Below are 72,089 nucleotides of genomic sequence, written 5' to 3' on the forward strand. Positions count from 1 at the left end.
CTGGGAGTGTAGGGCCAACTCCTCCACCCATTAAGGGTCTGCCTATATGACCGCAGAGACCACAGAGCCACCAGGACTCAGCACAAGCAAGCAGCAACTGACAGTTACTGAAAACATTAGGGTAACAGCAGCAGCTGTGGAAAGCCTTCTCCCTTCCAAAAGCCACAGCCAGGTGCTTCATCTCAGATCCAATCACTAACCCACATGCTCCCTACTCACCCTGCTGAGGTTGGCGAGGCACTGGCCCAGGTTAAGTTGTGGCTGCCCCATCCCTGGAGGTGTTCAAGACCAGTGGGAAGTATCCCTGCCCAGGGCAGGGGGCTGGAACTGGATGATCTCTAACCCGTTCCATGATTCCATGAAGAGACAACTGCCGGGACAATGCGGACCTGCCTCACCATCTCCCCCCAGCCTAGGGACCACCAGGACCTCATGGCCCAGGACCCCAGGTGACAGAACACACAGAGACCAACACTCAGTTAAGTTGTAGGAATTTATTTTAAATAACCTACAGTTGATTAAAAGGGAATTTATGATAAAAATAGAAGATACTTGTTGAGGAAAGGCTGCAGGAAATGGTCTTCGCACACACACTACGCTAACAATGCCTCTAAAACTAATGATTATAGCAAAAAAAGGTTTCACATTAAAATTCTGCTTTTTAGTTTTTTAAAATTTTTTTACACAATTACAAAAGAAAAAAATAAAAGCCCTAAAATCTTGATTATTTTCCTTTTTGGACCAATGCTCATTTCCCTCGAAATTTATTGACCTGTGAAACTTCTTTTTACACAATAAAATCTTTCAAGTAAAAGAGGGGAGGGGGGCTTAGAAAAAAAGGAGGGGGGGGAAGGTAAAACAGTCTGACAAACCTAAAAAGTAGATATTCTTGAAGTGTACAGAGCATGTTCAGAACAAAGGGTGATGGGAATGTCATCTTCTGCCAATTTCATTTGTCCTCAAACTCCACACGCATCTCACCACTACCTGGCCCCGTCCCCCCCACCCGCTCCCAAATCTACACGATCTTTAAGATCAAGAAGAAAAAAAAAAACTGTTTAAATATTTTAAAAATAATTAAAAGAAAAAAAAATTCACATTTAAAAACAGAACACTCAAGTCTGGAGGCCGATTTCCCATCGCGCTTTGCTCTGAACAAATGTGGTGGCTATTTCATAATTCATGTTCCAATGCCATGACTGTTTTGAGTGACAAATTAAAAAAAAGGTTTGGGTGTTTCCATGACTATAGTGACAGCTGTAACAGGTGCGTTGGGTTTCTTAAATTTTGTTTTTTTGTTAAATTCTGAAATGGGGCCAGATGGGGAGGGGAAGGGCAGGGGTTAAGGAGTCCATTTTCTATTAAAATATAGAAGTTATTGCAAAACCCTAACTGTAAAAACGCACCAATATAATTGGATTTTGTATACAGTAGCTAAAGTTTCCCACGCTCTCAGTGTGATGGTGAATTTGCCTGGCGGAAGGTTGACAAATCCCCCATCCACTTGCCCTGCCTCAAGAGAAAAACCACACAAACCAGACAGCAAGAATTTGGATCTCTGGAACATTTTTAAATAAGTTGTCCATAGGACAACTGGCTCAGCTCCTTTAGGATATTTCCAGGTTATGCTTTCTGCAAGATGTTGGCTGTTTTATCTGATGCTCACTTGCCCCTTTCCTCCCCATTCCCCAGCATCCAAGGACAAGTAAGGCTCACAGTTTATCAATCTCCCTATAAACCAGGCTACTCCCCCGTTAATTCCCAGAAAATTCATCTCATTAAAAACAGGTTAAAACTCATAGTCTTCCTCTGCCATGTCGATAGCCCAGGCAAATTTCTCTCGTTGGGTTTTGTTATAAATCTTCTCTATAGGAATTCCCCACTTCTTACACCTGCGGAAGAGGAGATGCTGTTAGGATCAGCACATTGCAGGCACTCAGCCCCTCGCTGTGCAACAGAACCGCCCGCCCCGCTTTCTCCTGGCCCCCTCCTGGCTCTGCTCCTTAAGACACAGAAGCCTCCCACCTATCACCTCTCAGCACGGTGCCGGCTTTAGCTGGCACAGTTACGCTGGCCTCAAGAGACACTTTTATAACTTCCTGAATCCACACGAAGACACAAAGGAAGGCACAGAGAGAAACATCTCTGCCAGCACAAGGGCACTGCTCGCAGCCACAGCCCTTGTCTGCTAAGTGGGGAGACGAGACACAAGCAAGGGGGTGATTCCTTCCAGCAGACCCCAGGCTGATGCTTACCAAGCAACTGAGATCCTAGGGTCCAGATAGTTGAGTTTGGAGGTGCCCAAAGCAATCTGCTTGTTCTCCTCCCTATCTGTAGCCTGAACCTCCAGCTTCATCAGTTGCTCTTCAATCCTCTGCACTGCTTTCTTCTTGCTCTCCACTGTCCTGAGGTGGGAAAGAATCAAAGCATTTAACGTCTAATGCCCTGCTGGGCTTGAGATGGCAGCACTGTGGGAACCCAAAGGGACTCTGCTCAAGGTCAGCAATGCCACCAGCCACAAAGGGCAGCTGTGTCAGCACAGATGGTGACACAAAACACTCAGCACATGCAATTAAGAACTGACATTTTCAAAGAGGCAGAGCAGAATTCTTAAGCAGCAGTTTTGTTTTAGAAGGTTGGAAGCAACAGCCTGAACTGTACTGATGCTACACCCACTTTAATACCAGCTCATCTATTCCTCTGTGATGGTCACGCTGTGATTCTGCTTTCAGAGCTCTCTTCACTTAGCACCCCTGTGACTATTCTGCAGAGCCCACACAGAGTCTGTGATCGGCACTGTGGGCTTCCAGGAGGGCAGAGCAGAACCCAGGGAAGTGAATGTGCAATTGGGTAACTCCTGGCTCTCCATGAAGGCAGTGATGCTGCACACTCGATCCACTGCTCTGCTTGGTCCTAGGCAGCACCAGCTGGTGCTCTGCTCAGAAGAGACTTATGTCAGTGACCACATCAGGAACTGCAGTGTCAGACAACCCTACAGGCCTCAGTGTGAGGGCCATTTCTTCATGCACAGAATAAAGAGGGGAAAAGAAAGCCTGAGGAAGTATTCCCAGATCACAGGCTGGGGAAACAGAACACAGGGTGAAGGACCCATTTGGAGCCGAGAGTACTGGGAGCATTGCACAGCCTGGTAACACCAGCCTTACTTTTTAGACTTTTCATCCCTCCGGACCTTGGCATCAGCTTTGGCGCTTTTCAGTTCTCTCCTGGCATCAGCTAACTGCTCCTTCTTGGCATCGATCTAGGAGAGGCAAAACCAAACGGCAGCACTGTGAACAAGCTGCTGATAACTGGGGCAGCCACTCCTGAGCAGCATGACCCAGGGAGTGAGTTTGTGACCACATTCAGAATCCACCAGCACTCAGACTCTCTTCTGCAGAATAATTTGACCACTGGCCTTTCAGTTTGCTGCAAAGCCTAGCGTGGTGAAATACTCCCCTCAGAAAGTAGGGGCCCACTCATTTCCAAAGACAAGGTAGCGCTGGGAGCTTTCTCACACAGCTACAACCGAGCAGGCAAAGGAACTGACTTGGCCTGGCACTGGCCAACAGCCCCTTCAGGCAACTTGTCTGCCTCTACACCAATATATGCTCTCTGATGATAATATGGAAGGATGACCCCAGTTCCCTGAGCAGGAATCAGATCTTGCTCCAAATCCTACAGGCTGAAAGCTGTTAAAGGCTTCAGGCAACTCTCCAGTAAGTTTAGGATTCAGGGAGATTTAGCATTTTGCAGCCCCTGTTCAACCCTTAAACATCCCCCAAGCTCTAAGATCTAGGGTGCAAGCAGCCGTGTTAGGTGTTACAGAAGCAGGGGACAGTGCAGCGCCAAACCAGAAGTCCTTCTTGTGAAGGTTATTCTAAAGCCAGACCAGGAACAGACCTAACCCCTTTGGACCTCATGGCCTTCACCACAAAATCTGCAAAGGAAGAGGTCAAGTCAGAGGGGCACAATGCACCATGTACACAGCCTGGGACTGGGATTCACGCAACAGGAGCGGGTGTCCACTCTGGGCTCTTCAGGGGACACAAACCAGAGAGCTAGAGACTGCTGCTCTGAATTTTCAATGCCAGTAGAACACACAGGATGAAGGGCAAATAAACAACGGTCTGGTCTTGGTCTTTATAATTAAAAATAAAACTCAGACTGAAAGGTGTCCCTTTCAGCTCACTACTCTTCTCCAAGCAAGCCCATCTCTGAGGCAGCACTAACCAACTCTGGACATGGAAGCTTAGCCTGCTTTTCCCTTTCACCCCAAGCGAAAGGAAATGTGACTCCCAAGATGCAGCACTTGGAGCCCTGCCCCAGCCCAAGAGTTGGGCAAGGGTGGGGGTACCTTGCTCTGCAGGTTCATCATGGACTTCTCAAAGGTCTTCGGTGGAGCCCTCTGGTGGTTACACAAAATGGCAACCGCTCTGTTGGCACGATTATAGGACAGGATTTTTGCTGGGATGTTGTCATCCGCTGCAAAGACAAGAAAACAGTGAACACAGCTTTCCTGCAAGAACTGTGGAGCTGCAGACAGTGTCCCACCAATTCTGGAAGCTCATTGTCACTGCAGAAGTGACCCTCCCTTCTGATGGGCCAGTCTAATTAGTCCTAAGAGCCTGACCACTTCCATCCTGGGCCCTAACTCTTTCTGGGATGGCTTCTTCAATAGCAACTAAAGACCCCGTTTGCCACTCAGAAGAGAAGCACATCCATGCTTAGAGCAGAGGACAAGACCACCAGGCTGCTCAAGACATTGCCGGGCTTCACAGATTCAATGTGTCCACTTTGTAAAGCTGTAAACTTTGCAAAGTGCAAACCAGCACTGCCTCACAGAGAGGGCGTGAATGAGCAGCCAAGAAACACAGAGCTTTTACAGGTACATCTTCCTTGCCTTCACCATTAAGAGAAAGCAAATAAGAGATTTAGTAAAGGACAGGCACAAAACAGCAAGCACACCTTGCTGTGCTCACAAGTCACCTCTGCCCTGCCCCAGTGCTGGGCTGCTCAGCTACCCCAAAAGATTGCTGGCAGCAGATTTTTGGTCAGACCTCGGCTGTCTGATGTCTGCACTGGGAGAATTGCAATGAGGAAGTGGTGTCCAAGCCAAGGAAGACAGGTCTGTACTACAGGACAAAATCTGTTCCCCTCACAGTTTCAAGGGCAAGACTTACGATTAGTGAGCTCCTTGAGCTGCTGCTGTAGCGTGATGGAGGCATTGTAAGTACGGAATACCTTGGCTGTCAGTCCCTCCATAAGGTCTTGAAGGTGTTTATTTAAGATGTTGGTCTAAGGAAGCAGAAAGGAGATGACAGTTAGCACTGGAACTGACCACAGCATTTGCAAAATGCCTGGACACCCAGCTGAAGAAGACATGCAGCTCACAGCTGAGACCTGGTGTACTCAGACCTGACCACAACAGAATGGCCACAACACTACTAAAACCACAGAAGAACAACCACAAAGAACCAACAAGTATTATGTTGGTATCGAGTATCACAAGTGACTAAAGTTTTCTTCAGTGTGGAGGTTTTGATTCCCAACAGGTAAAAATGTGCCTGTCCCATATCCCATGGAAGGTGCCTGAACCACCACAGTGCTCCCATAGAGCCAAACGTGCAGATGGGGATGGCACCTGAAAATCTGTCACCTCACACAATCATCTTCTCTGAACTCTGAAAAAGCCTTCCCAAGTCAGAGCCAGCCAGGCTCCCCAGGACCAAACACTCATCTCTTCAGGAACCTGCAGGCATGGTGGACAATACAGACAGCAGAATGAGACGAGACTCTCACTGCTTTTAGGCCACTCGGGCCAGTTCTGGAAGAACATTGCCACTGAAACCATTTCTGGAACAGAGCAGCTGTTATTGCCTGGTGCAGAGTGAACCTGTTCATGGTGCTCTACCAACATCCCTCACCATTAACTACATGCTTACATTGAGGCGGTCAAAGAGGTCATCCTCAGGCTGCTTGTTCTCCATGAACAGCTGAAGATTCTTGAACACCTGCAGGAAAAAAGTTAACTTTAGGCACACAGACAAAACAGTGACGGGTAGAAATAATATGTAAGGAAGTACTAGTGCCAAAGAGCCACTTAAAATGGCTCTCGGGCAACAGTGTTGATGCTGGATGTGACTACCCAGCAGTCTTTGACCTATCCATCAACGCAATGCTCACGTTGAGGGTTCCTCCCCAGCAAGAGGACTCCTGAGCATCCAAAGCCCTTTATCCTCAGCCTTTAGATCAAGACTGCAGGAGACCTGACTCTGCTCTGGCTTAGCAGAATCTTAACAGAGAGACCCCAAAGCTACCACTATTACTTACTCTCCCATCATTACTCCAGCCAAAGAGACCCCCAAGCCGTTTCCTATGGAGCAAAGCTACTAAACCCCAACCCCTCTCATTGCTGCATTAAATGTTCCGTACAGTTTCATCTCAAATTCTCACTGGGGTAGGGGGAATAATCAAACATCATTATACAGAGACCAAAAATCCCAGCTCTGTGTGCTCCAAATCCCCAGTTCCCAGCTTCTCAACAACTCACATTCTTTTATTGGCACTTAATACACAAAGATCTCTAGTTCTACAATAATCAACTCTCCATTTTAAGTACTGAAGAATAAGCACCAAGAGATACCAACACCAATAAATTTAAACAGGAAAAATGCTTTCTTCTTTAAACAAGAAAATAAGAACTCCAACACATGTTCTTTTCTATAGCAGCCATAGTTTGGTTTTTGTCAGTTGTTTTGCTTCCCAAGAGGCAAACATTTACTGCCAATTGTCATCACCATTACCACAGTATTATACATGTGGTATCTAATATACTATGCTGGCTGCAGAGCTGTGGGCCAGATGCAAAGCTGTCACACCCACAAAAACAAGCCTCTTTGATAGTGTCTTCCAGGCTCACACTGCTGGATGGAGATTTGCTCTGAAATGAGGTCAGATCACAGCAGATTTGAAACTGATGTATGGAAAAGTAGTAAAGGAATTAACATTGCTGAAGAAAAAGCTTTGTTTCGTAGATACCAACATTCATAGGGCAGAAGTATCAGCGCACCTACTCTGTAGGCCTACAGTGTACCTACTCTGGAGCATGCAAGGTCAAGATCTCTCTCAGTGAGGGCTCAGCTCCAACGTGAACAAAACCACCATGACGGAGAAGCTACCATCACAGCAGCTCAACTCAAACTGCTTCTTTAACCATGCCATCTAGCACTATATTTCAGAACCTTCTGTGCTTTTACTTGTCATATGGGCCTAGAGTTCTGCCACCTACAGGTGACAGAACCAACAATGCTGACCAGAGTGAGACTCAAGAAATTTATCTAACATAGCTAAACAGTTTTGCCAACTGCTCACACTGAGACCTCAGAGAAGAGCAGCAAGATGTTTAAATATCTCACTTGCTGGGTTAAGTAACACCACCAGCATGCCTAACTTCCATGACAGCGAAACAGAACGGGAAGAGCATTAAGTGACCTATTTTCTGGCTAGGTACCCAACCAGTAACGAAGCACCCTGTTATTGCCATCAAAATTGCGTTGATCACATTTTTTTGCAACTCAGTCTGCGTACGTTTTTGTGGAGATATCTTACCCTCTTCTCAACAGGGACTTTGTTGTAGTATCGGATGGAGTCTTTTCCGAGGAAGTCAAACTCAACCACGTATTCCTGGCCATCCAGTTCAGGATGCAGCTTGATGTGTTCTACTCTCAGAGAGCAGCAGCCCACAGTGTCAGCTGTCTCGCCTTCTTCTTTTTCATTACCAGCTCTCAGGGCAAGCTACATTTCATATCAAGACAAGAAAGGTAAACATTTCAAACCATCCCAGTAATGTACAGATGCTGGAAACTTTGAGACGCTCTCCATAGGAGCGGAGAAAGGGAGAAAACGCGTTTAATAGTTAAAACTGACACCTACAGAATTCTAATAGAAACAACCCCAAGTTGTCTTTAAATCTGTTTTAAATAATCTTAGACTAAAGCCACAATCTACCAATCTACCAGAATATCTCAATTATTTAGAAGTTTAGAGCAAGATGTTTCACCAACTTTTGCTCATGAACTGAAACTGTAAGACAGTTATAACAAACGGAAATCCATTTAAAACATTTGATATTTTTTAAAAATCTAACTGACTTCCATGTGAACTCAACCTGATACAAAATCATAAAGTTCACTGCAGCTCTTCACCGCGTGCTAAATAAATACACTGTAAAGAGCGTACAGGATGCTGAGCTATATAAATAATTTAAGGACTACACCTGGCTACATAAAAAATTGTACTGACTGAACAAATTTCTAATTTTTGAAGAAAAACCTTCAGTGTTCATGCAAAACCACTATTATTCAAATCAGAGTTCCCTGGTTTACACCAAACCATTTTGAATAAATGCTGTTAATTTAGTCGGTCAAGACAGCATACATTACTGGGGCAACAGCTCTCTGGGAACTGACATTATGTAGCTTTCAATGCATCAATAAAATTGCAGTTTTCTTTACGCTGTGGTGAAAAAAAGCATAATTATGAAACCTCATGACTGTGACCTCAAACTAAAGAGGTGACAAACCAGCAGAAATCCCCAGCAGGAAACCTAAAACAGCTGGAGACAAAAGGCCCACACAAACCTCCCAGTAATCCAACTGGGTGATTCTGGAACCAGGCTGTGAATTTTGCCTGAACTAAAACAATGCTGCCTGAAATAGTCACGTTGAATACAATAGTTTATTACTCTGGATTCCAGGTAATGGGAAGGAAAAGGCGACGGGAGCCTGCCCACCAGGAAGTCTCAGGATACCTTAGTAACTGGGCTCCATTCTGCCTTTGGAAAACACACACAGCATTCCGGAGTATTCCCAGAAGGACAGAAAAAGGTAAGAGGAACATGCTTGGAAATGACCCTTACCTTATCAATGAAATATAGCGCCACAGCCCTCTGCCGTACTTTCATCTCTTTGGATTTCCAGTCTTCTCGATACTGATTCCGGATTTTATCTACACACTTCTTCAACCTCCGAGCTGTCTCATACTTCTGCCAGTCCTTCTCACCCTGCAGACATTCAGAGTAGAGTCAGCATTAGAAAGCAGGCAAAGAACAGCTCCAATCTACAACTCAAGGCTGTGCAAGCTTATGTGTGGCAAATGGCACTGTATAAAAGCACTGAGATTCTGCTGTTGAACAGCTCAGCTTCAAACTACGCTGCTATGCAGCTGTAGGTAATTCAAATTTCCATAACATTAAATGCTTCCACGGAAGCAACTATAAAGACACAAAAGATATGTCTTCCATGCTTCTCCACAAGTACGTGGTTTCCTCTGCTTTATTCAGATGGCACTTATGTTCTTTCAGCTGTGTAATTAAACACCCATAAAATGTAAAAGCAAGACCAACAGTTCATCATCATTATTACATACTCAAGCCATGGCAAAAAGAGGGCATGAATTCACAAGGAACAGATTTTTCCCTATGCTCGTAGAACAAACCCCTTATTCCCAATCCAGGAAACATTTTAAAAAAGTTCAAGAATCTTTCAATCCTACTCCCCAGACTAAAGACTACTTATCTTTTAACAGGCTTATCACTGCTTTTATGGAATTGATCCGTTGCCTGGTTATTTGCTCTCACAGCAGGGTTTGTTTTCCTTCACTCATCAGCTCCTTATCAGCCTTCACAGCTAGTAGCCTGGCTACATTTTTAATTTTACAATTGACTAATTAGCAACCCATGGTTAGAACTTCACTACATTATCAGGCTGGGGAAGTTAGGGCAAAAGGAGGTAAAATATCCACCAGAGCAAGTCTGTTCTTGGATAAACTGCTTCCTTTTAGGTTTACATAAAGTAAAGGATTCCTACTAGGAATGACACAATGATGCTTTTCAACAGACACTTTCCAAAGCTCATCTGATCTCCTGTGCAGCAATTGTATTCTTTCTTTTCAAAGGGGAAAAGAAGCAAAGAAACTTTCCTATGTTTTTTCAGTCAATGCAGGATGAAAGAGCAAGATCACTTTGCTTCCTCTCTCCCTCTCCTAAACAACAGCTTTTTGGAGACACGACCACAAAGGATTACGCTTTTCAGCTAGATCTTTACCTTAATTCTTGAGCTAGGGTTCAACATTATGTATTTAATAGAGCCTTGGATGTTCTCAGTCCATGACACCAACCAGGTAACCTTATTATCATGCCGAACCTCCTTCCATTTGTGTCCTGGTGGAGGGGAAGGGATCTTGGAATCCCTGCAGAGAATTACAAAACAGCAAATGAAAACTATTTAAAGACACTTCCACAGCATTAAAATAGAGAAAGCAATGTATACAGAAAACACAGGGAAAGAAACTGAGACAACATAACTACATATTTCCACAAGTAGGAAACAAAGATCAGAAATGCAACTACTGTCAACATGTTTCTGCTGAATAAATATACTTTAGAGATGGAAATACACGCTGCTAGGACCCGCTTTGATTTGTAGACACTGCAATTGTATGGACATTTATCAGGACAAGACCGAAGAGAAGCCACCAAGCCTTAGCCTTTGACATCAAAGAGACAAAGTAGGGCAACCTATCTAGAAGAAAATTAATTTCTGGAAATACTAGCAGGAAAGACTTTAAAGGAGAGATAAGCCATGGACACGAGGAAGAAAATATGTTAACAAAAAAACCCTCAAGATAGCCTTGTTCAGTCTTAGCTTGCATGACTCAGTTTTTCTTATCCATAAGAGGACGAGATAAGCAGTGCACACATTTCTACTTGCTTGAATATCAGCCTATATAAGACTTTTTAAAAAAAGCTAGCCTATCTAGAAAGCAAAGCCAAGCATTCAGTGCTTACTTGCTACAGTTAATGATGATGTCCTCTGGCATGATGCGTCTCTTCAGCATGCCCATTTTGGGATGGTTCCCACGACCTCGGAACAGACCTGGAGGTTCAATTTTAAAGTTGGCAATCCTCTCCTTGTGGTTATCCATAACACAGTAACCATATTCCTTCAATAGCCGCTCATTTTCCTCTTTGATTTTCTGGAAAAAGCCAGAAGCAAAGATAATATGGTAAACCTAGCATCCCATATACCTCAGAACACCAGGATTTAAACGATTTTTATATTTGCACCACAATAACACTGAAGACCCAACTCAGTATCAGACCACAACATGCCAAGTGCTGCATCAACACACAGCAGCAGATTTCCCAAAAAGCATTCACAAAATGCAAACAGCACAAACCGGAAAAGGAGAAAGAATGTGTGACATACTTGAGGAAACCAGATTAGGGCTGGTGAAGACAGCTCCACATCTGCCACAAGAGAGACATTTACCTCTATCCACACATCACAGCCACAAGGGCAGCCTCAGCACAGCACTCCTGCTTTGCTTTACAGCCTGTAGTCAACATTTGACATTGGACTCTATATCTTGTTGTTCATGTACAAAAACTGTTTGAACTCGCACTGGAAAGGAGGCAGAGGAATGTCTCCAGCCTGCCACATGTCAAGCCTGTGTCAGCAAATGGTCTCCATGCAGAACACGGTCTCCTACATAAAAATGTGCTGAGATTTCACTGCATACTTCTGTGCTTGAACTCTAATTACACAGAAGGAAAAACAAAAACATTGCAGCTCAAAATAAGACATCTGACCCACAGAGAGCACCGGTGTGCCAGCTAAGCAGCTAACAGAAAAAGCTACTTCTGTGCCATCGTAATAGCTGCCAGACTGGAACTGAGAAGGGCTCATCCATATGCTTTTATTAAATGGAAAAAGCAGCAAGACAGGGACTATTTTGGTGGGACTGCTCTGACCCCCAGGGTCATATTTCCAAGCTACCAGGCCCCTTACTTAAGGGAACAACTAGGGTAGTACTGAAAAATATCAACTGAGAACTGGTAGCAAGCTACCAACTTCCATTACAGTAAGTCTCAGTCATCTAAAAGCTATTTAATTCTCTCCCTATAAGACACTGTAGCCATACTACTGGAAGCCACAGTTTTTTATTCAGAAAAATGCAGTGCCTGACATTTAAGATTTGTTCTCTCATTGTATCCACTGATGTCATTGCTGTATCCTTTCCACCATGCTGAATTCTACCCTTCAAACCTAAGGAGCTTCTAAAATGAAAATCTACCTTTAACTAAGTATCCACTACTTAGCGTTGGCCAGGGATGAAGGCTCCCATGGAGGCAGCTCCCGTGATTCTTTATTTACTTAAGCAGGATCAGGAGTCTTAGCCCTATCAGTATCATTTTAAGCCAGGATGAGGATTCAGCTGTAAATACAGTGCTTTGCCCTACCCAGGCTGCACAGTAAAGATTCCTACAGTCAACATGAAAGTAACAGTTTGAAAGCTAGTAAACACTGACTTATAAACAGCAAGGCAGGCAGAGGAATGATTACACAAAGACATCTACAAGGCAGCTAAGAATCAGAACTCTCCTGGAATTCCCTCTGGTACCTGTTTTTCCTCCTTGGACATCTGTTTCCTAGCTTCCGTCTGAGCTTTGAAATACTGGCTCATGTGCGTGAAGTCACACTTGCTGAGGTTGGTGATAGTGCTCTTCTCTTCAGAGGTCATTTCCTTGCAGATAGAAAATAGCACTTTAAGTTTTCATACGTAGTAAGTTTTCATGCATAGTAGAGCTTACTCAACCCCAGGTGGTTTAAACAGGAAAAATAGACAGGTTTTCACAATAAACCCCTAAATACTTGCTCATGCTCACTCCAGCTATGGTCAAAGAGAAAAGGACTGCCAGCACTGGGAAAAGCTGCACCACCTCCCAAAGAGCTCTCACACTGAACAGTGGCTGGGACTGTTGAGGGACAGGGGAAGAAAAAAATCCAGTAATCCACCAAGGAAAAGTATATTGAGTGATCTAAAAAGTTTGACCTTATGGCTTATAAGATGAATGAGGTTAAGTTCTGAGTTTTAGGTCTCTGGAAGGAGTTCCCTTCCAATATAAAGGTGGCTCTTCAACAAGGTGTGTACCAAATCAGCTATACCCCATCAGGCTTAAGCAGACAAATTTGGCTGGGATGAGTCAGAGTTTGTTGGTTTAGAAGAGTATCTACAATAGGGTTCTTCCCCGTGAAACTACAGGATAAATTGGAAAATTCACAGGTATGATCTGAGGTAGCTCTTAGCTGCCTCAAGCTGACCTTCCTCTGCATGGAACAGCAGCCGCTTTTCACTGCTCAGTGCTGCGGACACCTTGGCCACGCCTGCAGTCACTGCAGGCAGGACTATGCGCGTACCTTTCTCCAGTCTTTGAAAAAGTTTTTCCTGAAGATCTCCTTCGTAGTGTACTCATGATCAAGCATTTTTGCAAAGAATGTGGCAACTTCTTCTGCTTTGGTACTCAGCTTCATGACTTTACCTACAAAGAAAGGTTTTCTTTTTAAAGAAAACAGTAAACAGGAATTGAAGCCTGAAAGAGGCCTTAGAAACTACCTTAAAGAACACTATTTTTACCACAGAGTAGTTTTTCTTAAAAATGTTACACAGCACAGAAAATTGGACGAACAAAGGAAACAGAAGAGCATAACTTCTTGACTTTCATCATAAACATTTTGAAAAAAGTTCACTCTGGAATCTAAACAGCAAGAAAAGCAACAGAAATCTGATGCGAGACAGGTCTAAGACACAGGGCAGGAAGGGGAAAAGGCCTCCTGCAGGAAGCACTGTGCCTGACACCCCAGTGGTGTGTGTGCTCCTGGGGAGATACTGCTGTTTGAAGTGAGAGAGGCAGAGGATTTTATTAAACGTCATATTCCAGCACTCAGACGTATGGGAAATACAGTCTCCGTACTCCTACCCACAGAGGGACTCCACTTTGGAACACCCCTTCTGGCCCTTAGCTATTTCTAGCCAGGAAGAGCCCTTCCTATGGATAGGACACAAATAGGCTGGAAAGCATCGCCAGATACTTAACTCCACTGCAGGGGAATGTGTCAAGATTCTGCTAATGGTTCCCTTTGCTGTGGGAACACACTCCTGAGACTCCAAATAAGGCTCAAAAGCTAGTAATTTTTAAGAAAGACTGAGCCTTCAGTGAATGGAGAGGTCATATTTCAGCTTATCTACATGACTGCAGTGCAAAGTCAAATTCCTACAAGGGAAGACTTTAAGACAAAGGGAAAAGAGGCTGCTGCAAGACTGAAGCATTTAACATTCCTATTGAGCGTATTTTCAGTCCAGAGTGCATTCCTGACATGTGAGGTGCCAGTGATCCCTGAGAAGGATTTTGCATGCAGCTCACATCTCCAGCTAGTTGCAAGAAATATTTAAAGTCCCAAAGGGCTGGCAGACAGTCAACACCTGTGGATTTCTTAACGACCTTTTTACTGCACAAAAGTCAATACAAGAAACATTATTGTTGATTCTACGCTCTTGGAAAATAATACCACAGTTTTGATTTACTATGTGTTTTAAAAAGTTGTATCATTTCCAAAATGAAAGCATGGGAGCCATCTATAAGCCTTAAGATCTATAAGCCCTCGTAAAACAGGGCTTAGCAAAAGGTTCCTCCCAGTGATCTGAGAATATTCCACAATTAAATTAAAACCGACAGTAACTCTGCCAATTTTTAAGCTGCAACATAAAATACAGCATTTGTTTGCTTATAACAGGAAATGGGGGAAGGGAGAGACAGCAAGGGAAACATTTTTTTTTCCAGGCTGCGAGTCTAGCTTGAAAGAGGCTATCAAGTTAGTAACTTGTTATGAGGCTAAAAATGACTGATAATCTTCCCAAATTGCTAAAGGCTCTGTCACCTTTATCTAATAACTTTAGAATATATTTCATTGGACTCAATTTTCTTTTTTTCACAAGGGTTTGAAAAGGCTTTCAGTGACAGAGCTGGAGATGAAAGAAGATATTTATTCCAGAGCCAGGAATATTAGTTACTCGATTTAAAAACTGAAAACCAGAGAGCAACCAGAGGGCATAATGAGCAGAAAGGGCTGCATGGCCATGAATGAAATGCAACTGCACCACCAATTCTCTCACCTTGCTCCATTTACAGAAAAACATGCTGTTAAAGCCATCTCTAGGCTATGAACAGCAGCCTGTTAACCACTGCCACTTGCACAATCAAGCTCCAAAAAACATCTTGGGGGTTTCAAACTCCTTCAGAGAGTCTGGCATTGTAAGCATTAACAATAGCCCCAGCAGCCATTGTGTTGGATGAACACAGGCAGTCCCACCGCAACACAATCGCTAGGCAAAGGATGGATTCCTCCAGTGAGAACCTGCAGCCCGGCAGCTGGCTGGCCAGTGATTATTGGACTCTACAAATCATCCTAGGATAATCTGGAAATTAGACAATGCCTTGTGAGCACAGACAGCAGCTCTCAGCAGCTGCTGTGTAAATCAGACATCTGATTTTTTGCCTAGTTTCTCCAGGAAGACTTATGTGGTTGCTTTATTTGCCAGGACCCCCTGCCCACCCAGTAACTGTTGAATCTATTGATGAATTTCTGCCACGACAGAGAGAGGTTGCAAGCAACCCTGCACTTCCTAGAGGTTTCATGAAATAGATGGCTAGACAGAACAGGAGCTTATTCCTGCCTGCACCAAAGGGATAGCTACAGTGAATCTCACCTCTCCCCTTCTCTAGGCAAAAGAAGAGATACAAGGTCTTCTTCAAGAGAGGGAATAAGTTTCCAACTTGACATAAACTCCTTATCAAACTCTAGGAAAAAAAAGACTGCAGCATCCCTGATCGCTGTGCTCTTTGCTTAGAGACAGCATTTAATAGGATGCGGCATGTTTATTTTACCACACTGTTACTGAAAATGAATGTCACCTACTTCTCAGTATTTAAAAACAGTGTCATGTCACATGAAAACCAGCATTTTGCTCCTAGAAAAGTTCTGTGCACAGATGTCCCCTTCACCTAGAATTATGTTTTCACCCATTCAAATGCCTCCCACTTAATTCAATCCTGGGTTAATTTGATCCTTCATTTAACATGATCACAGGACTAAAAGGAAGCACACGGGTCATCAAGTCTCATCTCCAGCAGGCATCACATCATATAATCCCTTCCACATGCGCCTGTAACAACCAGTCAGCCCAGCATACTAGAATTCCACCACAATTAGTTCTACCACACACAATGATTGTAGTGAGTGGGACCACGACTTACGCCACAGAGCTGTGTCCTTCAGGCCAGGGTCATCCCAAGCATTCCTACAAGACCCTACTCATCAATATCAAAATTCAGTTGTCTTTTATTCCACTCACTACAAAATGATCATGAATTTCATCACAGATGACAGAAGTTGCAATTCATAAGGTTAAAGAAAACAGAGCAAGCCTAAAGGGGGCCAGTGATAATGCATTTACACTCTCTACTCTGCTGGTTACACACTGCACCACACTTGGGCATAAGGACTGTTATGGAGCCAGAGAAATTTACCACCCTAACAGGGTGAGAACAAGTTCACCTATGTGTCAGCTCAGTGAGCAGAATAAACACGCTGTTCCTTTACTTCTACAGATTGTTCCTTCACTTAGCTCGAGGAACTTTTTAAGCTCTCCACTAAAGCAAAACCACCTCCTCATCTCTTTAGTCCCTGGAAGAACACCACAATACTCTGAAAATGTTTATTTCTCTTCCCAGCAAGTGGAAACACAGATTAACTCACCATCATAATAAAACTTGACATTTTCAGGCAAAGGTTCATATGGCGGAGCAAATACAGGACCTTTGTGCTCTAGGAACTTCCATTTAATGCCTTCAGGGTAACGCTCTTCTTCCCACCTTTGAGAGAAATAAGAATGAATACAATTTTAAGCTCCTAATCTTCATTTTATTACTATGTGAATATAAGAGCATGCTAAAGAAAATCAGCAAGCAATCACTGCTTTACCAGGCACAGACCAAGTACAAATACTCAGTGCCCTGTGACCATTTATTTTCTTTTCTTCCTCTTTTATTTCTTTTTTTTTTTTTTTTTTAAAGCAGAGCTATGTCCATGAACAGAACACCTTGGGTTGCAGGTTATTTGATGACACCATAGTCCTCACTTCCCACTTGCTGCTTTTTTCACAAAAATCACACAGCTGAAAAAGCTTGGAACTTAAGAAAAGGAAGAATTCAGTCTTGTAAAACAGCTAGGATCATGCCAAATTAGAGTCAGCTGTGATCTAACATCAGGTCCAGGATGCCTGCTCAGCAAAGCCAAACAATTGTAGTACATCATGCAGCTGCTTTCAGCTGTGGACAAGTAGACCTTTAAGGGCAGGGATATAGAAACAGATGTTCATTTACAACCTAAATGAGAATGAACCTGCTCAGGCAATAAAGATTGAAACCCACTCTGTCCTTTTAAACTCATTCCAATCCTTTGAGGAAGAAAATCATACTGGAAGAAAAACAAAGTAGCACAGGATAACTGCAAACTTGTCTTAAAGCACCTCTATAAAACCATTTCGTAAATGATGCATTAGGTATCACAACACAGCAAGGTAGGCGCCACCAATCCCACATTCCAACTGAACAAGCTCATGGGGTCAGCAATTCATCTACAGAGAAAAGAGATCCTGCCAGGCCAGTATCCTCCCCTGCTTTCCAGTACACTGTGCCCAAGCCAGTGATTCCGCTCTCCTTCCCCTCTACACTTCTGTCACAATTACCAGAACATCACTGCTCCATGCTCCCAGCACAGGATTCCCTGCTGAGAAAGGCTATTTTACCTTAGTGATTAATCAACTGCAAGACCATTAACCTGTCACAGCACTCCATCCTTGAATTGCCCAGACCACTTTGTTGAGCAGCGACGATGATAAAAAAAAGTTCAAGCCTCCCTCTAGAGACAGCTCTACAGAGCAGTCCCACCGGGTTCAGCAGCAGTCGAGAAGAGACGTGCATGTACTGTGTGCATCTCAGGAATTCTGAGGCACAAGTACAGATCACGTAATCCCTGATACAACAGCAGGGCCACTGTACAGAAGATAAGCACTGTGCAGGGAAAAAAAGAGCTTCTGATAGAAGACACTCAAAACAATTCACTGGTGCCTGTGCATCAGTAATTTAGGAACAACTGTATTGGGACACAGTGCTTTGCTGCAGTTAGCAAGGCACGGTGACATCTTTCACAACAACACACACAATCCCTGCTATCAGTACAACTCCCACATGATGTTGGATTTCAGTCCCTGGCTGGGAAGGAGACTTGAGTAAACTATGGTGATATAAGAAACTAATATTGACATTTGAAGTCTAGATCCCAAATATTTACATTAACGATTGGTTTTTTTTTAATTTAATTAGAATCTAGAAATCTAAATATTTTGTCAAGCATAGGCCGAGGTTCTTCCACCCAGAAGCTCCTTTTAGCAAAATAAATTTAAACTGCTCACCTCTCTGCCCAGACAGAAAAAGGTTATCCCATCTGACAGAGTGTTTTTATTCCCCGTAAGAAAAAATGAGATCATTCACAGTAGCTACTACTTTACAGGACAGGTTTGTCATTCTTGCTTTTCAGCCATGCCTTTTTATCACTCTAGTATTTCCTTAATAAGAAATTCTGTTCCTTCTTTTATAAAGGATGCATGCAGAAGGACTAGCAGAAAGGTAGTAGTTCAAAAAGATAGCTGAAGCATGCTGTGACTTTTAGGAGGGCTACAAAGAAGCACAGGGACCACAGGGTGGTTTCTAAGCCCAAATCTACCACAAAGTTTACAACAGAAAGATGACAAATCATTCCCAATCCCACCTCCACCTTCCTAATCCTTGTACACAGGCATTAAGACAGAAGTGAGCCTCCTGGAGACAGCCAATTTTTCATCCTCCTTTGGTTTTAAACAGAAAACATTAGAGCAACACTGCCCAAGGAAGGTCCTGGTCCTAAAGCAACGTTCCACAAACGATTTTGTGGGAACAAGAAGAATACTGCCTATTAGGAAAGCTGCCTTAACGATTTCAGCAGAAACTGTGCTAATCAGTTACACAGGTTCCTCAATTAAATCCTGTAATCAAGCCTAAGAACGCCAGAGTGACTCAGGAAGGAAGAGTTGGGGGGGATTTTTTAAGTGGAATGAAAACAGAGAGGATCCTTAGGAAAAAAAATAGAATATACCTCAGGGATATGTTACTTCAAGGAAACAAACTTGCTGTAACACAAGGTGGGAGAAGTGCTCCTAAGGTATGCTTCTGGATCACATATTCTTCACTTGCTGACAGAGTGTGAAAATGACCTCTAAAAGCTCTCCACATGGTGATGAACGAGACTGATGCCATGGGAATGCCTAACATCAAGTATTCACAGAAGTGAGGATGGAAATGCTCTAGGCAGCTAGCGCTTGAGGAAGCAGCCAAAACAAGAGATCAGACATTCAGAAAATTGACTCAGATGGAACATAAAATGCCCTTAAGAGACACAACTGAAGTGCAGATGAAACCTTGTCCAGCAAAGACAAGCTATACAAAGCTGCAGATGGACGACAGGAACAGAAGGATGCAGTTACCTACTGCCAAATTCTGCAAAACATGCTTTCAAAGGCATTTTTCCTCAGCAGTAAGCACAACTCACAGAGCTCAACACAGCTACCTGGGACTGTGCTGCAAAGACAGGTGAGGGGAGAGCCATACAGCTTCCCAGCTAAGGTTTGCTGTTGAAGGATACAGACTACAATAAAAGGGAGCTGTGGTAATAGAATATTAAGTTAGACAGAACCAGCAAGGGCAGCTGAGACAAAGCCAAAAAGACAACAGATCGTTAAGGCTTAAAGAGATCTTCTGTAGCTTCCTACTGCTTCATGTCCCTGTAGGTTGGAAATGTCAAAGCACATTAAAAAGATACTGTGTCAAAGGGATCAAGAAAGAAGTGGATTGCTAAGAAAGAAAAAAAATCAGATAGCTTTGGGGAGGGGCACAAACCCCAAATTTCTGAGAGTATAGATGTATGAAAAATATGCAAGTACTGATGTTCTAAGGAAGCTGAGACAATCAAAGAAAAATACGCAAAGAGTATAAATACTACAGAAGAATTTTTCTTTTTAAAGGTGCATCAATAGAAGTGATGATAAAGGGGTAAAATACTGAACCTGAAAGGACAGAAGAAGATTGCAAAGGCGTTCCCCAACACTACAGATCTATTAAAAAAAGCCAAATGATATGAGGAAAGAAAACATTCATGGGAATATCATCCCCAAAAGGTCATAAAAAACACATTACAGGAGTGGAGAAAACACACATGCTTTTGAAAACTACAAATGCACTGAACTGAGGCAAGTACTAAGGCTCAAACTTCAAAACACACAAGCTCCTCACATCTATCAGTAACAATAGCTTAAATTACTGTACGTAGTTAAAAAAAAATCCAGCAGGCTTCTTACACAGAGCACCACTGTTGCAGCACAGGCGTGTCTTCCAACTGAACCACAAAGTTCAGATCTATTTAAAAAAGGTTCTAAGAAAATGGTTCTGAAAGAATTTAACAGTGAATGGAGGCACAGTTTCAGCTGCTCAATGTCACTTCAGGATCCCAGACAAGACAAAGTGCCCTCCATTTAAAATTTCTCTTCAAAACTCATTTTCCAAACAGCCCAAGCTTAACTGGTTGTTTGTTCAACTTCCATTTTTGTGCCGAGGGCAATAGCAGTATTGAGGCACACACTGGACATCCAGCTAGAGCATAAAGCTGGGCACCCACTCGTGCAGTACCTTTACAACACAGAAAGGATCTTTCAGAACACTAGATAATACATCTGGACATATTTATATGTTCCTGTTGATACCCCAAGCCTACAAGTTTTCCTAGTGCTCTGGAGAGAGTCAGCAAGGAGCAAGTTCTGAGCGCAAGAACACTGTTATCTGATGATTACAGACTGCCTCTACAATCCACCGATTGTGAGGAAGGAACCTCCACAAAACCTTGTATCTTGTTTTAAGTACACCAAAAAAACTGTACTGAACTTCTGCTTCAGAGGATGAACACAATGAATGTGATATTTATTTAGAGATTATCAGAAAGTAAGCCAATTATTCAGAACATCCTCATGAATCCATGAAAGCAAGCCAGATGGGCTTACTCAGTCAGCATAGGAGTTAGCAGGGAGAGTCCCAGCTGTAGAGGATAGCCTACATCATTAACATATTAGTTACCATTTCCATTTTTGCTCCTCCTCTTTTTTCGGCTTCTTTTTCTTGTCTGCTTCAGGGACTTTCTTGTCCTTGCTCTTAACCTTCTTTGCTTTGCTGTCCTGTAAGAAGAGTAAGAATCAGTTAGAACAAGCTACTGTGCTTCACACCCCCCACCCACCCCCAAAAGATATTTTAAAACTAAAAGACAGCCTTTTGCAGTATATAAATTTGACCATGAACAACTGAATGCATGTTGCCTCACTACTTAAGCGCATTCTTTGATTTCTTATGTTTTAAGCCAAATTATTTTACTTCACACTTGGGACACGCTAAGTGCACACACAATCAGTAATTCTACTTCCCCTGATAAGCAATAAGTCTGGGCCGCAGTAATGGGATTGCTTTATTACAGAAACACTAGTGCAGGCCAAGGCGGGGGTGTATCAGGTCTGGCCAATGCTATGAAGTGCTGTGGGGCGGCTTCTGGGAACGTATAGGTATACACTTGCTACAGAGGCACTTTCACTGAGGGAAAAGTTACCCACATTGCCAGGAGTTGCTTAAAACAAGGACCTCACAAGGGTTTGCTAGATGTGGAGTGCAGCTCTTTAGTCTCAAGTTATAGCTAATCTCTCCTCACCAAGACTCTTCTCATCTCTGAAGAGGTGTCCACCCTAGGCTCTACCTAAAGTTTTAAGTGTCTTTCTAGCAGCCAATCTCAGTTTCATCTCCTCTGCTTCTGAACCACGCTCTACATCATCTGTGCAATCATCAGATGTTGTTAGCAAAGCTCCTCTATCCCCTACAAGGTATTTAACAGGAGGACTCAACTACCTGCACCAGGCTGGAAGCTCACCTCCTGGAGGCATCTTCTCCATCTGTTGTTTTAAGAGTAGGAGAAAGCTTCCCTGACTTTTCATACGCTTTTGTTTGGATAAGTTAACCTGCCCCATACATAGGGATCTACGACATGCAGGTTTGTCCCAGACTGGCCCCTGCCTCCTTACCCTTGAATCAGATTCCCCCTGCTCTACATAATTCAACATCAAGTTGTCAGTCTCGCTTCTCTCAGTCATAGAAATTAACTAGTCTTTTTCATTACCTCTTCTTCCTCTTGTTTCCTTTTCTTTGCTTTCTTGATGTCTTCTGTTTTGATTTTCTTGGGTTTGTACTCAGCACTATAAGAATAAAAGGACCGGCTGATGAAAATAATCTATTTTCCAGTACAAAACAAAGAGTAGTCATACATATACAAAGCTTGTGTGAAAAAGTTCACAATATTTCATGCCATAAACATATGGCATGTTTAATTTCTAAAGAATATAATTTATACCCCACTCTCTGGGAGATTTCACAGAATCACAGAATAACCAGGTTGGAAGAGACCCACCGGATCACCGAGTCCAACCGTTCCTACCTAACACTAAACCATATCCCTCAGCACCTCGTCCACCCGTGCCTTAAACACCTCCAGGGAAGGTGACTCAACCACCTCCCTGGGCAGCCTCTAACAGTGCCCAATGACCCTTTCTGTAAAGAATTTTTTCCTAACGTCTAGCCTAAACCTCCCCTGGCGGAGCTTGAGGCCATTCCCTCTTGTCCTGTCCCCTGTCACTTGGGAGAAGAGGCCAGCACCCTCCTCTCTACAACGTCCTTCCAGGTAGTTGTAGAGAGCAATGAGGTCACCCCTCAGCCTCCTCTTCTCCAGGCTAAACAACCCCAGCTCTCTCAGCCGCTCCTCATAAGGCCTGTTCTCCAGCCCTTTCACCAGCTTTGTTGCTCTTCTCTGGACTCGCTCCAGAGCCTCAACATCCTTCTTGTGGTGAGGGGCCCAGAACTGAACACAGTATTCGAGGAGCGGTCTCACCAGTGCCGAGTACAGAGGGAGGATAACCTCCCTGGACCTGCTGGTCACGCCGTTTCTGATACAAGCCAAGATGCCATTGGCCTTCTTGGCCACCTGGGCACACTGCTGGCTCATATTCAGTCGCTGTCAACCAACACCCCCAGGTCCCTCTCCTCCAGGCAGCTTTCTAGACAGACTTCTCCCAGTCTGTAGCACTGCTTAGGGTTGTTGTGCCCCAAGTGCAGGACCCGGCATTTGGCCTTGTTAAACCTCATGCCATTGGACTCTGCCCAGCGGTCCAGCCTGTTCAGATCCCTTTGCAGAGCCTCCCGACCCTCCAGCAGATTGACGCTTCCACCCAGCTTAGTGTCGTCCGCAAACTTGCTAAGGGTGCACTCGATGCCTTCATCCAGGTCATTGATGAAGACATTGAACAGGGCTGGACCCAGCACTGAGCCCTGGGGAACCCCACTTGTCACTGGCAAGTGACTTGACAGTCCTCTATCCAGCAAAATAGTGTACAAAACTAAAACCTGTAAGCTGTTCCTGTAACTCTCCAAGTTTCAGACTGCTGAAGCAAAAATCTTCCTTGATGAAATTCAATTCAAAAGCATTATTAGCCACTCAGCAATTACTAGGATGGGACAAACAAGTAAAAGCTTAGTAGCATGTTCTATCCTCAACTCCTCCTCCAGTCACCAGTCTGGGATCTGCCCACAAGGCTCACTTTTTGCATCTCATTTAATCTTTCCATTGCAGACATGAGATAGGAGGTCACAAAAACTTGACAGAAGGCAGCAAATGATTACACAAATGAAAAGACATCACACCCATCTCTCTTGGAAACTGAGAAATACCACATAGGGACAGAACACCACTATGGTTAAGCCCTTACAACCCTTCAACATCAGACTGCTAACAAGGTCACAGTATCTAAAGAGCTGGATGCCCACAGATGGTGACAGATCACAGTGTGATTTAACCAGACTTTTATTTTATTAGGTAGGTTACTTTATCAGGCAGACATGATGTGTATTTTTCTTTTGATTTCGGAGAGAAAAATCCTCAGCAGAACCCATGACATACTTCGATTCTAGGCAAATAATGCCGAGCAGCACAGGCAAACCTCCCCCCCGCCCCAAACAGGCTGACAATGCATTTTCTTCCTCTTGTGCAGCCATTTCCTCACCCAACAGAAACCAACGCAGCCACTTAGCTAGCATTAATCCCTCTCTCGCTCAGATTTATGTTTTACAACCTTCACCAGTGTCTTCTCCCTAGCTGCTTTCTATTTTTTTAACTTTCTTATTTAATGCACTGCAACATTTCAAGCAGCAGGTCATGTTATTTTGCCCTGAATACCACAAATACTATACTTGCCCTGCTCAGAGACCTTGTAACAGTGTAACGTGTCTGGTCTCAGACCTTCTGTCACCCATCTGAACAAGTTTTCACTGACAAACCAAAAAATCCCACCTGCTCCCTCACTGTTATCTTCTTAAAACTAACAGCAAACATCCATGTCATCAGCACCCACACCACTTACTCATCATCTTCTCGAGGTCTCTTCAGGGGTTTGGAGTCCTCTTTAGGAGATGCATAAAACCCATCATCATCTGGTTCATCTTTAATACGCGGTGGGCTATGAAAATAAGCAAAGAAAGGTGGTTCTAACTTTAAAGAGGAAGTCTACTGGAAATCAGCAACAACTCAGTTTTAAGAAATGATCATCTGCAAAATGTTGCAATTCTGGAACACACTGTTATCTTAAGACCCCCAGAGACCTGAGCTATTTCATTCTCAGCATATCCACATACAGCATACAGAGAGGGTCTTTCAGCAGCTACGTATTTGTCATTTCTCAAGCAACACCAAGATCGATTTCAACTGCTTGATTTCGCTGTTTCTTTGAGGCTTTGAATAAAAACAACTGTAGCTTCCAGGACTTTAAACCAAAACTGAACTGAATGCACATATGCAGTCAAATAGCAGACATTAAATAATTTCAACTCAATGTCCTCAGAGCCTGATAAGAGAGAAAAACATTGTCAACTAAAAGATGTGAAAGCTATTCCTCTGAATCTTGTGCCACCTAAATAACTGAGGCAGTCAAAAAACAGAAAAAGTAAACAAAGATTTAGCAAAGTTATACTGATATTTTCTTTTCACTATCCAAACCGCAGAAAGCCAACAATCCTGTCCCTTTCAACAGACCACAAATGTTAAGCTAGCCTTGATGCTTTCAGCCATAATGCCGCAGGACATCAGCACCATGGAAAAAAATAGTGTGGATGCAAAAGAAACTTCTAGATTTCACAGAAGCCCATCATTTATCTTCATAAAGATAAAGAAGATGTCTCAAAGAGTCTAAAATTACATTCTGAAGCACTAAGCAATGCTCCGCTCAGGTAGAAAAATTAACAGTGCCATCTCCGGCTTTCCTATTCCTATTTAATCAGCAACTTCTGCATCAAATTGATTCAAGTTCCTAGGTCAACACCTGGATTTTGGATGGAATGAGAGGAAAGCAACAGCGTTTTGCTTTGTAGATCACACAACAAGAGACATTGTGGAGTCTCATTTTAGTTAGTAATGCGTCCATGAAGCAGAACAAGGCAGTTTGCTCTGTCACAGCTGTAAAGTCACTGCAGGGTTGGCAGATGCAACTCAAGGGAAATGGAAACGTGCTGCTGTAAGAAGGCATTTCTATAGCATCACTGGTGATTAACTAAGACACAAGCCTGCAGTATGTAGACAGTTGCAAAACATCTATGGAAAAAAGGTATTTTTCCCATTTAATTTATTATCCCCTCCAGACAGAAATGTGGAACTACTGTTTATTATGGTGCTAGGATTTCTATCTTGTCTATTTTAACACTCAAATATTTCACAACACTTTGTAATAGTGGAAAATAAAGTGTGATTATATGAAAAGAAAGGAGCTGTATGATCAAGCTGAACCTTGACTCGCATTGTTCCCAGGACTGTAACTCTGTTCATCCTTCCAAGTATTACAGAAGAAAATCAAAACCATGTGAGCTAGGACGTTTTTCTCTGGTGAATTTGTCAAGAACATTTCAGTAGGAAAAAAAGAAAATAATTACTTTCCTCTTAGCCAGCTTTTAGCCCTGAAGTAGACAATTGTGACAGCTCCTTCAGGCTTTTCTCAGACACACACAAAACATGGTTTTGAACCTGAAGAGGATCCAGTTACCTTGATATGAGAACCCTCAACAACCCTGGTGGGATCAGCACATGATGTGATTCTGCTGAACAGCAGAGGCTAGAAAGAGTTGCTATTAACTGTCTCTTACACCATGAAACACCTAAACATCACTGCTCTATCTCCAGAGTATCCCCCAAAGGGCCTGGAGAGGGCGCCTCCTCCCTATTCCAAGCACAGCTACTTAGTTTGCATTTTTAAATAGAAGTCAGAAAATTAAAGGGGTAGAGGAACTCAAGTCAAGAGAACACATTCAAAATATGCAGAGAATTAACAGGTACGGATTAGACAGGTGACTTATCCCAACCACTCTGTGATCACAGAACACGGCAAGACTGGGAGGATTTTGGTCTGGTGGCTTGTTTTCTTTTTAAGAAACAAAGTGCATTCATAAACTGGACACACAACAAAGCTTTTCTTGGCTGACAGATATGAACATGCATCAATCATACCACAGACCTCCAATGAGTCAGTGGACTGGATATACCACCTTAAAAACAATCAACAGCTGAATTTAAACAAGTCACAATACATCTTAGCCCATCAACAATTAAGAAAAAAGTAATCCTCTAGCAATTGCTCACTTCAGGTGTTTAAGATGACTATTTAGCGATGACTGGTACAGTACCTAAGTTCAGGAGGTTCTAGCATTAGCAGGAATATACTAGAGTAGGGCATCTAGGAATTTTCTGAAGGTACTACTGATTTTACACAAGCACCCTCCTTTACTCGTCACTCCTCTGCAAAGGCTTTAGGCTGCAGTCACAGAAGAGATACTCAAAGGCAATCTGGACTGTCTTTACAAGACCCTGTTCCCAGAAGACTGCATCCAGTGTTCAAGCCTGTATTGTACAACAGAGGTTCTTTCAACTCCACAGTTCAATCCATGCTCGGCAGAATTCAGCTATTTAATACCAGGACAAACCCAGCATGTGCAGGCAGATACCGGGTATTCAACAGCTCCCATCTCCAGTTACCAAGTAAGTAGATCAATTACCAATTCTCATAATTGAGAAGAACAGATCACCTAAAGGGGTCAAAAGCATACCATTTTTTCCCCCCAAACCAACCGAGGAATCAAACACTGAGCACCTAACTGAAGTCAAACGATTCTTTCCTCAGATCATAGACCTGATTTCTTACCTGGAGAAGCCGTTTTCCTTTTCCTTCTTTATTTTTATATCACCAGAAGATAATTTCATCTGAAAAACACAACAAGTAGAAGCTAATCGCACTACCAAAACCATTTTATAGTTTTCTAACATGCAACAATGGTGGGATATTTAGCTTGCCAAAGGGCACTTCGTCCCCTGTAGCTTTCAGCGACCTACACGACAAAAAAGGCAACACTTTCTATAAGCCATAGTAATTTTAGTATTTTCTGGCCCTTCAATTCCTTCAATAGATTGGAGTTAAATGTTTGTCTGACTTGCGTGTGCCTGTCCTCGCACAGAAGCGGTGAGATCTAACAGATTTTTCTCCCTTACTTCTGAATCTGAGCTTGACAAAGTGAAAAAGTGGAAAAAAGTGGAGCCAGTGGACACTGCTGCATTGTGCAATTCTTTCCATTTACAATACTCACCAATAAAGCCTTTAAAAAGCTCACATCTAGCACTTCACAAAATAAGTCTCTGAGTCAGTATTGGGATAATTCTCTCCAAACCGACAAAAACTTGGACGTATAAGCTACATCTAATCTGCTGAGTTTGTACCATTCAGTAGTATAAGCCAGAACCATTTTCTTGTCTCTCCCACATGACACCTACCTTCTCTTCCTTTCTCTTCTCCTTGTCTTTATCTTTGTGTTTGTCTTTGTGTTTCTCTGAGCTGCCATCTTTGTGTTTAGTTTTCTCCTTGTCTTTGTGTTTCTTTTCCGAGGAATCTTTGTGCTCACTGCAAGACAAGAGAATATGTTTGCAGAGGGGAACACATGAGAAGACTGGACCAATACAGGCAACTTCCATCAGTCAAGAGTCACAGGTTTTGAAGATTACAAACCATTCCCTTAACAGGAAAGTCCACCAGTCTCCGGTCAAATGTCATCCATTCTCTTTGGGAGGAAGAGGAACAGGAGGGGAACGTACCACAAAACCACAGCCGCCAAGTGCTCCACTTCAGGAAAACCCCCGTCAGTCTGCATTGCTGAGGAAATCCACAGTGCTACACAAAGCTCAACACTTTAGGTTAAATTCCCACTGCCTCTTTTTCCTAGTCCATGTAAAAGGTCACTGGAATAGAGCTGCCAGTCCTGTCAATGCCCTTGTCAGCTTTTGCTCAGACAACAGTTTGTCATTGTAGCAGCTCTCATCTCTGGAATTTAAAGAGAAAACCGCTGATCTCTATTATTCCCAAACAGATGGGAAAACCAGAGCAAACAGGATACATGATGTCCTTGTGTTTATGCAAAGTCAAACAGAAACAGCAGGAATAATGCCGCAGCCCTCAGTCAGAGCTGTTTCATCAACTGTGCCTCACCACCAGTCCAGCTCTGCTCAGATGAGATGAACCTGCCATGCAGGGCGGGAACTCAAAGGTGTTTCCAAGTAAGAATCTGGTCTGCTACTACTCAGTCTGGTGCCACAGATTACAGTGCTGAGAGTTTAATATCCCAAATTCTTTAGTCAGAACAGAGGAAAATAATTCTCCCAAGGAGAAGTAAATCAACCTTTCTTTATTCAGGCCATTTCTACTTCCTTCTGATTTCAGAGACATTTGGGTAAATTCAGATCACGTTATTTTCAAGCTTTTATTATCTGAGAGACATGGCTGCTTTCAAATGAAAATGAGTTTTCTCATGGAATGACTTGACCCTTGGAGCCAGAAAGTGAGGAAACACTCTTGGGGGACTCACAATAGAAACAACAAGAACTGGCTACAAGGATTAGCAGCACTGTTGTGGAGCCCAGCAGCAAGCCTGTCACTTTGAAGGCCTGCAGTACACGTTGATAAGGTTGTACGGGCTCCCTGCGGTCACCCTCAGCTTAGGCAAACCAAAGTATAGTGGAAATTGGGCTGTCTATGGGACACGCTTAGGCACCAAGCAAGCTGCCTTCCTCACGCTGGCAGTTCACACTCCTCCTCCTCCAGCGCTTGCCTCCCATCACTACTGCTCCCTGGGATGTACTCTGCTTTCTCCCAAGGACCATGCAATGCAATACAAGGCTTTACTAGAAATAGGCAGCTTCTTTATTTCAGGACTCAAGTGCAAGCCCAAATAGATCTGGAGGAACACAGCCCTGAAGAACAGCAAGCCTAGAATGTCAGGTAAGAGTATGATATTTAAAAACAATATATACTTTGAGTCTTTTTCCTATCATAAAAAAAAGACTGCAAAATGTTTGATGTCTCCAGAAAGCAAGAAGCACATTAACCAGCTCCCATAAAGCTTATGTGTGATTAAGAGCAAGGCAACCACAGTCACAAATACATCAGCCCACACCCAGCTGTAGAATGCAGACTGAAGTCCAATGTGCAGAGTCTCGAAACCCCACTTAACACTAGCACGAACAGACCTGAACCTGTGAAGGTCTAAATCATTCAAGCTCAGAGTAGCACACGCTCAAATACACAGCGGCCTTCCAAGCCCAAGCAGCTAAAGCATGAAAATCCATCTATGAAGGAAATACCTATATTCATGTACTGTGCGAGATGAGTAGGAGGAGACACCAGTTTCATTTTAACTTTGTAGCAATCATCTTGTATTACATATAAAACTGTAAAGGAGTGCAAACATTTAAAGGCAACTGACACCTTAGAAATTCTTGTAGATAGACACACAGCACCACATGTTGCCTGTGAGCAAAGCTTCAACAACTGCAGACTATTCTTACCCAGCAGATCGTGTTATGTACACTGTGTGATCGGGACATGCGCGTACATACGGAACATCCTGACACTGGATCTCGGAAATCCATGAAATGCCTTGCTACTCTTGCTCAGATTTGATATCCTGGTTTCTTCATCGCCCGTTTATTCATCAGTATCTCAGACTTAAGACACCTATTGCATTTCCCTTGGCTCCAACTAGATTTATTGACAGTCTGAAAGCACAAACCCAGGTTATTAATAATTTTCAAATTCAGGGAGGCCTGAAAATTCTGATTTGGTATCTTGCATCTTTATCTGTACACTATGTGCCTCATCTGCCAAAAACTTATGTTTTATGATTACAAAGGTATACCCTCATACAGGAAAAAACAAACAAACACATAAGGCTTAGACCTGTTTTGTTTTCTGCCAGTCTATTTGTGTCTATTTCCTGACTCTTTCTTGTTCTTATTTGGTATTTAAATCCTACATTAAATAACACGTTTTCCTCAGAGAACAATGGGCATCTTCAAAGCATGGTACAGACCGTGATAGATGGAGTTCTCCAGGGTAAAGCTCATGACAACGTCTGTTGCTTAAGAGGGTGGAATAGCAAAAAAAAAAAAAAAGATTTAAAAAGAAGTTTTCAAAAGCACCATACTCATTCTCATGAGCAGCCAAAGCACCAACTTTCAATATGACTGGCGGAGCCCTTGGATATACACAAAACTTGATTAAAAGCAAATTAATAGATGACCATCTACATTGCAAAGCTAATAATGGAAAAGAAAATCCCACTGGCCCAGAAAAGCAGTGACAATTTTTGTGTTGAGTGCTTACAGTCTATCACTGGAATAAACAAAAGCACTAAAAACCTAGGGTTGCTTAAACAGAAGCTCCAATGACATCCACCTCGAAAAAGAATAAGCAACCACTGTTACGATTTTTCAGCACCAGAGTCAGAATCAAGAAGTCTGCATTCCTGAGTCGTTCTTTGATGTCTTTTGTGTTTTAATCACAAGACTATCCTTCCCCTTTGCTCTCCAGGGAGCAGTAAGATTTCTCACCAAAGCAACGTGGACTCGGATAACCCAAGGAAACTATCTCCAGTTTCACGCTACAGCTTCCTTTTCCAAACAGCAGCAGTGGTGGTTATGCCCCGAGGTCCTGCTTGCTGCTGCTCCTGCTCTGCAACTGGACAAAATTCCCCAGAGGGAAGTCTGATTTCACGTGCTACCCGCTCCAATGTGACAAGAGAGCATAAATTTCCTTCCCTCATTTGTAAACAGGCTGCTTATAGGCCCTACTTGATTCTTTACACCAGACCGCAGCTCAGACTTCAACAACTCAGTCTCAAATTTTCTGACATGTGCAATGATGAACATGTGCTTCTCTTCCCTAGGAGGGCCTGAAATCTACATCTTCCAGAAAATCTCATTTGGAAGCACACTGATAACAAAGGCCTCAAGCAACAACCTTGAGAAGAGTAACTTTTTTTCCTCCAAAAGCAAAGCAAGCTGCATAGACATCCACTTCAGCCACCAAGCTGAGCAGTCCTGGTCTTCCATTTGACTAAGATGCTTACGGGAGCCTCCAGGGGAACACAATTTAACCACCACACTAATCTCAGAAGGAAAGAGAAGTCAATGAGATGCCATCCTTACCCTGAAGAACAGGTTTCAGCCTTCTATCAGAAAGCTATTTCCAGACAACCCCAAAGCTATTATTAGGAGGGACTGGGAATAATTTAAAGATCAGAAGTCTGTCTTCCTGGCTAATTCAAAGCTGAAAAAACCCTACTTTAAAGAAACCAAACAAAAGTTTCTTGAGACTGCATGCACCCAGATAATTTTATTCTGACTTCATGCCTCTGAGCACTGTGGATCCTTCATCACCTTTGCTGCACATGCCTCTCCGCCAACATGCCAGCCTCAAGTTACTGAAGCAGGAGAGGGAAAACCCCCATAAGAGAGAGGGAAGCTTCAGTGCAAGTTAGCCTGAAAAGAGGACAACTGGATCATAAATCTGTTTTAGAAATACCCAGCTTTGCCAACAAAATAAGATCTTCCTTTTCACCAAGATCATTACAGCTGAACCACAGCAACAACACTGCTTTATACCTCCCAAGGGACTTAACGTCAACAACCTGCACTGTTTTGTTTTTTTTAAAGGTAAAAATTACAGTAGGACACCACATGAACAAAGGCAGAACCAGGGATTACATCACCTAGAGACATTCACTGCACTGGCTTAGTTCAGACAAAGGCCAGACAAGTAGAAATGTATCTCCGAAAGCACTACAGCCTTTTTGCTAGCTTGCTTACTGTCCTTCACTTAGCATTTTGGTGTGAACAAGGACATCTGAAGGCCGTGGAGAGCTCAGGCTGAAGCGCATGAAGCGGTAAATGCAACAGAAGCAGCCATTTCCCTTGAAAGCATGGCTGCATTTCCCAGTGAGGATGCCTGCAGGAGGAGAAGAGGGAGGACAGGAACAGAGAACAGGCACCTGGCAGCAGCTGCTCCGGCTGCGATCACATGGGAAAGTCACAAGTGGAAAGTGTTTCCAAGGAATGGCAGGTGTGCAGATCACAGCTTCCTTCTTCAAACTACAACGGCTTTGCAGTAATTCAACACCGCATTCTTCAGGTGCCATTTATGTACATGAATAATCCCTTCCCAGGCCTTTTCCATTCCAGCTTCAAAATCACAAGCTGGGAAGGATGCTTTATCTGAAGTACCCCATATTTCCTCTCTCTCATTTTCTCAGCTGTAATTAGCTCGTGACTGGGAATCTGCTACTAGCAAACACCCAAGCCTGCTGCACGCAGAGCCTTGCTCGCCTACTTGGAAGCTGCTACAGTGCAACTGAAGCGTAAAATAACAGGGAGTTGTGATTTTAGCAAAATCTAAAAGCACAATAGGGACAGAGCACAGGTTACAGAGCACATGTCCCGTTTGACGTAATACAATATTACTGGAAAACTGTGATCATATTCAGACTAGCACATAGCAAGGAATGGCTGACTGGGCAGGGAGCATTTCCGAAACAGAAGGAACACCAGCGAAGGGCAAGGTTTCAGCTGGCTTGCAGTATTTTATGCTCACTGTTAGAGGGTTATCCTATGGTATCACAGGGAACGAACACGTGAGCCCCAATGGTTCTGCTGGGATTTCAGCAATACAATAAACCGCACCACCCCCCCAACCTCTTTTCCCAGAGTTGAAAGGCGTCTTTTCACCAGTTTTCACAGATAATAGATCAAGCCTTCAGCAAGAGAACAAGATAAAAAGCTGGACTAATCAACAGCTGATAAAAATATACTTGCACACTGAGATGAGCATCAGGCTTTGTGTGCACTTTTGGGGGATGCGCGAGACTCAGTGATTGTACTAAATGAAAAGCAAAGATTCCTACTACTGGAAGGCAGCATCACATTAGAAAGCTGATTAAGGTGAGCTGGGCACTCAAATGGGAAATAAAACCAAAACCACCCACGCTGGGAAAAATCTGATGTTGAAATCCTGTTTCAAAATTGCCTTTTTTCCTGTCAGCTATCCCTGCCTCTTCCCGCCCCCAGTGCACACAATTCTTAGCAGTTTAGGATCGGATAATAAATCAGAGGAGATATACAAGAAGCTTGAACTGAAACTTATCTGCATTCATGACTAGCAAACGCCTGGAATCTGTGTTTTTCCTAGCAAAGCCATGAAACTTAGAAGACGCCAGTGAAGATCAGGTCTATAAATCCCATATGTGTTCCATGCTTCTGTTCATCTCAAGCTGTGATCACAAGAGATTTAGTTAATGGAGGAAACATGCAATACGACAGAAGACTTTTTTCCTGCGGCTCAGATGCTTGTCACACTGACAACACGGATCAGTGCTGCAAGAGCAGCCTCTCTACTCCCCTTCCCTGTCACAGCCATTTCTCCACTCTTCGCTCTGCTGGCAGCCCACACTCCATGCACAAAGCCCAGGACACCTGGCAGAAAGACACTTGTTAATGCCAACACTTCCAAACCAATCTCTAACAAGTCTTGGCTTCAAAGGGCCTGTTATTTCATTATTTCACATGGTCTGCTTGACTGACATACTTGTCTCCCACAGATGAGACACCTATTTCACTTTATTTTTGTAACCACTGACATTTACGTTTAATGGGTGTTATTAGATTTTCTTTTGGGGATTGGGAAGTAAAAGTCTGAAGAGAAGGCGCAGAAAAAAACACTTTGCTTGATAGCGATGTGGATTTATTCTCTGATGCAGATTTTTCTTAAGTGGGGTTCACGTTTTCTTTCCTTGAGGGGTGATGAAGAAGACCTGAGGCACAGGAATGTTCTCTCCCAGTTTACTACAGCTGTAAATGGGTGGTTAAGATACAGAAGTGTCATCTTGTGAGTGGGAGAGAAGGAAAGCAAGAAGCAAAATTAAGGAGTTCTTCTACATACCGCTCCACACACTTCTGCCATATGAAATCAAAATCATCTATTTTAGGTATTTCTGAGACTTGTCTTGGCAGCTGAGATCCTTCAAAGTCTGGATACAGGAAACACTCTCCTGCTTTGGAGTTGTTCTGCCTTCCTGATGCAGGTTTTATTTTAAAAGCCTTTTTTAAGCACAGGGCAGGAAATGAAATTGTCAAAATATCAGACAAAAATTATCCGTTTCAACCACAGACCGTGGACAACGTCCGGTGCAGTCCTGCACTTCTCAAGATTGCCATCAGGGGACCCTTCACAAACCCTGTATAAAACACCACAGAGGCAGAAACCCAAGTTTCACTGACATAGGCTAGGATTTCTGCTAAAACACTTTGAGAATTACCAAAGATACAGCACATCTTTTGCAATAACACACCGGCTTTTCTGAAATACAGAATGGATTTTCTGAAGATTTACATGCAATTCTATTAACACAAACCTTTCCAATAGATTCATTTTCAACTTTAACAGGCGACAGGCCTTTATCAATAGCATTAAAAATTCCCCATACAGGTAAAAGCCATTGGAAAATCCCATGTTTTTGTAACCTTAGAAATTTTGTTTAATTTCTAATGAAGTAATGGCTATTTTTCACTTTTTTTCATTGTCTAAGGAGAAGCTTCAGTACAAATAAGAAGGATTTTTCCCTTTGAAATACATCTGTGAATAAATATCCCCTACCAAAACACCAGATAGGATTCTCAGCAGGGCAGAGGGTCTCTGAGCTCTGCTGCTGTCCCCTGCCACTGGGTCCAGCTGATGCTCTTACTGCAGATGCAGGGCAGTGCTGGATGGTGACAGTGGAGGGACAGTAACGTGGTAGCGCTGCTGCACGGCTGAGTTTTGGAAGGGGCATTTTAGCACCTTTGTTTTTTAATAAACAAGCCCTTTGACCCCACACAGTCTTCACAACAAGCTGTAATTAGATGGGAAGCAAGACAATGGCCCCCTGACATCTAATCCTCACAGACACAACTTACATTTATGGAATTACATGGATAGCAGCTGAATCAAAGGATTTGGGCAAGAAATATTTAAATTTCAATTATGAGATCAGGTATTTCCAAAGAGCTTGTGTTAGAAGTCAGCTGGCTTTACACACTGCGCACAACTGAGCGTGAATAGCTGTGACAACAATAACAATTTTTGAACCCTCCTGAAGGAGCAATCCAACCAGAACACCACACATTCATGTACATCATCTTCCCCAACTACCACTTTCAAGGCTAGATCTCACAATTCAGCACTACAATACGTTTATTTTTCAGATGGCAAGTTTCAAAAGGTAGAAAATGCTTCAGAAAAACATTGCAAGCTGGACATGCAGCCTGGGGAAGCAAAGTCCCACCTTGCCTACAGGCCTGTGGGGCAAGGCAATATTATGTCATGTCTCCCCAAAACATGCCTGGAACAAATCCCCTGCACATGCACACACTCAGTGACGCCACCCACACAGGTGAACCCTCTTACAGGACTCAAAGATGCAGGTATTGTGCTCACAGGACAAATGAACACTTAAATGATAAATAAAAACAACTGCACAGCGCCTGCAAAACACAATGTCTTTCTCACTGGTACTTCAAGGCAGCAGTGTAGGGAGGAAGGAATTACTTCAAGATAAAGCACAATTTCAAATCATCTCATGAGCTACACTGCCCAAAACATATTAGCCATTCTTATCTCCTCTCCACTGTTTTGGCATTTATTGTTTATACAATTCAGGAGCACACAGTTTCAAGTTATGATCCATAATTAGCTCTTACAGTTAAAAATACACTGACCATTTCCAACTCCTACACAAATAAGGCCAAATGAATTCTGGAAATTTAAAGATAATGCTTACATTACTCCTTACAAAAGGATGTATTTTGCCAAGATTGCAGGAGAATGACATTTCAAGTGAAGCAATGAACGTCTGGAAATGCAAGACAGTCAATTTTGGGATGCGAGCTTGAAGATCAGAAAAATGGAAATCAGAAATCAAGGCAATACAGACATGTGCGCAAGGAAGAGTGCAAACAGTATGTCCAAAGCATTTAATCTTTGCTGTGGAAGTCAGTAAATGCTGCAAGCTATTTGGCCTAGATTCTTCCACCCCAAACAGTTCTGCTTTACAGAACAGTCAGGTTGTGTAACTTCTCAAAAGGTCACAGAAAATTCAAAGTGCGACCCCAATAAAATAAACCACTGCTCAGCACACCCTCCTCCTTTCTGCACTTCTTTTTACCAGAAATCATAGTTAATGCAAGCTTTTAAAATTTATTTTTAGATTGTGTTATCACAGTTGCAAAGCAATTAGTTAATAACAGTTGCTTGGCCACAGCACAACCACTGCTGCCATTCAGAGTGTCAGAACAGAAACTTACCCTCCAGCGACTGGTTTTTACAAGTTCCACTGTCAGAGCAGGCTCCGCAGCACGAGTTACAGCTAGGGAAGCTTCTCTGAGCAACACCCCACGTGTGACGCACTTGCCACACCAAATCCCCACAGACAGACCTGCATGTCCCTGTTCATGCAGTTCACAGCCTAGGCTAGGGTATTGACTGGACTGTGGAATTCACCCCTACTTCAGGAACTACAGGTTGTCACAGAGTAGCTAGGTGTTCATCTTCAGTGTGGGCAACACAGCAATTGACTGGCATGGAACACCTTCCCTGTGTAGTGGCAGTGTAGCATATCAATTGCATCAGCCAAAACAACATGCAATCCTTTCTACTTTGGCATCTAACCCAGCAGCTGAGATCATTTCACAACAAGTTCCTGCCTCAGTGTTGAGATATTCAACTATTGCAGCAGGTCAAGGACGTCACCACCACTCTGGAAGACCAGCTTTCCAGACGCTTACAAGTCTTGGAAGGCTGAGAAGTCCCATCAGGTTCATCTATGCTAAAACAGTGAGTTTATACCAACACTCAAGAGAGCTCCACCTTTCTGACAAGAAATCGGAACCACAGAAAAATGTTCATGAAAAAATTGATCAATCTTCATGAAGACAGAGTTAAACTAGTTTTCAATGTCTTTATTAGCACTAAGTCACAATAACCCAGACATTAATGCTGGCTGACGTTTGTAAGACACTGCTTCAGCTACCCACATGGAAAAGCATGCAATGACAGAAGCTAAGCTTAAAGCACCTACACTCAAACCACACGAACTGCATCCTCGTGTATTAACAGAGCAATTCTGCTAAGACTGCACGTGCAACACTGTTCCAGCATATGAGGACTTTGAGTTTTTCCTCACCTATTACTGTGCTTGGACTTTTCCCGGTCTTTTTCCTTGTCCTTCTTGTGCTCTTTGTGCCGGTGTTCTCGGTCTTTGTGTTTATCTTTGTGTTTGTGAGAATCTGCAAGCAGAGGCAAAAAAAAAAAAAAATTAAGAAATGAAACTGGGAGAAAACTCCACGCCTCCCTCATGAACCTCTGCATTTTTCCCCACCCTACCCCAGTATTTTCTGTGATTCAAAATTTGTAACAAAAATCTTAGTTTCAGAGGTCCTAAATGGATTCATTGTTCCTGCAGCACAAGTTAATTCATCTTGGCAAAAGCTGCTGTTTTTATGGTCTTTAGTTCAACGACCTTTAAACACTTTAAAGACCCTGAAGAAATGTAACCCTTCTTATTGAATAGGTAAGTACAGCTACAGCAAGTTCAATCTTACATGGCAGATGGGAAACTGAGCTTCCTATGCCTGTAAGTATGTCATGCCAAATAGATTATAAGGATACAGGAACAGAGCATAAAGTTGAAACACTAGGCCTGCTAGATCCTGGAATTTAGATTGCTGCTTCTATAAGTATCTGATCTAGGCAAATCAGCTCCCAAATTAAAACAGTCTTGTTCATATCCCCAGCAGCGAGTGCATGGCATGACAGGCACACAGCAAAGGAAAGGAGGAGTAATGAGGGAAAAGGAAAAGAAAGGGTAAAAAGAAAAAAAGGGCTAGGAATTTTTGCCTCATGTGTCTCTTCTGCAGGAAACGCTGACCTCCCCCATCAAGAAAGCCCAACATGACAGCAGTAATTGGTTTGTGATGGCAATGACCACCTACACAGGTTAGGACTCCTCCAAATTAAGTGACAGGTCAGGAATGGGAGACATCACTCAAGTAAATCTACATGAACACAGTAATTTTGTTGGCATCAATTTCTGCTCCAAGTGACATTGCCCATCCTCAGTGACAACTGTACTGTACAATAAAGTCCATTAAAGCACCAGGGAAACACATTCAGCACAGATAAGCATAGTTGAATTATAAACTCGTTTACAAGCATCTTTAAGTCCTTAAATATTCTTTATAAGCAAATCAAAAAGGAGTTAAGGACAATGCAGCACCCAAACCCACCTCAGAAGGCTGTGCCATTTACAGGCAAGGTCACTGCAATGTTGGGAAGAATCTGTGCATTCCCAGAGTGTGTTGGGTTTGTTGTTGTTTTTTTTTTTTTCAGATAGGCTTCACAAAGCAACTAAAATGAAGTAAGCTCCTCAGGACACCTAAAAGGCTGCGTTGACTTTGGCAACTGCTTCCAGATCATAGTGCCAGAATTTCCCGAGATCTTGCATGCAAGGTATTGATGCTTAATTAACTGTAAAGATGTTACCATGTCTCTAAAAAGGCTGCTATCCCTGCACTAATAATAGGAAACGTCAACACAAGGATTTTGTGACTTTCACAGTCACATGGGAAATTGCAGGGCCAGGAAGAAGCCTCCTGACTCCAAGTCTTTTGCCACAAATCCATTTTTTCTCCTAAACTGACACCAGCTCTTACAAAGCTCAAAGCATTCAATTGGCTTTAGAAGAAACATCCCCACAGATGCATTTCCGCAGAACACAGGTTTAAACCATTGCTCTGTAACTTCAGGTGCTGTTTTCAGACACCTGAAGTAACACAGCATAAATCAACACAGGAACGCTGACATTCAAGCCTCCAGCCTGCCTTCTGCATCTTTCCTGATCCTCCCAAACACTGTGACACTTCCTAGTGCGTTGGTGCACATGCTATATACACTTAAAGCTCAGGATTTAGTTCTCTATATTTTGATATACAGGCATGTGGCAGGTTATGTGGAACATTTGGTGTTACAGCATAACAAATCTAAGAGTCTTCAAGTACCTAAACAGCAAAATTTATTTCACAGCAGACAGGGCTTTGCAGGCATCTCTGGCAAACCATGTGAGGACTGGACACCTACACGCTCTGAACTGCCAAGCAGGCATTTCTCAGTACCCTTCTTCCCACCAGGACAACACACATTTCACTGGCAAAAATGTTTTCACGGTGCATTTCACACTTTGGATTCCTCAGTTCAGCCAGTAGCTGGAAGCTTAGGCTGTTTGCAAACTGCCTGGGTTTTATTCCACAGAGTGTGCTCACCGATTCCTAAAGCACCAGCTGAAGTGAACAGTCATCTAATTTACACTTGATGAATAGGTAAATTGCTAGAAAAACCACTGTGGTGCTATACATAGAACTATGTACATTCCTTTTACAGCAAACTCCCTTTTTAAGGGGGCACATAGCAAGAGAGTCAATATATTCTACACCAACCCAGTGTAGACAACCCTGCTCAAAGCTATTCTCTTTAAAGCTTAGAACCACAAGATTATTTTTCACCAAAAAAAGCACAAAACAGAACAGTCTTTTATCTTCATCACTAGGTTCCCTTCCAGCTGACTTGTGCTTTCCAGCCGAGTCTGTTCTTGGAAAGTAGTTCCAGGGCTATACCCTGCAAACACTGCAGTCAGACATCTATTTCATCAATCCTCTGCACTGCTTACAGTGATTTGTTATTTTCAGATAATTAAAGCCTGGTACAACAGCAAAGAAAATGCCTGGTCAATTAAACCAGCTCTACTTGCTACTTGCTAGTATTCGTCACTACTCAGCCTTCCTTTGCCATTACCAAAGGATTGCTAGCAGGTAGGTCTTTCATATACGCACCCTGGCTAAAAAGCCGGCCAAAACGACCGGGGAACAGAAGGTTGTGCGCGTGGCCTTAAAAGCAGAAGAGAAAAACTGGCAGGAGAGCTTTCACCCAAATGCAGCCAAGGCCGGATAGGGACTTGGCCTCTGACACTGGAAAACAAATTCAGTGGTTCCATGGGGGCAAGCATCCTGCCTCACAGACACACCTCCAAAGAACTAGATCATTCTGAAATATTTGCCCAGTATTCAGACTTAATGGGGGAGCTTTCAGACACAATGCCATAAGGTAGGTTAAGAATTAAGACTTCAAAAGGGTTTATTAAATCGTCTTGAGCTGACATACCTATGTCTCCAGCAGGCATTAAAGCCCTTAGTCTTTTTTTTTTTCCTGAGGGTGGAGCTGGCTGAAGTTCAGGAGACTGGGTGATTAAAAAGGACAGAATTCTTTTTTTGGCGTATCACACAAAAATGCTTTGTTCCAGACAGGCTTTATTTTCTTTGGTGGCTGACATGAAACAAGCTTGGCCATGTCATTCCAGCTTGTGTACCCTCTTCACAGAAGCCTGTACAGTATCATCTCCAACCAAACCCCATGGGCAACAGATGATCAGATTGGGAACAAAACTTTAAGACACACTGGATCACCTCGCACCAAACCTCATCGGTACATAAGCAATCAACAAAGTGTTCCTGTCTGTAATGTATCTTCTTTGATACATTTAGCATTTTGTTTCCTAGAAACATCTTCCACCATCCAGTAACACTCACAGCTGACCACAGTTGCCTCAGTCCAGCCTCACATGAGCTACAAAATGAGGTCAGACAATATCACACGTGCAGATTTGTTTCCTGCCTTTTATGTCTTCCATTTATTATGTCTGCTCCCTCTAACACTAAACCACGAGAAAAATACTCTACCTTCTTCAAGAGAATTTACAAAATCCACTGCAAGGAAAGTTCAATCCCATGAAAGCTTGTGTGATATTTAAAGGACCACAGAAATCAAAAAGCCACCCTCCAGCACCAAGGCTACAGCGGGGACAGGGGTTAAGCTCACTGGGCAAGGATCCATTACCCCCAGGGCTCTCCCTTCGGCATACCCCAACACAAACACAGCTTTTGGCATCTCATCTGTTCTAGAAAGCTGGATGTCTCTGGCACTGGATCTCTGTCTGTTAATGCTGAGCTTGGTACATCTCCAAAAGATTACTGCAGTCCCCGTACTATTCCTGCCATCCCCCCCGTACCTCCAACAATCACAAGCAGCTCTGCATTTTTGTACGCTGATTCATCTCTCAACTCTGTTTAATTACAGGGATGCCTGACTTAAGGATGGGAAATTCTAAGCACTTTTGGTCTGTGGTTCTGTTTGTCACCCTCCCCCCCTCGCCTGCCAGCCTTTGCTCCACTGCTAATTCTCCAGGGAAAGGCTGAGTCATAGCCCTATTTGCAATACTTGTATATACGTATTGCTGGAACAGCACAGTTTTACGCTTCATCCAGGAACAGAGCTGTAAAAGGTTAGGCATCTCTAACAACGGCATGACAAGAACAGCGATGAAGCAAAAAAGCCATTCTCCAGCCACCTGGAAAGGAAGAGTTTTGACGGAGAGCAAAGACCAGCAGCCTCCTTTCCTAATGAAAGGAGATGGTCTGTGACAAAACAGTTCTGTGGGACTATACTGCTTTAATTGACGGGACAAGTTAATTTGCTTTTAAACACTTCTGATTACTTACACATCACAACCAAGGGAAGCAGACCAACTTCCTACATTAATATTTCAATTTTGACAGCAACTTTTTAAATAAAATACTGAAATCAGAGAGGGGAGTAAGTTCTTGCATACCCAACTGGTACAGCTATCAATACCACTTGAAAGCATACGGCTGGCACATGACACAGGATGCTGTAGATGCTATATCCCATATCCTACTTCCATTTTACCCAATCTTCATCATTTTGCATTAGAATATTTTCTTAACACTCCCCCCCCCCCGAGAACTGGGGAAAACAGATGTGAGCAACAATCTGGCCCTTCTCATTTCTCCTAAATTAGGTGAGAGAGCTGGCAAATTAACACGTGGTAACCCCAATTTCTGCTGAACACTAGCTTTTCCAGATAAATCTACTAGACTTCCATACTTGCTGTCTCTTGGTTCACTATCTTATACGTTTTTGTGGGCATAATTTGAATACCCCATTAACCTTCTTATAAAAAGGTTTCTGCCTGCAGTCTTTGTTCTTTTAAAGTGTTTTACTAGGTTCTGGGGATAAGGACTTTTTGTACTTTCCTTGTGGTTGCAGCAACACCCCAACTGCTTTTCCTCGCATTAGATAGCCTCAAAATACCTCAACTGGTACATATGCTGGTATTTTATCCATTCAAAGCCTCATTTTAATGCTCCTCTATACCCCTGTCCAGAAAGGAGATTTAAACTCATTTGATTCTTGAGATCAAAATCTGTGCACAAATCTGAAGGCAGAGCATGAAAACTCAACCACATCACCAACTAAGAACAATAACTTTAACTTCTTGTTACTCCAACATCACTTCTGCTTTGAATGAGCAGCTGAAATTTCTGCCCTACTTTAAGTCCGATGTCTCGACACGAGTTATTTGTACCAGAGAAGCACTCAGGTTCTCAGGACCATCGGTCTGTAGGAATGTGGTGCTCTCCATTACCATTATTATTCAGCCATCCTGAACCTGAGCAGGAAGCCCTTTATGATCAGTGCAGAGGACATGAATGACGGAACCAGCAGGGTCTTTTCAACTTCTCCTCTAGAACGGAGATAATAAAGTCTTTTAAAAAACTTCTCCAGTTCCACCGCTAAACTATGCGGCTGAAAGGGATGTAACTCAGTTACACTGGATTAGGTTGAAAAGTTGGTCAAATTCAAAAGCTTCTAAGGAGCCTTCCTGTCGCTTGAGGAATGGCTGGTCCCTTCTCTGCTAACTACTGCTTTTATGGCAGACCATTCACTCCACAACTGCAGCTTTTTTACTACTTAGGTACAATACCTTCTCAGAGAAAAGACTTTGTACTTTCAAGTAACTGAAGATTTCACAGAATCATACAATCACCAGCTTGGAAAAGACCTCTTGGATCATCGAGTCCAACCCATTCCTATCTGCCTTTCAGGTAGAGAGCAATAAGGTCTCCCCTCAGCCTCCTCTTCTCCAGGCTAAACACCCCCAGCTCTCTCAGCCATTCCTCATAAGGCCTGTTCTCCAGCCCCTTCACCAGCTTTGTTGCTCTTCTCTGGACTCGCTCCAGAGCCTCAACATCCTTCTTGTGGTGAGGGGCCCAGAACTGAAAACAGGATTCAAGGAGCGGTCTCATCAGTGCCGAGTACAGACGGAGGATAACCTCCCTGGACCTGCTGGTCACACCGTTTCTGATCCAAGCCAAGATACCATTGGCTTTTTTGGCCACCTGGGGCACTGCCGGCTCATGTTCAGTCACTGTCAACCAACACCCCCAGGTCCTTCTCCTCTAGGTAGCTTTCTAGCCACTCTTTTCTTAGTCTGTAGCTGCACAGGGTTGTTGTGCCCCAAGTTCAGGACCCAGCATTTGGCCTTGTTAAACCTCATGCCATTGGTCTCTGCTCAGCAGTCCAGCCTGTTCAACTCCCTTTGGAGCCTCCCTGCCCTCTGGCAGAATGACACTCCCTCCCAGCTTAGTGTCCTCTGCAAACTTGCTAAGGGTGCACTCAGTGCCTTCATCCAGGTCATTGATAAAGACATTGAACAGGAGTGGACCCAGCACTGAGCCCTGTGGACACTTGTGACCGGCCTCCAGCTGGAATTAACTCCATTTCCCACCACTCTCTGGGCCCAGCCAGCCAACCAGTTTTCCACCCAGGAGAGTGTGCGCCTGTCCAGGCCAGTGGCAGCCAGTTTCCTAAGCAGAATGCTGAGAGAAACTGCGTCAAAGGCTTTACTGAAGACCAAGAAGATACATCCACAGCCTTTCTCTCATCCAGTAAGCGGGTCACCTTGTCATAGAAGGCAATCAGGTTAGCTTGGCAGGACCTGCCTTTCATAAAACCATGCTGACTGGGCATGATCACCCATGATAACTTTATCACATTACCACTTGTTTTGTCAAATCATATTACTTTTAGAGTTTTGATTTTTTAGGTATAAAACAACTACTATTAAAATCATCAAGTTTCAGATGCTTAAGTGATGCCAAGAAAGGCTAAGAAAGTTCAAACATGAATGTAGTTCAAGGTATCTAAGATACTCTTCATATTCCTGGCAGAGAACGTGTACTTTTGCCTTAGGCATCTGATCAAAATGGGTTAGTGCTGCACTAACTTTTATAATATATAGATTTTATCAGCAAGTAGAGATACTTTCTAGTCATTATCCAAGATCTTAAGATCAACAGTGACAGGATCAGCAGAATACCCAAACAGGGAACAGTAACCCCACATGTGAAGATTGCTCCATGAGGTTCTGGTCAACTTATAAGCTGTTTACCTGAAAAAAGCAACTACCATGTAGAGATGAAAAAGCCTATCTGCAGACCCCATGTGTCTCAAAGTGGCACGGCCTGAGGCACCAGGGATCAGGATCCTCACTGTTAGACAGGTTATGACTTTGGACTAGTCATCTGGCTTTATATGTTTTGATTTAACAATTTTGAAGGCATGTACAATAACCCTGCCTAACCAGCTTGGAAGAGGTTTAAAAACTCTTCCAAAATATTTGTATTCCAGTTGGAGGAAGTCACAGTAGGATCACAGTGTTTCAGTGATCAATTACACCATGTTTCTAGAGTTTAAATGGACTGCCATTGCTGTAGCCCCCAAAAGGCAGAGGAAAAATTACTGGAGAGAAAACAGAACTGCGCCCAGGTTCCAGACAGCACCTTTCCCAACAGAGCAGGGCAGACCACAAGAAAACAGAACTACAGTTATGAAAGATACAGGAACTGTAAAACATCTGTATGCAGCTAGCAGTGTCAAAAGCAGAAAAACACACCCAGAAGGCACTGTTCAGAGAGATGATGGTATTGTGGATGACACTCCGGAGTAGAAAACCATAATCTAAAATAAACTTCCCCTGTGAAACTGGATATGTCACTTCCTGGCCTAATGGCCCTATTTACACGACTACATAAAACACATAAAACATTTACCCTGGAAAGGTATTGCAGGTCTGTTTGCTGTGCTGTTTTATTTCTCAAATAGCTGACTGCAAAACATTTGGCATCCTGAAATGAGTGACTGAAAAACTGAGACCATAATTTGAGTCCCCTGTAACCACTACCTGGATCAGAGTAACTCAAACTCCAAGTGATCATCATGTGCTCTAACAGAAACTGAATCTGGGGAAGCAATGTTTCCTCAGCATGAAATACAATAAAAGCAGAACAACCTGGGTTTTCAGTAGGTGTCGAAGGAAAGCTACTACACAATATTGAAACAAAACTGCTGGGCTTTTGCATCTGCACGCAGAGTGCCACACTTCATGGTACAGGTACACCTTTCAAAAGCAGCTTGACATGCAATCATTTACCAGTACTGAAAGACATCTCTACAATCAACATCGCTAGATGTTGATCAAGAAAGCTATTTCTAAATCCTTAAAATCCTCCTTGAAGTCAGATTCAAATGAAGTACAATTACTGTGCTGTCACAACCTTATCTTACTTCAGGTGCATCACTGGGTGAGATGCACCAATTCAGGGAGGCTGACACTGCAAGTGTTCACTGTTGCCTTCATAAACCAGAATAAAACTTGAGTTTTATAGTTTACTGCAAACTAACTAAGTTAATTTTGGCTAAGCACAAGGAGAACATACAAAGCTGCTCTTGGTTGTGAAGCTTCAGACCCTCAGTCATTCGTTTTCCAACTACACAGGGGAAGAAATAGGAAAACAAAAAATGTGAAAGCTTCATGAAAAGGGAGCCTGGAAAAGTAGAGTAACTAAACAATTTATCCTTGCTGAGGCAGGAACTTTACTACTAAAATTAAGACTCCACCAGAGCGCATTCCTTTTTCTAAGGGGTGTCTCATCACCGAATGGATGTGAGTCAACCTATTTTCCAGGCTACAGGTATTCCAAGATAAAATTTGGGTTGAGCCAAAACTGACCATACCACACAGCATCCAATTCTGACAAAGCCTGAAAACATAGTACTTTCCATAGAAACACAGTAAAACCAATAAACTTACAATCCCTCTGCACTCTTCAACAGTTATTTGAGGCAAAAGATACTACAGATATAAAGATACTACAGAGAGATACTACACCCTTATCCTTAAAAAGGCTGTGCTGCACAATTTGGCTTCAGAACAAGACAGGCCCCTTAGTTACCACATTCACTAACAGTGTTATTTGAAGGCCCCATATTCCTTGCTGTTGAACAGTGGGAAAGGAAGAAATCTGTGGAATGACTTGGTGATGAATCTTGACAGGGAAACAGAGGGAGATAGACAGACAGCTAAAGAATTGTCTCCAGCCATTCTCTGTCCTTTAGTGTAACTCCTAGCTACTTCTTAAGAAGTTCCACTTACACTCCAGCAAAGTTTCATTATGCAAGCAAGGATCTTACACAGCTTTTTAAAAACACAAAGTTTGCAAAAAAAGATCAACGCACCTTGTGCTCCACCGAAACCCCGGGGCAACTTCAATCTAAGGAAGAGAGGTAAACAACGTGACAGAACTACTAACAGCCAGAGAGCACAGCACACACAGGACCAAGTCTGCAAGCTAAGCTGTATACTCATTTACCCATCCCAAACTTTAAAAAGCTTATCATGGACAGTCTAAGGAAGCCAGGAAAAACCCCACAGACTGATCACTTGATCTTGTGTGACTGAAGCCTCTGGGAGATTAAGTTAACCTGAAGCAAATGTCATTGCTGGCATTTATCGATCCAAACCAACCTGCTAAAGCAGGGTAGGCAAGCAAGATGTGCTGCAGGAGTGTGCTCAGAAAGAGTAAGTCAGATCATCTTTAGTACACATGCTTTGAACCCTTCTTCAATTTTCAGCCATAATGGATTAATTGCTTAGTTTCTGTGCACCTCATTTTTAAACCTGCTAGGGAAGAATCTAATACTCTGTGGGTAATTAATGCTTAAGTAATTGAGATCGCTATGTGGTATAAAGGGATGCTGACCTTACGAAACTGCTACATTGCAAGCATTTTGCAGCAAAACAACTAATGGTGTAGACAGGAATACTGAGCTTAATGTCCTGACAGTGCTTTAACAGCCTCTTCTGAAAAAGGTGGCACATTCACGTACACCTATTCCACAGCAGATCTTAGCTGCTGTGTAACAAACACCTCAAATCACTGCAAATAGAATTGCAGTAGACAATATTACAAAGGGCAAGACTGATGAAGCCTTATAAAGCATGAAAATACATGTTTGGTCAGTACAGAAAGGCTAAATTAATAGCTGCTTCATACACATGCCAAGGGTTCCCAACTGAGAGGCAACAATGAAGTTTAAAACCATTATTTGCATTCAAAACTAAAAGAAGTTCAATGTGAACAGAAACATGTGTTTCCAGGGATTCCCAAGATGTAAAACATTCTCCTGTAATTGTATAAATAAGAGTCAGAGACTGAAACCCATTAGTATGTTTCTACTAAGAAAGCAGAATAAAACAGAATAGCAAGCTAAAACTTTATGGAAATGACTACCACCATGTACAGCTTAAAATGCTGCCGTGCTGGCATGGAAGAAAGGAAAGCCCAGAGCAGTCTCTTAAGGAAAGAAGATAAGAGCAACCCCATTCTTGTCCCTACTGATACTTGTTCTTATAAGGCTATACACTATAAAAGAGTAGAAGTAATTTTCACAGCCTCCCCCACTCAGAATTTGAGTAACTCACATACCAACACAATTCTCTTCCTTTACTGGGGTAGAAATAGTTTCAGCAGTTTTTTCTCCTGTTGCTTTATGAGTCTACACCCACAGGAGTAAAGTTATGCACTGCAGGCACATCTTTAAAACAGCAGCAAACCCAAAGATATTGAAGTTTCAAAAGCCATGGCCCATCACATCTCTGTATGTGAGGAGGCCAGGATAAGGTCAAGAGCAGGATCTAAAGGAAAAATCCACACAGTGAGCACTGTGGGATGCAGGGAAGCTCCAGGATGCACCAGAAATAAAGCCGTGTAGGAAGCACGTGCCTGGTATATGCCCACCTCACTCCTAGCAGTTGTCACATGCAACAACTGTCTTGCTTTCAGCAAGCATTTACTCCTCTCCTCCTTCCACCACAAACCAGTCCAGAATTGCCTTCCACAGCCAGCGAACAGAAAGAGGACTGGAAAGCTAGGCCAGTGACTCTTTCCAAAGCCAACTCTGCCTGTATCTGAGTATCACAACCAGATCAAAAATGCAAAAGGTAAGAGCAGATAAAGGACAGCCACGACGAGCTTGAGCTTCCTTACCTCTCAGGTTTCAAAGAGCCTTAAGCTCATTGAAGCTACATCTGCATTTCAGTTTGCTAACACAGACACAGAGAGTTGAGAACCTGGAGGGCTTACAGGTACATAAAGTGAATTTTGCTGAGGGGAAACAGCCATTACCAACCAGCTCAGGAAAAAAAAAAGTGCATCAGGAAGTAGTTACAGGTAGGTTCCCTGTGGATTTCTTTTAGATCCACTAATACCAAACAATTTTTACTACAGCATCTAAGCTCAGGCTTTCCAACTTTGCACCCGTTTGCTGCCCACTGTGTGAAATGCAGTTAACATTACTGGCACAGCAGGAAGGACAGACCTGCTGAGAAAGCCTGGACAACTGTTCACAAACCAGCTAACATCCAGGAGTGCAAAAGTAGCTTAAAGTTATGAAAGAAGGTAAAATTTAAGGGCATACAAATAGATAATGCAGGGGAGACTAATCCTATTTTCAGAGTTAGAAAGCAACCAACCTTTAGCATGGACACACTGCTCTAAGGGATGGAGGCACTGCACTGGAGACAAAGCTAAAAAGAACTGTGCAGGGTCACTTGCAAGTCACGTGGCAGCAAGAACCAGAGGCACTCTTGACTCCACTCTCCAAAGCTTTGCTACCACAGGGCAATTGAGACATTCCCAATCATGTTTAGACTTCAGAGCTATGGGGACTCACGGAGATAACCCATCCCTTACTCCACCACAGTCTAAAAACAAAATAGTTCACTTAACCCTTATTTTTCTGGTTTGCAGGCACCATTTTCCCTAAGGAGCTCTTGGCTAGCAGTTTGTGCTACAGAATCTTTCAGACAACACAGTTTTCTTCAAGTCCCTCTCACAAAGGCTGTGCAAGCCTGGGTGGGACGAAACACTCGCTTTGCTCAGCCACCAGACACACACTAGAGACATTTTTGCTCTTTCTTTCCTTCAGAGCTCAGAGAACTCCAGCACATGCTCAACAGCAGCACCAAAATAAAGCCTAGACCTTTAGCAAGAGTTCAGGGACTGTGTTCCTGCCTGCATCAGCCATCACAGGTAGGTGGGCTGAATCATCTCCTGGAGGCTTCTGACAAAGCTCTGCCTGAGGAACAGCTTTGAGAATTACTTCAGTAGACTGGGTCAAGAGCAAAGAACATCTTTTGGTGCAATCTGTGACAAATTCACACTGCAGACAGAACTTCACATACTGTACTCCATCCGTAGACTGAGTCAGTGACCCCAGCAGGTTCTTCTGCCTCCAACTGCTTTTTATACCATCATTAGAAAGGTGCAAACCACACAATTTGTGATGCAAAGTCAACAGCTGCTTACTGCATGCAGACTTTCAAGACAGGTGAATCAGGAGAAAACAGGGGCAGACAACTACAATTCCTAGTCCTTAGTGAAAAGACACTTCAGCTATATTAAAAGCTAGATTGATATTTTTGAGCATAAGAAGAAAAGTTTCTATTCTAAAAACTGCACTACCCAAGGGGAAAACTGCTGTGGTGTCAGGAATAATTACATTACAATGATGTCAACTAGAAAAATATTTTCACTTGCTGGCTGTGTAAATCACCAGCCTTTCTGGACCCACTAAAAAGAAGTTTGTGAAGGCTCCCTGAAAACCTGACACTTCCTCAGCCCAAGAGCGATAGATGCCTCAACACTAGCTCCCATAGAGCCTGTGTTCACACAACACCACACAAGGACAGGGCTGGCATGTTTTGCTCTTCTGGGTTTGACCCAGAACAGGGGCTCCTCCCAAGCAGAAATTTCACAGGAGATCAAAAACAAGCAGTTGAATTGAATTGCTTCCCTTGCAGCAGTCCATGACCAGGCTCCTGTCAGCAGCCAGGATCATACTCAGTTCACACACATGGGAGCAGTACAAGCTGTGCTCAGCGTCCTCAGGAGAGGCTCCGATGGCAGCTGTTCAAAGCCTTTTATTAGCCACCCCCTGACAACACGATGCAGCTCTGGCCAGTCCCGGTCTCCTGCTTGCTGAAGGGACAAAAACCACGAAGAGGCAGCACCCCTGGGAACAATGTAAGGCTTCCGAAATACTCAGAGTATAAATTGGGTATGCATGACAGAAGTGATTGGTTTAAGCTTTAAATCACCTCTGCCTCACAGTGTCACTGTTTTAGGTGCTGGAGTCAGACGGTTCTCTTGCTACTTCATGCCTACTGAGAAAAACTAATGGGGGGAAACATGGCCAAAGTCTTATAAAAAGTCTTTTTCAGAAGACCAGGCTTTTATATTATTTTTATCACACTCAAGCTGGTTCCTCATGGCAGGAGGAACACCCACACTGATTCCAGCTGTTATTGTGTTGGGTTTTTTTAATCTACAATTATTTCTTTCAAGTACAGGGCTGCGCTGGATGGATGCAGCCTGATTTCACCTCTGTTCCCGTTGTGGGCGAGTTCAATGATCACTCACTCACCCACACCAGGCTAATTCCAAGGGTTGTCTGCAAGCATCTTATCACCAGAGTCTGCTCTGCCACAAGACCCACTCTGGAGACAAGAGAGGGAATGCCATTCCCTTGCCTTAAGGGGACATTACCACAATTAGCATACAAGAAGAAAAGCGATTCCAGCTAAAACACACAAAGCAGTAAACAAAGGGTAAATGCTTAGTGACAGCTGAGATATCTGCACTTCCAACTGCGTCTTCCTGAGATAAGGGACCAAGGACCTAGAATGAAACACCAGCACAGCAGTACAGGTCACAGCAGCTTTAACATGTTAGTGAGTTTTAAAATAAGGTTGCGATTACAATAATTAAATGACCAGTTCTAGCTCCTGGATATGGTGCACCAAATACCAGTGGAAGTTCTCGATTTACATCAGTATACACAAAATGTTACTTTAAGTCACTGACTGTAATCTTGTTATGCACCTGTAATCTGTTTATTTTGTTAAATTCAGGTCAAGTCTCACTAGCTGGCAACTGTTAAATCACAGCAATACAGATACTTGAAGATAAAATGTAACCTGATAGCACAGGATAACATGCTGTGGTTACTTTATTATGTATAATACACTCTTGACTTGTTCAATTAAAAAAGCCCATGCAATGTATTATCAGTTAATCGAGACTTTTTGTTGTGGTTTTTGTTTGTTTTTTCTTGTTATTTTGTTTCTTAAATTTATGGCTTGCATCTTTGGTTGGAAATCAGAACTTTATTAAATGCACAGCCAACACCTGTAGATTCCACCTTATGCAAAACTCACATCTGCCTTATGAGCCCTATGAAAGGGAGAAAAACATTTACTTAATTTATTTCACTTCTAAAGCCTACTGAGAGCAAGCAAGTATAATCCTTGGAAATGGAACTGAACCAATTGCTGCTGGTTACCTCTTTCCTCAGTTTTAAGAGTACCCCTTTCTTCACCTATGCAGAAATAACTGTGTGAAAAGTTAGCCTTTCTTTTTCAGCTTTCAAAGAGCTTCCCCTACAAGAGTCTCTAAACGAGCTGTTTAAACTGCAGGAAACACGCTGCAGGTGCAGAGCCATCAGAACTTTGTTTATCACTGCACTTCAGTCTCCAAGTGCTTACACTAATGACTTCCATCACATCAGAGGTTCTGCTTTACGACTATGGCAACACGATCACACTCTCTACTTTTCAAGTTTTCCGAACGTGAAACCGAACGTTATTTAAACTATTTTAAGATGTTGTTTGGTGAGAGAGTTAGAACCACACTTGATACAACTATGAGCGCAACAGAAGCAACCACAGGGATTCAAGACTATGTTATTCCTCTTTAACATAAGCCAAAATGGGAAAAACAAGTTACATAGCTTATTTTCATGAGTATTCCAAAGGAAAAATTACAAGATATTTCTTTCCACTCGATTATTGGACAGCAGAAACAAGCAAAGGAGACAAGGGGAACATCTACTTACAATCTGGTAATTTATTCCCAAATGATTCAACTCTGTAAGCCTAGGAAAAGCTATTTTTACAAGTTTCCCGGCTGCCAGCTCTATGTATGTTGAGACAAGTTTTTAAAAGGTTATTACTACAGTCCAAATTAAACCAAAATATCTGTTAAAATTTATTACGGATTTTACACAAACGACTAACACCACCTTGAAAGCCTCCACCACTCTGGCTGATTTAGAGTTTGCTCTTACACAAACAGCCCAGAGCAGCAGCCACACTGTTCCCTCCTGTCCTCCTCTTCCAATTATTTCAAGCCTGTGCTAGGAAAAAAAACACATCTGGGAGTGAAAGGGCCATCCAGGTACCCAGAAACAGAAAGCAGTATTTCAGTGTCACTGTTTTGCAAGTTTTGAAGTGTACCGATTTATTTTTGGACTTGGATCTGGTTTAAAACCAGCAATTATCTTACTTCCTGCACTCCAGTCCCTAGCAGGCCAGAAAACTCCCTCTTTTTCCTGTAATCATCTTTTACTTGATATTATCAGACATAAAAATGCACCAATACTGCAACACCGGAGCCTTAAGCTTTCAGTAGTGATTGTGGCAGTAGTAAATAAAGCCTGTAAGTGGGAAAACTACACTTTGAGGAGCTCTAATACAGTAAGAAAGAATTAATATGAATAAGTTCTTCTGAAAATGTGTAAATGATATAAGACACTTCACATGCCATCCCCAAAACTAAGCAGCTGCACAGACAGATCAAGGTACTCCTGGAGAAAGGCATAATAAAATTGAAAGTTAAATAACAGCTTATGTCTCTTCTAGTGATGGTGCACTAAACATTCCAAATTTTTTGGAGACTACAGAAGCTCAACCTAGTTTCCTAAGGACATTTGTTTGGATCTTTAAGAGGTGAAACAGTTCAGTAGTGTCTGCTCAAGAAATGATTTACAACCAGAAAAACAGCTCAACATAAGTTTTCACAACAAGAGGCTTTAAAGTACCAGTTACCTTGAGATTACAATACAAGACAAGACACTTTCTGCCACCACAGTCTGTGACAAGCACTGGATCTTTGTAGCACTTTAGCCCAGCACAGCTACCCTGATATAAGTGAAAGCAACCACCCCAGACAAGTGAAACAAGGAGAGAATCTGCTAGTACCAACACCACATTCTCAGGAAAATCTAACTTCACCACAGTGAAAAGTGTGCAGTTCATATTAAGTCCAGCATGCATTCCATCGAGAAACACATCAGAAGTTGCTTTACTAAATATCTACACATCTGACACCCAACAGTAATTCTTGTTTGATTAAGTGCAAGGGAAAACTGTAGCAAGGAAGCATCAAGCAGCTCTGGGTGTAGAGAGATGCTTGACAACTTATTTATGTACTGATGTCTTTTTGGATTACCAACCTCCAAGTACTTTGATCTGAATTTAGTTTTATATGCAAGTAAATCCATTCAGATTGCAGGATCTGGGAAATTTGTTGTACACCTGTAGTTAGCAAAGCAGGAATCATGATGCCTAACAATATCTATATTGGATATCTGGCAGTGATGGCGAAGAGACAATTAAGATATGAGAAGTGGCTTACTGGGTGCAGAACTGAGCAAGGGTGACTTACACTTGCTGACCAAATGATACCGACTTCAGAATATGGAAATAGGATACCTATGAGAAATCTAAAACCTACACAAATCTGTATTCATTTTTAAGCCTTTGAACACTTCATGGATGATTAGAAGAAAGCCCTTCCAAATGGAAAACTAGCAGAAAACTTCCCTTTCCACTCTCTGAAGCAACTGTGATAAAAATCATTATAATGCTTTGTAGTCCATGTACTACATTTTTTTTTTTAAATACTTTTTTTCAGTAATGGGGAAAAATAACTTTAAGGGCTTCTTTGACTCTGCTCTCCTATACAGCTAATTGCCAAAGACTAATTCCAGAGCTCTGCTGAGATTAAACTGTTAATACACACACAAAAGACTACAGAACCTCAGCTTAGAAAAAAAAAAATCAAATAGCATATTTATTTCAGCTCCATTCAAAAAGTAAATATTTGCCATGTGCAAGTCAGTAGATGTCTTCCCTAGGACTCCTCTATAAAAACAAAACTGAAAAGCCTTCCCTTTCCTCAGCTCAGTGGCCGTCCCAGGACACAGACACGGATGTTACACAAAGAGGACTCCGTGAGCTGCAGCGACCAAGCTCCCATTGGGATTGGAGGTTTCTTTGTCAGGATTAGTCTGAGCACACGGCTCTAGTGGATAGGTGGAGTATTTACAAAAAGGAGAATAAAACCAAGAGCTTAAATTAAAAACAAAATAATTCTGCCATTAATAAATGAAGCTCACATCTGTTTTGAACGTTGTTTCATGTTCTTAAGAAATACAGCTACAGGGGATTCATTTCACAAAACAATGCTTCACAGCTTCATTCTCTTTAAAGGAATCCATTTGAAAACACACACTAACTTCAGTACACAAGGTATCAGTAAATATCCCAACCCTTCAGAAATGTGGCCAAGACATCAATACTGTTGCTCACTCTACCCAAGCACACTGATGAGTGATGGGCAAAGCCCAAGCACAGATCAGCTCCAAGGAGGGAGGATTCCTCCTTCTGAACTGCTGCCCTGCTGTCAACACCAAATGTAACCTGCTTGCTAAATAGCACACACAGCAGATTCAGTTAGCGTGCTATACTGGCAGCTTGGAAGAAAAAACACTTCAGATTCTTAAAAGAGGCAAATACTGCACTGGCTGAGCGCTGTAGGAGACCTGCTCATGGACACAGACACACTGAATATTTTAACTCCGGCTACAGTTCAACAATAAATTTCCTTTTTTTTCCTCTACACACAGACAAGCTCGCTCCTTGACAGTGATTGATAGCAAACCCATGAACTGAAGATTATGCATCACTGGACAAGTCTCACCCACAGGGCTGTGCAGGGGGAAAGGGGCAAACATGTTAGACACAGAAGGTAATGCTTGAAGAATGACAGCTTTACAACTTCATTTATGAAAGAAGAAAAAACCCAGCCCTTTTGGATTCATCAATTCAAGTGCTTCTGCCTTTTGTCTAAGATTCAATTGAAGAATTAAATTGCTGGGGTAGCCAGTTTATTCCCAGCTGCAGACTCCATCCACTGCAAGACAAGCTATGGAGCAAGGCAAGCAAACTGCACTCTGCCGGGCTCTCCCAAGACCACATGCTGACAACTGAAGCAGCCAAGCACTGAGCATCAAGTGCCTCAAGCACGGAGCATCAAGCCCTCTCCGTATCTAGACAATTAGAACAATCTAAAACATAGAAATAAGCTTCCTTTAGATAAAAGCGATGCTGAATAAGCCTACTTGATGATAAAAAGAAAAACATTGTTCATGACAGCTATCAAACTCCAGAGAGAAGTATATTTTAAAATTAGGAGACTGTATCTCATAAAAACAGGTATTTCAAGGACAGCTTGCTCATGCTTCCCTAATGAAGTGCAGGTGACACAGCTATGATGCTATGACTCAGACAAGATGCTAGCTCCTCTCAGAGGCATCCTGGGTTTGGAGCTGGAAGAACGCAGGAGGATATAAGAAAGCAAAAGAGAAAAAGGCTCTTGAAAAATGCAAGTTACCGACGTTCACATCCAAAGGTGAGCAGACAAGATGTTCCAACCTGTTGGAGCAAGATGAAGTACCCCTAACACCCACACAGCTCCAGCACGACAACTCACACTTGTCAGAGTTAGCAGCACTGATGTCCTAACTCTGATTTATGCCAGTGCTTATTAAAAAGATAGATCAAGATGATACCTACAACAGGACTGTGCAACACTTCAGGAGTTAAACAAGGTCACTGTTAAGAGTTCATCTCTTGCATTGTATTTATACTTACATGAACCTACTCCTCTGGACCTGACAGTTTACACCTGGTTCCTGGAACACAGCACGCACCTTGCTTTTCCTACTGCAAGAAAGCACTCTAGACTTTTTGCTCCTCATCCCTCAGGTACATTGTTACCAAACTGAAGGAACACAATCTTCAGTCAAAATCTATGCTAGAAACTAAGTGTCAAGGGGAAAGCCAGTAAGGAAAGCTTGTTCCAGCCCACAGAGGGGCTTCCTCTGCACAAGAAAGGCTACAGCAGATACAGCCCATTTCCACAGCCTCAGTGGCATTCTTGCTCCTCAAGAGAAGAGCAGGCAGCTTTTTATTCCCCATCTGGTGGTCATTAAAACCAGAGTACAAACCTCAGAGTACGTCACCAGTACTACGCTATCCCTCCATTTTGTACACGCTGCTTGTATTGCAATGAGCCATACCCTCACATGGATATTGTGCTTCCAGGTTCCCAAAAGGCTATATTAAAACAGAGTGCGCTCGTCTAACTTGTAAGCGCACCTTCTGAGGCAAGTTAAAACCAGTACCTGCCCATCCCAGCTGTTTTATCTCTCCAATAATTGATCTTACTCATATGCTTGCCAGCATTCACCAACTGCCAGAAGACACAATCTGCTCTTCCTCTTGCTCAAGGCACAGTGAGGAGACACTCACACCAAGGTGGCACGTATGGTGCAAGAGACTAACCTGAAAACTACTTGATACTGGAACCCTGCATGCGTGCCAGGAAAACACTGTTCTCCCTACTGTAAACCCAGTGACTTCACTAACTGCAAAACCCAGCATGCAACATTTGTGAAATAATTCATAGAATCACCTGGTTGGAAAAGACTTCTGAGATCATTGGGTCTAACCATATCTATCCACCACTAAACCACAGGAAAAAAAAATGCAGGCTTCAGCTCTAGAAATGAGTTCTGTATCGGAGAAAAATTACAACATATGCCAAAACTGCTGCTTTTTTTTTACTGTCCTTTGCTAACCACCTCAGTGCTCAGCTGGAAAGAGAATTAAAAACAGAAAACCAAAAGTCCAAGTCGGAACTCTTAGTCCTAGCTAGACAGCTTTGTATCTCTTTCTGTGCTGCAAGGAATCACTCCCACTCTCTTTTTGCTTCTCTACCTCTGAGAAGAGCATGGTACTCCCTCTTCTTCCTCTGTGTTGCCTATGTGAACAGTACAGCCTTAAGACAGGATAACACAGCAGAGCACAATGGATCTTGCTGCCCGGCATAGTGCCCACGTGTAAGTGAACTTCCCTCCTCAGCGATTCCTGCCTTCACCTTCAAAAGAGCCGCTCTTCATACTCAACCCTTCATCTTCCCAGAGCTAACCAGAGTACCAAGTAAGACAGACTATGCTGACAGCTGGCAAGGCAGCATCACACAAAACCAGAAGCTGGAATAAGAACTGCCGACTTTGCTACTGTTCTCCCTACAGGCAGAAAGAACTCGCCTCTGACTTACATCCACTGCAGGGCAGAGGAAAGAAGATACACTCCTACCTGGTTCCCCAGTGTCCAAACCATTTCATGTCACAAGCCACATAACAGGCCAACCCCTGCCACCACCTACACTTCCCTCCTCCTAGAACTCTGCATGCAGACCAGGAAACTGCAAGCCTCTCAGTTGTGCTACCTTAACTCCAGAAACCTATGCGCTTCAATGAGACGACCACTACATGTTTCTCAACTCTGTCTCTAGGCGCTTCAAAATCTGCAACAGACACCCATCAACTTTCAAAGGGAAAAATCAGAGGGCTAGCACCCACTTTTCCATCATCCTCTCCAACAAAAGGCCTTTTTAGGGCACCTCTACAACAGAAGAAATTGCAACCTCAGAGGAAGACAAGCAGCTGTTTTGTTAAGTGTGGCCCTTGTTCAAATACTGGAATAAAAGCCTTGAGCAGGAATACATTGCCATCAATAAAAAGTTTAACTGAAGTACATTGCCCGGGCTCTAAAGCACAGGTTATCTACTCTGTGTTACATACAAAGGGAAAACTACCACATTGCTGTTCAAGCTGAAAAGGCGTACAGGAGAAAAGTGGCAAATAAAGGAAGAAAAAAAGGTTCTGGATAACACTCTACAAATTCATGCTCTCACGTGTCAGAATCAGCAACAGGCAGTATGTTAGAGTAAGCGACAAATGCCAGGGGAAATTAAAAAGCTCTCCGTACTTGTGTATTACCCCATTCCTACTAATTATTTTCTTGACTTTTTACTATGAAGCCACATCTCTGATCAATGTCTAAAAAATATTTATTAAATTCTTAAAATTATTCCATTCAGACACTACCACACATCTTCCAGCTGCACAAGCTGCCATTTGGATAGAAACAAGTCAAATTCAAATTCCATACACAGCAGTGGAGTGAGCCCAGTACTTCAGAAATTACAAGGCATTTGGCAAAACTCATCCTAAACAGCGCTCGTGCATCAGCCTGGTTGGTTTCAGACAGGACAAGCTGCGTGCAATCTTGTCCACACTGAACACAAGACCTCATATTTCATTTGCTTGGATCATTTATCTAAAAGCTCTGCTACTGAGGTCCTGGATGCTTGCTGCAAAAACTAGCACAACTGTGCAAATCAATGACTGAGCAATAAATAGTAAAAATCACCAGAGTCTTATTTTTAGAATCATAGAAAAATAGCATTATTGGAGAAAAAGGGGCATTTTGAAGCACCAGAGCTACGACTTCATTGAGAATGCAAAGGTCTTGCTCCCCTCGGTAATGCTGTACTAACTCCTAAACACTTCTGCATGTATGAGACTATGTTAGCTGTATGCTGCAGTGGATGAGATCTAACAGGTACTTAGCTAGAACATCCTCGCCATGGAGCTTTGGTGGACACAAGATGAGGGACACAGACTGATCAAAATATTTTAGTGAAGCTACAAGTACACTCCAAGCTTCCCTGAGGCAGAAATCAATCTCTCTTCAGTCACAGAAAGATACAGCCAACTGCAGAATCACTCTGCTGCAGCACAGAATCCCATAAACGTCCATCTGTCTCTAACATGCAACCATCCACGCTGGGCAGAATTATGGAGGAGTACCATGAAGCTTAGCGCTCTGCTATCCTGCTAGAGAAGAAAGCCATTATCTTTATAATAATCCCTAAAAAACCCTCACTGACAAAGGTACAAGATAAAAATACATGCATGCACACCCACACAGCTCACAACTGCACAAAGCATGCGGTAAGCTTGTGAACACGAACAAATACATTCATGTCAGAAATATCGATAAGAAACCCCAAAAGATTCACAGATCAGACGCTTTGTGGGAAGGAACTTCTGGCTCCAAGACTGACAAGAGCCTTCTGATAAAACAATTTTCCAGTGGCCTGTCCCTCTTTCCCTTGCAACCATTCCAATTTCAGAAGTCACCTTCTTCAAACATAAAAGGGATTTAAGTGCTTTAGGTGGAGACACAAGTTGTTTTTCTTGATGAGGTATTGTCTGCTGGGGCTGAATGACAAGCACTGTAACTTCCCTGCTCTGCCCTCACCCCATCAAGATACACATTTCAGACATTTTCCAGCCCCCGCCTCCAAAGTTTTCCAAGACAGGAGTGAAGCACAAAGCTGTCTGTCCTTGTGACTCCTTCATGTTGGAAACTGGCTGTATCAAAACCCACAGCAGCTGCCAGTGCAAGTTAACTGTCTGACCTGAACTACTGCTGTGATCACCACTAAGCCAGGCTACAGAGACTTCTGTAACAAAAGAAGCTTCCCCAGCGTGAGGCAACAGTATCAGACACTGGATTCTTGAGAGCTGGCCTCCATTTCTCCTTTTTTTTTAGTGCAGAGTATGTTATTCTGTCAGACAAACAGGCCTCGAGATGATTTAAAACATCACAGCAAATTTGTGAGGTGATTCTCATTTGAACTCTTCTGCTCATTTTGCCTCATTATAAACCTCAATCTCTATGATTAGCTATCGATATGGAGCTAACTGCCAAGGTCTCTATTCCCCCAAAGCATCAAGTTCTACCTCCCAGAATATTGTTTATTGTCAAGACTGGCACAAAGTTGTACTTCCCAACACCACTCCTACTCACACGACTCCACAGACACTGAGGTTTAACAAAATACTACTTCTAGCTCAAAGAAGTCAGAGAATCATTGCTGTTAAGTAGGTGTTTACAAAAGAATCAGTTTCAGGAGGACCAACCGCAGCTCTGGAGCTCTCACTTGCTCATCAGCTAAGCAGCTACAGAATCCTCATTTAGAAATTGAATTTAAACTTGAAAATATGCATGTATGTTCATGTTTCTAAAGCCAACAATAACTTCCAACTGCTCTTTATACCTTGCAGGTTACAAGAATACAAGATTATTGTCACCCTTTCTTTTTCTGTCCCCTTCCTAATGTTCTCACTCTCACTGTGACACCGGGAGATATTACTGCAGTTCACTCTTTACGATCATCAGTTTAAAAAGCCAACACTCAAGAAGAAAATATTTCTAACTATAAATCTGATTAAATCCACTGGAACTCTTTAGTATTTATGTCAGCCAGAACATTTTGAACAAATTCTATGCTAAAAATACTGCAGTGTGATACATGCTGGGAAGCCACTACTACAACTTGTTCAGCTGCACTACTGAATAGCACAAGCCTGCAGCAGAACAGGCTCCGCTCTGCCCAGAACAGCACTGCAATGCTCTTCTAATTCCAACATTCAACCAGCGACAGACAGTGGAAGTCTCCGGAGGCACATGTGGTGGGAGCTCCCTTGAGCAGGCAGGCAATAGCAGAGTAAGGACAGCAGTAACTGGAAATACTATTTAAAAGGAATAAACCTACTGCAACTGAGATCTGGGGTTTTGTTGTTTGGTGAACAGCTGAATATGTCCATACCCTCCTCCTGTTCTCTTGATGGGAGGAAGCATTTTAAAACCTACTGATGCTACCTGTTTAAACGCTGACAGTGCTAACCAGCCCAGAGCAGACAGTCGGGTGGGAAGAAGGTACGGCTGGTGAGATCTGTCATATGCTGCTGTCTCAGTCAAATGAAACAGCCACAGAAAAGCAAAGTGATAAACACGGATTTCTACAACGAATATTATCTTTCAGACTTGCAAACCTAAGACAGTCCTCTGAAACCACAAGGAGGAGTGGAATACATAATGCTAAACAGCATTTTGCTCCCATGTTCCGGAGTGTGAGGTTTTCTATAAAACATGGGGCAATTTCTATAAAACTAGCAGCCGCAAAGGCAATTCAATTTAATAAGCCAATAAATATTTCTGAATAACTGCGTGTCTTACAAGGATATGAGAAATTGGATTAGCACAACCAAGCAACTTGAAAGAGACACCATCCCATCGTGACAAGCCACAGGAAAAAAATTCTGCACCACTTTCTTATGTTAAATTTTCTTTTTCTTAGATGGTCACTGTATCATTAAAGTCCATCCCTGCAGCCCAGTAACAACAAAGCAGATAGACTGTCAGGGCTCCGCTGATTTTAGCAGAACTACAGCAATTTACAACACCGGTAAGAATCTGACCTGGAGCCTCTCTCTAATAGGACAGTGACTTGTGCTATTTCAGCAGGTATTGCTTTAACAGGAATCCAGTGAAATCATTAACAGAGGAATTTGAGTCAATGAGATGTTAAGTACTTGCTATAATTACATATTATTGCAGTTTCTGCTGACAGCGCAGCTCAGGAGGTTGAAATTCAGTGAACTATCCAACAAATATCTGCAGACACCGTTGTAAATGAAATTAAATCTGAATTTGTATTCAATCATGTTTAGTAGCTGTGCACCTCCTTTAGGTGAAGCTATTTAAAAAGCCACACTTTTACAGTGGTCCTCTAGTTAAAAATTGTTGATGTTTTACAAAGTAAACAAAGCGCCCTGATAACATAGTTAATAGATAGTTAATAACTGATACCACTTAACACTGTAGTAAAAGCAAAAACATCTTAAGAAAATCTGCTACAAGTAGGAAGCACAGGTCATTAAACCCTGAAACACATCTTCCAGCACATTTTGGTGATTCTGCTGAGTTTTAACAAAAACAAAGCTGGCCGCAGCAAACAGAAATGCACTTAACTCCCCACTCCCACAAGACACCCATTAAGTTTTAAACTGAATGCTGAACGCGTCAGAACAATTAACACAACAGACCAAATTCTTTAGTAAAGCCCTTCTGAGGCTACTGCTGGGAAAAGGGATGCAAACAACTTATGTAGCACGTGATATTTAAGAGCAGCTTACCTACAATACATTTATTTACATTTCTGAGTTTGCATTTCAGAGAGGTGTCAGAAATATCAGTTTACTGCAGTAAAACCTCGCTCATAACAATCTGAGATTCCTACAAAGCTACACCATTACAATCTATAAGCTTTGCAAGGGATTGCTGTGAACACATTGAAAAAATCAATGTGAAAACAAAAATGAAGAAATTTTGCAGAGACTGGAGTCTGACGTTAAATACTTCTTAAACAAAAACGCTAAGTGGTTGCAGACTCTTAACTCCCCCAAGTATTGTCTGAGGCTGTGGGCAGCAGTTCTTACAATGCAGGCTCATCACCCAGCACTGCAGTCTGGAAGAGTGACTCAAGGCTTGTGTTGGAAAGAACAAATTACATTCTTCAGGATTCACATCTCCATGCATCACAAAAAAGGCAAAGGAAATTTTCAGCGGAGATATCAATCTGAATCTAAATACCACTAACTACCTTTTGTATTTTGGATCCCTAGCCAAACATTTGACATTTAAAGGTGCTGGTGACTACATGTTCCCAGGGAACTTGAAAGGCAATTTGGCCCTGACGTGCACAAGGCACAGATAAAGCAAGGGAGCCTTCATTCGGGCTTCCTAACTCACCAGGTTTGTTTAGGGCAGTGGCTACAGCTCCTTCAAAAGACTCTCAGCCATCCATAAGCCGCCAACAAAGCAGCAGCCAGGAAGAACAAATGTGGCCCCCAACAGACATTCATAACCTTTGAAAAATCCCCATAACGTTGCTTTTTAGTTGATTAGAATTTAAATCACCCTCACCTTTTTACGTGTGCAGCTCTGTCACATGCAAAACATTAATTAATGCAAGACAAAATAGGCTGAAATTCCATAACTCATAAGGCATTTGCTCAGCACTCCTGTTATTTAATTTAAGCTTCCCCCTTGCTCATTCCTCTTCCTATCTTAACCCTGCTATGTACAGGGGTGCCACACTCAGGCCAACATGTAAAACCTGCCCGTTTCTGATAAGACACTGCAACAGTAAAGGCGTCTTATTTCCCCCCAAAAATCCACTGTTAAAACACACGCTTGATGGCAGGGCTTGTGACTTCCAGAAATCGTCTCTACGATGCTGGACAATAAAACACACACTTGCCTCCTGTTAATATACTGCAATGTTTACTACACTATTGGTGAAATCAAACAAAGGGAAAAAAAAATACTGCTTTAGGCGATGTCTTCACTTTCTACACAGAAGGGAAGTTCTGATCCCAGGCCGATGAACAGCCAAGACACTAACAGTAGCCAATGGAATTTAGTAGCTTTGGAACACAATTTGATTATTTTGCAAACAAAAGTAATCTTTATCTACTGCACTCTGCAAACACAATGGTAGAACTGAGAGTCAAGATAAATTGCTTTTAGTCTCAATGTTGTCCTCAACACTAAGAGGCTGTTATGTTCAACCTTAATAACAAAGCCCTTAAAGGCAAAACTCAACAGAATCCAAACCGATTTTGCATCTGATGTGATCTGCAATTTTACCAAACAAGAAAAGAAATTCAGAATGATTCCCTCCAAGTCTGTAGTTGTGATTCAACATCCACACCTGTGAAGAAGGGGTCATTTTCAGTGACCAACCGTACTTGCAAATGACAGTTTTGGACTACAATTTCTCTTCTACAATACTGAAGGCTGCAAGGACATAGCATTCAGAAAAGGCTCGCTGTTTCAGCACAATATTGTTCTCAGTATGGTTTGCGAGCAAGCACTGCTAGGAATGAACACAGAAAATTCTTTGCAGTGCATACTGATACTAAAAATACAGTTAAGGTGAAAAAAAAATACCCACTATGGCCAAATTAAACAGGGGGGAGAATCTGGATATTGAGACAGAATGCAATTACCCAAGTTGGAATTTGCCCAGGACATTCTTGCTTAGAGTGATCTGGCTATTTAATGACAAGAAATAGCCAGGAACACCTATTTGCTGCTGGCATCCTCTCTCATACCTAGCACTACCCTGCTATCAATGAAACGGGCGTGTAACCAGACCAGAGTTCTCTGCTATGACCCGGGTGCTCCATGGTGACCTGCAATGGGCAAGCAGATCCACCTCCACCCATCCTACTTCAACTGCAACAACTCCTGTGATCACCATCTGAGACAGCATGGCCAGTGACCCAGATATGAACACCACCACCAACAGGAAGCTTCCAAGTGCTTCAGCTGCTCCATCACTGATACACTACCCAAAAGACACCCAAAACATTCTTTATTAACAAAAATGTTTACGGTTCAACTTTTAGAATGAGTCAGTACCAGAGCCCAGGAAAAAAATCCTTTCCCCCAAACAGAAGAAAGGCAGCCTAAAAGGAGATTCCAGCTCTGCTGTTAAGCACTGCCACACAATAATCAAAATACAAACTCAATTCTAAACACCTGGGGGGGAAAAAAAGAGTACTTGAGATTCCTACCACCCACTCCTAATCTTTGCCACTAAATAGGATCAAAACAAGAATATAAGAGCTAGGGCCTCACCACCATGCCTAAATGGGAACTGCTGTTCTCAGATCTGCGTGTGACACTTCCCAACACAGAAGTACAAAGAACTCCTGAACAGGGGAAAAAAGACTGAGAGCAAGTAGAGGTGACAGGTTTTCAGGAAGACCACTCCTGGTCACAAGGTCAGAGAGGACAGTGTCTATTCAGCATTATTGCCTTAGCAAGACTAATATATTTCAGTGTTCGAAAGGATTTTAGGGGCCTCTGATCGGTCACAATGATGTTATACGACCGTCATAAAATAATCACAACAGGAGCAAAAAGGTGCTGCTACCTACAGTGGTATGAATTCACTGGGTATGCCTGACTGACCAGAATTCAGTTTTTCCACCAGGGTGTCTGACTTTGAATTTTTGTATTCAATTCCTCCAACACATGGTAGAAATAAAAACTAGAGGAGTTTTAAGTGCTGTATGCCTAAAACCCTTACAAGAATAAAACAGCACATGGTCACAATAGAAGAGAAAAATCATTCCAAGACATTCACTGCAAGCTGCAGTCAAAGGTCTAATATGCATCATTCCCCCTTTGTGAACAAGTACATAACTAGAGCTCACTATCATTTACTTTTCCCTAAATAAAGATGATCCTTAAAGCAAATATTTCCCAGTGTAAGAAGGCTACAAATATTCAAATACATGCTTACATTTAAGTAGCTTCCAGAGTTACTCTTGCATTTCTTGGGAAATCCACTGCACCCTTCTTTCTGTTAAGTCTTATTCATAGAGCCCTACTATAGATTCAGAATGGAAATAGAAGTCCAATAACCCCATGTTTGCTGCTGCCTGCTCCTATTGCACATGCATAATCACATGCCAATGAACTGACAGAAGTAAAAGTGCAGGCAAATGTAGATTTGTAAATATTTACAAGCAGTAGCCTACAAAGCAACCAGGCACACGGACGTCATCCAGAAGAGCACGCTAAAGATCAGTGTAACTACAAGTCATGCAGGTATCCTCAACCATTGTTTTGTCCTCTACCGCCTCACCAGTCGAGGACAGCTCAGAGTTCCATACACATCTTCAACAGTGATGATAACACAGGCACACAAAGGTAGGCTGCACATCCTCAACTCCCCTCCACCTTGCTTAAACCCTTCAATTTGACACCTACCCACCTGAGGGGGATTGAAATGAATAAACAATCAGGATGAAATGGCCATTAGGCTGATTAGAATAGATAATATTACAAGCATGTGGAGATATATATATATATGAATATAAATCTATGTAGACAAATGTGTGTGTGTATATATATGCAGGACTCCCTATAATGTTTCTGAACAAAATGAACAGTTAGCGTGCAAACTTTCCAAAGTGATGCTGTCTTGCCTTTCTGGAATTGTCTACACTGTTGATTTTTTTCCCCTGTTTTTTAAAATGTGGGGGTTTTTATAATTAAGAAGCCCCACCCAAGAAGGTAAAGTCACCTCAATTAAAACAGCAAGGAAAGCAAAAAGCCTCATCTTAAAATGGATGCAGCAGATTCTTCTGAAGAGCAACATGTTGCAATCACCTTTCATTTTAGGGGAAGGGAGGGATTCCCTGTAAGGAAGAGACGGGGAGCAAGGAGGAGGTGGGGGGGGGTGCGATGGGGAGGAAAAAAAAATGGCTTGGGGGTCGATGGAATTAAAAACTGGGGTTTCCCCTTTGTAAAGGAGAGTCTGAGGATTGCGGATGGCTGCGGGGTGGCTGTGGAGGAGGCTCTGCGGCCGGCGGCTCGGGGAGGAGGAGAAGGAGAGAAAAGCCACACCGAGGAGAAAAAGAAAATGGCGCAGAGACTAAGTCCCGACCGCCGACACGGCGACTTTCCAGGGAGGAATCGGGGCCCAAAGGGGACCCCGGCGGGGCCGATGGGCCGACACGGGGGTCCTGCGGAGCCCCTACTGTGGGCAGCGGGGCCGGAGGGGCGCGGGCCGGGGCGGGAAGGGCGAGTTTTTGGCTGCTGGATGGGAACAATGGGGCCGGTGAGCGCGGAGCCGGGACTTAGTCTCTGGGGCGCCATGTCTGCGCGCGGCGCCGCACTCACCGTTCGCTCGGAAATCCGCCTCGATCTGCGGGGAGAGCACACGGGGACACACCGTCACTATCGCCGGCCACACTGGGGGGGCTCGTTTTGGGGACGGGGGTGGCGCTGGGCTCCCCCGGCCCCCCGTTTTCCCCTTCCCCCATTCTCCTTTTTAGGGGCACTGAATGTGACCCCCTTCCCCCATCCTCATTTCAGGGGCATTCTGCTGAGACCCCCTTCCCCCACCCTCATTTTTAGGGACACTGAATGTGACCCCCTTCCCCCATCCTCATTTTTAGGGGTGTTCAGTGAGACCCCCTTCCTCCATCCTCTTTAGGGGCACTGAATACGACCCCCTTCCCCCCTCCACATTTTAGAGGCATTAAAGGAAATCCCCCTCGCCGTTCTCATCTTTAGGAGCATTCAGTGAGACACGCCCCCCCCCCATTCCTCATCCTATCTAGGGGTATTAAAGGAGACCCCCTTTCACCATCCTCTTATCAAGGAGCATTTCACCACCGTAATTTTTAGGGGCAGTGAATGTGATCCCCTTTCCCCATCCTCCTTTTTAGGGGCGTTCAGTAAGACCACCTTTCCCCACCCTCCTTTTTAGGGGCACTGAATATGACCCCCTTCCCCCATCCTCGTTTACAGAGGTATTCAGGGAGACCCCTTTTCCCCATCCTCCAATTTAGGGGCATTCAGGGAGACCCCCTTTCCTCATCCTCATTTTAGGGGCACTAGATGTGACCCCCCTCCCCCATCCTCCTTTTTAGGGACATGCAGGGGGACCCCCTTTCCCCAGCCGCCCCCTCCCCATGTCCCAGGGCAGGGGTCACCCGCGGATCCCCGCTGCCCGCGGAGAGAAGGGGGAGGGTGTGAGGACGGGGCAGCGCAGGGTTGTGGGGTGACAGCGCTCTCCCTGACGCGTGGTGACCCCACGGGGGCAACCGCAGGGCTCCCCGAGGAGGGTAAAAATCGTGGAGGGGGGACGGGGCTCACCTGGGAGTCGTTGTGCAGCTGGTCGCCGCTCATGCCGGAGGCCGGAACGGAGCGACGGAAAGGAGAGAGCCGAGGAAAGCGGAGCGGAGAACGCGTGGAGGCGAAGGAGAGCGCAGCGCCTGGTTGTGTAACAGACTAAGTCCTCATTCGAACACGATGCGCAGCCGCGGAGCCTTTTACCCGTGGGGCGACGTCACGGAGGCCGCCGGGGCGGGGCGGTGGCGGCTTCATTTGCATACGGGCCACGCCCCCTCCGTGCGCATCCAGGGGAGATTTACACACAGGCCACGCCCCCTCGCACAGCCTCCGCGGAGATTTGCATACAGGCCACGCCCCCTTTCTCCCGCACGAAACGGTGGGATTTACATATAGACCGCGCCCCTCGGGAGGGACGGTCTGATTTACATGCAGGACACGCCCCCTGAATTGCATACGGACCCCCCTCCCGCACCGCCTCTTTTAAAAAGCTGGCCCCGCCCCTTCCCCGCTCTCCTCCAATCACACCTCACGATCCCGACTCATTTGCATACCAGGCACCGCCCCTCCGCGCCCCTCCGCTCCCCTCCCCGCCGCAGAGGAAGCCGGCGCATTGTGTAAGAACCCGTGGCCCGCTGTGCGCGCACTGCGCATGCGCATCCCAGGCAGGGTAGATTTGCATATCAAGCCCCACCCCCCTCTCAGGCCCCGCCCCCCGGCGGGGGGAGCATGGCGGCGCCCTGGCGGCCGACACGGGTGTTCGCGTCCCGCCTGGGCCCCCCCCCCGGCGCCGCCACCCCGTGAGCGCCCTGCGAGGCCTCACAGCCCCTGCTGAAAGAATGAATCTCTTTGCAGGACCCCTGGGAAGGGTTTAAGCGGGGCAGGACGGCGCATCTTCCGAGAACTGGTGGTGGCTGAGGTGCAGGGTACACGGGCAGCGTTGTCCAGGCTGGGCCGTGTCCTCCCTCAAGCTAGGCCGCTGGTGGGCCTGGGGGCTGGCTGTCCTTCCTCCTTCCTCTGCGAGCTCGGCCGAGTCTCCCTCCTGCAGAACCTGTATAAGTGCGAATAGCCCCGTGTGCGCTTTGGGTTTGAGCGTTTTAAAGTGCTGCAGCTGTCAGTTCCCTTCGGCAGGAAAGCAGCCGAGCTCGGTGTGTGTCTGTGCTGCAGGGAGCCCGGGCGCTAGCAACCGCTCATTACTAGTCTATGCGACAGCATCAGGCTGGAACACAGGCCACAGTGACCCTGCAGAGATTACATTGCGCTAGGCGCTGTACAGACACCCTGCAGCCAGGTGAGAGGGATGCTGAAGAAGCACAGGTTTGGGCTGACTTGGCTTGTCAAGGACAGCAATAGTGAATTGCAAATGAGAGCTTTCTGCTTTAGAAAGGCATCAACCAGCCAGACTTTTCTTCCAGAGTAAACAGGCCCTTGATTTTTTTTTTTTCTCTCACAAGGAAATGGAAGGTAAAAAGGGGAAAAAGAAAAAGCTTTATTTTATTTTAGTTAATGTGAGGATGAATCACATACCATCCTAGAAAAACACCCCCCTGGCCCACCTAAATCTGAAGACATTGTTTCTGTTCTGCAGCAGCTCTACTAAAGGAGTTTTCGGTGTACTAAATGGCAGGTTTAGTATGCATGACTGGTACGTGTCTCACAGGACTGCCTCTAGTCGTCTTCTTGGAGCTGCCATCCTGTGCTGCGACACAGACTGTACCTTTCCTCAGCTTCTTTACACAACCAGAGCTTTGATTTGACACTAAAATAATCTGGCGCTGCCAGGCTATCTGAAGAGATACATAAGCAGAGACAGCAGCCACCTATTTGCACTGCATATTTATATCCTGTAAAGGAAAAACTCTGTTGCTTTCTTACAGTCTTCAGAAGAGGATCTGAGGACTTCCTTTTTTTACTGAGAGCAGGCAAATATTTCTGGATCTAGAGCTGTTTATTATGCAAACTGCTTTAGTCACTGTTAGATTTTTAAATATAAACATAATGAAAAGTCTGTTTCAGACATCTTTCCCGTTGGAAGAGGTGTTTGCCCCTAGCTCACAAGAGTGAGATGAAAGGGGGCTTTGCTCTGGGAACAGCCAGTTTGAGCCCCTCCTTGCCACCACCCAGAAGTGTAGAGGCAGAACAGCCTGGAAGCGGTCTGGCACCTCCAACTTCAGGCATGAGAGATTTTTGAAAACCCTTTCTTCAGAAGCAGTAATTTCATGTTATAGCTTACATATTTTTGCCTTGTTCAGGTGGCTGCACGCTGCCACAAGAGAGGGACTGGACAACCCCCACCACACTGCAGCTGCAGCCAGCCCTGGTCGGAGGAAGGGATCACTACCTCTTCTAGCAGCTGCCATCTTCACAGGCATTTGCAAGCACATGTCTCCTTGAAAAAGGGAACCTCCAAACTGGCACATGAGACGCTCAGTGCTGCGCTGTCTGCTGGAGTCTGCAGACAGCCAGATAAGAGAGCTCTGCATGTAAAGGGAGCTGCCTGGTTTCTTAGCTCAGGTCCTAATAAAGACCGCTCCCACAGCAGCAGTGCCAGATCCAAAAGGGACAAGCAAAACCTGTGCCACGGCTGTGAAATACCACATGTATGATGAAGGGAACCTCTGGCCAAGACATCCATACCCAAACCAGGCAGAAGTACCTCCCAAGGATCAGATGCCATCTGCTATGTTTTGTTTCCAGTCTTTCGTAGGGTTAGCCTGGGGACTCAGTGGGGCCTGCAAGGAGCCCCTGCTCTGCTGTTAGATCCCGAGAGGCAGGGACACATATAATTGTTCAAAAGCATATTAAACTGAAACACCTGGGTGGCCCCATCTGTTGCAATGAGCTGTACCATAAAAAACTCCTCTGATCTCATGGGACCCTCTCCAAACCTATAACCTGCACCATCACACTCCAGGAGCCTGCACCTTTCTCATTCCCTTCCTAGCTTGCACCCTTTGTTGCTGGAGAGGCTCTCCCAAAGGAGGGGAATGGCCCATACAGGACATACTGCTGTACAAGCAAACACTTCTGCGGCAGAGGCTGGCTATGAAGTAGTTAACATGCCTGGACCCGCTTTCCTGGCAAGGCTGTGCACACCCTGTCGAGATAAATGGGGGGAGTTCACACCTCTGAGTGCTGTTGTGTCTCTGTGTCTCTCCAGGGCTCCCTGGGACTGCGGTGCATCACCATCAGGTTAATGTAGCCTAGGTGATTGCTTGCAAAAAGAAATGGCTGGAAACTACGTGTTTAAATTAAATCATAAATTGTCCTGGATATAAAACCTGTAGGAAAGTTTCCAATTCTTGATCCTGGTGAATTGTGAGAGTTGATTTATTTGGTACACACCTGGCTTCTTGCTATGCTCAAGATGTGTGTTTGGGAGAGGGAGGTGGGTGCTGTTTTCCCTGACCAGCTTTGCAGTCCTGTGTCAGGACTTAGAATCACTTGGTTGGAAAGGACCCACTGGATCATCGAGTCCAACAACTTACAACATCTTAACGTATAACATCCTAACTTATAACATCCTAAACCCTCCATAGCTCCCTTTCCAAGCCATTGCCTTCCCCTCAGCCTCATGTGAAGCCATCTACATTGTGTTCCTTCAGTTAATTATCTTTTGTATTCAACTTTATGTAATACATTGTAAGTTTGAAAGTGAAACAGATTTAGAAATTAATTACTTGATTTTTTTTCTATTACAATATCAAAAGTTCAAGTCTTT

The 72,089-nt window shown here is 43.5% G+C and overlaps 1 protein-coding gene across 1 annotated transcript; it reads right to left on the reverse strand.

Annotated features, from left to right (window-relative positions):
• Nucleotides 1–479: 479 nt before the first annotated feature.
• TOP1 (DNA topoisomerase I) lies at nt 480–47,146 on the reverse strand. Its single transcript, XM_069871945.1, has 20 exons — nt 47,002–47,146; nt 37,700–37,802; nt 27,933–28,059; nt 27,310–27,368; nt 24,490–24,585; nt 22,200–22,275; nt 21,119–21,216; nt 16,656–16,771; nt 13,260–13,381; nt 12,463–12,585; nt 10,847–11,034; nt 10,104–10,248; nt 8,918–9,061; nt 7,609–7,794; nt 5,943–6,011; nt 5,181–5,295; nt 4,355–4,482; nt 3,165–3,259; nt 2,256–2,405; nt 480–1,892 (listed from the first exon to the last, which is right to left on the reverse strand). The coding sequence occupies exons 1-20, from the start codon at nt 47,129–47,131 to the stop codon at nt 1,790–1,792; spliced, it is 2,373 nt and encodes a 790-aa protein (XP_069728046.1). The 5' UTR covers nt 47,132–47,146; the 3' UTR covers nt 480–1,789.
• Nucleotides 47,147–72,089: the final 24,943 nt, after the last annotated feature.

The sequence above is a fragment of the Phaenicophaeus curvirostris genome, chromosome 18, assembly GCF_032191515.1.
Source record: "Phaenicophaeus curvirostris isolate KB17595 chromosome 18, BPBGC_Pcur_1.0, whole genome shotgun sequence".
NCBI lineage: Eukaryota > Metazoa > Chordata > Aves > Cuculiformes > Cuculidae > Phaenicophaeus > Phaenicophaeus curvirostris.

What these genes read in the sequence shown, in the direction of transcription:
- TOP1 (XM_069871945.1), bottom strand. Translation starts at nt 47,131, where the DNA reads ATGAGTATACAGCTTAGCTTGCAGACTTGGTCCTGTGTGTGCTGTGCT. An exon ending in GGGTTTCGGTGGAGCACAAG is followed by an intron (nt 37,803 to 47,001) that starts GTGCGTTGATCT and finishes CTCTGCTTGCAG; the next exon opens with ATTCTCACAAACACAAAGAT. An exon ending in TGATGAACCTGCAGAGCAAG is followed by an intron (nt 3,260 to 4,354) that starts GTACCCCCACCC and finishes TGCCTCTCCTAG; the next exon opens with ATCGATGCCAAGAAGGAGCA.